Genomic DNA, 64414 nt, shown 5'->3' on the forward strand with positions numbered 1-64414 from the left:
ATTAAAAGTAAACTGGCCTAAATTTTTTATGTTTTTTCTAAAAACATTTTATTACATATCAACCCCTGCTCCTCTCTTACCTTCTGTAGCTCTGTTGTTATTAAAGTTAGAGTTTTGATATTTGGTAGGTGTTATTATTACGTTATTTATACTCTAATACACATATCAAAAAAGTATGACGTCATAATAATAAATTTTTTAAAGGTTGCTATAATTTTTTTGTGTTAATTAGAATACCTTTTTTTGCTTCATACATGTCTCTTGAGTTTTTCCAATCGTTAAAAAAAATAACCAAAAAATCGGTATTACACCTTTCGTTTTAAAAATTAATAAAAAAAATAGAAACAGAAGTTTTTTGGTGACATTATACTTTTTGAAACACTGTATAATCAAAAATTTTTCTTGAAATGCGTCTTAGGACCGGTTTACAGAACATTTAATTGCAATCAAATTCTAATTCCAGATTAACTTGACATTTGTTATAAATGGCAACTTAATGTCGAATGAGTTTAATTCGGAATTAAATTTTAATTCCGCTTTCTGTAAACCGACTCCTAGAGTATAAATAATTTCTATAAAATATCAAAAGTCCAACTTTAGTAATTACTAAGCTACAGAAGATGGGAGCTGAGCTGCACCACTCTGAAGAATTATACAGGGTATTTCAGAAATACGTGTGTTGATTTTACCATGTAATACAACTCATCAAATTCAACAACTTTTCTATACCTATATTTGCAAAATTTTTGTTTATATTTTTTACTGTTTTTCTCCTTTCTTTTGTGCAAACGAGACGGTCGGTGTTTAATAATTAGTTCGTATTCATAGCAACAATTTTCATTGTTGTTTTAAATTGTTTAAATTGTCCGTTTCTGTCATAACGAAAATAGTTCGGCTCTTCTATTTTTGTATCCATAGGGGGGTACACGTTTCAGTACCTTATCTTTTTCTAAATTTTTAAGTAAATTTGCGAATTTTTTATTGAAAAATTACAAATAGAAAAGATGTTTTATTTGTTGAGTTCTGTTACCTGTTAAAATTAAGACAGGTATTTCTGATACACCCTGTATTAGCCTCCAAAATTTAACAGATTATATTTTTTATCTTTAAAACTACTTATCTAATTTTTATAAAATTTGGTATATAGTCGTTGTCATAAATAATTTTATTTAATAGTGCAAATTGTAACGTTAGGAAAATTGTTAAGGGGGACTATGAAGGCCCGTTTGACATATAGGGTGATTTTTTGAAAACGAGCCACCCTAAATATTTTTGAAAATAACCAAAAAATTTGAAAATCGTGAGACAGGTCAATTTTTATTTTCAGAGGGACACCTTTATTATACTTTTGAAAGTTGAAACAACTTACTTTGTAATACAAAAAAAACCTTACGAATTTTAAATGGCATGACCTCTTTTATGACACTCGAATGAATGGTATTTTGACCAGAAATTTAGCTGTATGTTTTTTTTTGGGTTTCAATCATTTTTTATAAAGTTACATGGTGTTTTCTTAATAGTCCTCTGTTCAAAAATGGTTCATTAACAAAAAGTCGACTATGGAATTTAAAGTCATTGTGTCGCTTCGTTAAAATAACTACTGTAGTTTCTGAGAAATGTCATCGCTGTCAAATTTTTAATTAGTTGTTTCTTCATTTTTATGCATTTTTCGGCATTTTTTGTTTTAATTGTAGGGTTTGTTTTGATTTGTTTTGACGGATCCAATACTTCTCACAAAATTTACTATTTAGATTTAGCGGCACATCACGTTTAAAATTCATTTGAGGTATCACAAAGGGGGTGGTGCCATTTAAAATTTTGAAAGGGTTGTTTGTATTACAAAGTTTTGGTGTTACAACTTTTAAAAGGTAACAATATAATAAAAATTGACCTGTCTCGAGAATTTTTAATTTTTTGCTTATACAGGGTGTTTACGGTCTGAGAGTCAAAACTTTACCTGGTATTAAAAGAATGTAAAAATACGGTAATTGCGAAAAAAACTCAGGGAACTGTTATTTTTAAGAATGTGATTTAACTCCGACGTTGGTACAGGGTTCGAGGGTCACTGTAATAATTTGGTGGAGTTGTAATTATTCTTTATGAAACATGGGGGCTGTGGGTATATATTTCATTTTAAGAAATAATAAAAACACCAAGAAATCAAAAACAGTCTCTACTTTTCAACAACAACGCATGCGCATTTAAAATCCTTCCGCGCAGTGTTACCAAAAAGCTGGGAATTTAATCTAATTTCTACTAAAGCAATGAAATACCATTCACGGTTAAAATCTTGGGTAAGATTTACCATCGGTTAGTTACCAAAGATTTTACACAAGCACTGAAATACCAGGCGTCAGAAATTTTAACAAAAAACACTTTAATCATGAAAAACTGCATAAAAAAGTCAAAGCTATTTACCACCACATACTTTTAAAATAACTATCTAATGTAACAAATTAACACGCAAAATTTCTAAATTAAAAATATCACAGCTTCCTTTTATACTTTTAAACACTGCACTTTCTTTCTTAAAGTGTAATGTAAGAGATGCACAGGGTTCGGAAATCAACATCAGTGCCAGTGATAACTATTTATTTAAATGGAACATTAAGTACCGAGAATATCTATATTAATTAATAATTACAATTATAATGAACAATGAATAATTCCGCATAGCGGGAGGTCCCTTCGATTTATAGCCTCGGTCATGAGGAACACCTCCATAACTCTTTAACTTATTTATAAGTACTAACCCCTAATAATATTTCTTACACTGCTAATTACGCCCGGTATTTCAGTTGATGGTTACACTAAAAATATTCTGGTTACCAATTAATTTATTTCTTGGTTTGGCGTATTTCAGTGCTTGGTTATGATTTACCCAAGGAAATGTATCTCGTCACCAACTTTTTTCAGGGTTAGTCATACTCATGCGCATTGTTTTTGTTTTTCTAACCTATTTTTCTTTCCGAGATTTCACGCCGTTTTGCCACTTTCTGCGACTCGTACTTGCCCGTGTTTTAATGGCACGATTATTACTTTATACGAAGCATGAATGCTGTAGATGTCTGTTGCATTTTAAGGAACAATAAAAAATCACCAAGAAATCAAAAACAGATTTCTACTTTTCAACGTCAACAACGCTTGCGCATTTAAAATTCTAGTGCGCGGTGTTGCCAAAAATTTGGGAATTTAACCCAATCTCATCTAAAGCACTAAAATACGCATTCAAAGTTAAAATGTTGTAAGATTTACCATCGGTTAGTTACCAAAGATTTTATCCAAGCACTGAAATACCGGGCGTAAATGAAATAGTATTGAAATAACCTAAACCATAAACTATTATTGGGGTTGACGTTGCGATGGATCTGGTCACTATAATGCAACCCAATTATTGATATTACTAAATATTATAAACTAAGTGATTGGTCCATCACAAAAGTATCTCCAAACCGCGCTCTTGTTTGTCGCTTGCTTTTAAACAAATTGTCAAAAACTTAAAACCGAAGTACACAAGAAACTAAACGTTCTCTCTGATCTCTACCGCAAAATTAAAATATTGAAAAGATGAAAGTGTCATTGCACAAAAATTTTTAACCTTGAGTGAAGTACTTCACTTCCTAAACAAAAGTTCAAGTGATAATAAATGTAAAAGATTATTACCATTAAATTTTTTTCACTTCCTCAGATTGAGTCTTTATTTCTTAAATTTATGAATGTAAAATCGACTTTCAAATTACGCAATGACTACAAAAATTTTAGAGCTGGTTTACAGAACATTTTGTTTTCAATCAAATTTTAATTCGAGATTAACTTGTAATTTGTCAATGCATTTTAAATGGCAACTTAATTCAATAGTTTAACTTTGAATTAAATCTTAATTTTGCTTTCTGTAAACCGGTTCCTTAGTCTTTTCTTGCACCAAAGACATACAGAATGTCGACGAATCGGAAGTATTGTCGTGGCAGTAAAGTATCGATAGTTTTGCAAGAATCGTGGTATAAAAGATGTGGTATCGATTATCGGGGTATCACAAGTATCGGTAGTATCAAACTACAGTAAGTATCGTGGTATCATGGTATAGAAGTATCGAAAAATATCGAGGTGTTGAATATCGATACCTCTGAAACCTTGGTACATATCGAAGGTATCGAGGTATTGAAACTTTAATACCTGATTTTAGTCTGTATCGATACCCGACACTTGGTCAGGTATCGTTTGATTTATAAATTTTGTGAACAATCAAATTCCGAGTATTCGTGTAAAAACATTTCTTTGTTTCATAAAAGCTTTTTTTGTGCATCATCATCATAAGTGTTGGTGTTTTTTTTCTGAAAATATGATTTCTCATCGAAACATTATCTAAAATGATACAAATTCCAATTACCATTTTTGTCTTGTAAGGCTATGCATTTGACAGATCTAGAGCGCCACTGCTGCGCAGGCAACCAATGCCGGCAGCCATCCCTCTGTTTTTTAGACACCGTCGAAGGCAGCGGAGGCATTGCCTAAGAAAATTTATAAAATCTTTGGGAGTTGTCAACTGAACAAAGTAATCTTGTTATGCCGCCGTATTATAACTCCCAAAGCTTTAATAAATTTTAGAATTACAACCTGTAAGAGAAAATATTCTCCTGTGATTGAAAAACATTTGGTGGAGAACTGACATTGTCAAAAATTAGTGAATTTTGGTATTAAACATATGTTTACTATTGAAAAAAAATTGCTCGTTGGCATCGTAATACAATGTCTTTCAAACCCACTGTTAGTATTTAAAAAATTGTGGTAAGATACTTACCACAGATGCCTTAATCTGTGTACTTACTATAAATAACGAATCAATTATTGTTATATTTCTATGTATCTCCGTCCTCAAAATTTATTAATGTTAAAATGAGAACTAAGTAAACTTTAGAGAAAAAAATGCACGCCCGTATTATAGTATTTTAACCAAGTGGGTGCATTTCAAAAGTCTTTTATGTCACTGTCAGTTCGCCATCAGATATGGAACAACCTCTATTAATAATGTTGCTGCTTATTCCATAGATACGAGTAGAAATAGTCCACATTTATTCTTTATTATTTATTATACAGGTTGTATCAGAAATACGTGTGTTAATTTTAACACGTCATAAAACTCATTAAATACAACAACTTTTCTATATAACATTTTAGAGAATTCTTATTTATAATTTTCTCTGTTTTCCTCCTTTCTTTTGTGCAAACGAGCCGGTCAGTGTTTAATAATTAGTTTGTATTCATACCAACAATTTTTATTGTTGTTTTAAATTGTTTAAATTATCCGTTTTTATCACATCGAAAATAGTTCGGCTCTCTTATTTTTTTACCCATTGGCGGATACACGTTCCAGTATGTCATCTTTTTCCAAATTTTAAGTAAATTTGCGAATTTTTTATTGAAAAATTGCAAATAGAAAAGTTGTTTTATTTCTTGAGTTCTGTTACCTGTTAAAATTAAGACGTATTTCTGATACACCGTGTATACACGTAAAGAAAAGTTGATATTATCCGCTCGTGTTCCTTTCGGAAACTCGTGCTCCGCATTCGTTTCACAAACACATCGCTCACAATTTATTTTTTTTTAATTTTACGGGAGTAGTGACCTTAATCTGGAATATTGGTGGACCGGGGACATTTGCTTGGATGATTTGCCTTAGTCGTGGTTTTAAAGTGACTTTGCCTGAGACCCTACAAATGTTGTTATTCCGTTTACAACATTTACCACGTTGTGGTCCATTGGGAGTCTTTTCTTGTCTTCGAAATCTTTAAATTCTCGCGTTTCTTTTCATCTTCAACCTTTTCTTGACCTGAGCGTCTCGGAAGTGACTGGAAACTCTTTGACGTAGTCAAATTTGCTACCACCAAATTTGAGAGTGCTTTCGTCACCCTCCTTGGTACTTCTTGGTCTTGTTCAACTGCCTGTCTCTTCATCACCTGGTATGAGACAGAGCAGTCTTCTTTCTTCGTTTCTTGAGTCTCAGTTTTATTTTCCGGGTTGGCATCACTTTTTCTTCTTTCTCAGTTTTCCTTTTTATTGCTTTGTTTTTTTCTTCTTGTCATTTTTATCCGTTTTTGATGATTCTTCTCCTTGAATGAGAACAATACTTTTAATGTCCTCGGCATCATTTTTTATCTTCACTTTTCATATTTTATCTTCATTCTACACAACTGTTTTTTCGAACTCACTTGATACGTCTTCATCATTTTTCAGGCTACTGGCCTGCTCGGGTACCCACTGAACGTCTTGACGACTTCCTGTGATCATTAATTTCAGTTGAGTTTTCACGTGATCTATTTTTTCTAATAATTGAGTGAATGCTTCTTTGTGTCCGGCTCGAAGGACTATGAATCAGTAAGAACTCGGGGGTTAAGTTTAATGCTGATTTTATTACAAAAATAATTTGAATATAATTAAGTTCGAAGAACACAAACTTTCGTTTTTAAAAATTTTATTTAATTAATCACAAGCTCTACAGCAATGCCTAATAAAGAACTGATTACATTTTTGGGAGAAATTGTCTTATATATTAAAACCACATGTGTTTCCTATACAATGAGTAACGTTATGGATAAAAATGTGTGAGGTCTCTTCATGTAAACTTCCCGCGGTGGTTGAAATCAATGAATGGAGAATAGGGAATAAACATCCTGGATCGGACGGACATAATTATATATACAAAATTTACTAATAAACTAAAACAGTGAATTTAAAACAATGTTAATTTAAATAATCATTTGCCCATTTAAATTTTAAAAATATTATTGTTATTGTTTAGTTGTCGCTGGTCAAGTGACCCAGTTAAGTCATTTTGCTGACATTCGCTGATGTTGCGAAAATACTCGCATGGGTTATTTAACCGTTGCGACAACTTTTACGGAAAATTCTTGCTCCATTTAGAATTTTCCAAAAAAATTCTGTTCACCCTTATGGTTAAACACTTTTTCACTTGTTTAACAATCACCAAGAAAAACAAACTGTCTACCCCGAGGTCTACCCTAATTAATAAATTTAAATTGTCGCATGGTATTAGCTTCATTCCATTATGTACGGGGTCTATCTTTTCAAATAAGGAGCTTTCTCGCATTTCAAAAATTTCATTACACAAATATGTCAGGTTACAAGAAAAATATCATTGTTCCAGGTTTATGTAACTACCTTGAAATTTGCATTCATTGAGGATTTTTTTTTCAAAAGAAGTTCCTAACTTTATTTTGGAGAAATTATACGAGCATGTAAACGAAATTTTTAACCCATTTTAGTATTCGTAAACGTTTTGCGAATGTTTTTTTTTTCTAATGAAGGCAAGTCCAAATCAAAAAGCAACCTTCGGATTTGAATTAATTTACTTGACAGTCAAGTGGTTATGATGATTTTTTAAAATTGTAGTACGTATTATCCTTTTACATATGCAATTTTTTACATTCCTTTACATCTACTAAACTCTGTTAATTTGAATAATATCAAAAAAAGTCAAGAGTGAGGTACATTTTAATGTGAAATTTTATACTTTACAAATTTTATTTAAATCTTTTTTTCTGTCTCTTAGTGATTTTGAATAATATACAAAAAATATTTCATTTTCGTTTTTTCAACTACTTCTTGGGGGCTGAAACGAAAAATTCTTCGACTAGATTTCACAATAAGTTATATAAAAAAAATCAAGGTTTAGCCTCAGCATTTTGATTAGAAGGTTTATTTGACTGGGCTGTTGGTTGTTTTCTCCTAATATTTCTCACACTGTTACTGAACTCGACTATACATAATCTTGAATCGTGACAATCTATCGTAGATAAATATGCCCCTACACAGGGCGCTTAAAAACTAGCACACTAATTCAGTGGCACGATATTAAGAAGCATGTATATATTAGGGGCAAAAACTTGAAAGTCTTAATTAAAAAAAATCAGGAGTCATTTGGTTAGTTTCATTATTTTTTCAGTTATTTTTTACTGTTTTTGTGTTTCACACTAAATTATCGTTCTCTAACACAGTGATGAATTAAGAATTATTTTTTAAATTTTTTGAAATGTACCTATCAGTTTTTAGCAGTTTTTTGAATTCAAAGGATTTTAATAAAAAAATCAAAATTTGTAGAGAACTTTGTCACATGTCATTTATTTAAAATTCGTTATCACTAAATTTAATAACCTACATAGTTTTTTTTTACTTTTTGTGTAAGTAGGTATTTTTTTTACAATATACACTACTGTTGGTGCGCCGGTTTTTGAGCAGCCTGTATACATAAACAATTATTTGAGAACAACTGAAGTGCATGCAACACAATACAACGACGAAGTCTTATGATTTCTCTTTTTTTCAATTTTGAAAATGATTAGTTGAATTTTGTTCTGGATTTTTGTGCCGCAGAATCATTAAATATCTTAAAAAAAATAACTATTGGATTACCTATAGAGCGAGACTTGTAATTTTACTAACATATAATGTGGTCTTAAAATTAGATACATCTAACACAATTTCTAAACTCGAATTTGTAAATTTTATTTATTGAAAACAACATTTCAACAACGTGGCACTGTAGTTAGTGGTTGAGGCATATGCTTCTCGACCCGAACACACGCTTGGTTGTTGGTTCGAATTCGAATTCGGCTTCGGCTAAGGGAATTTGTCTCTTAGCCACACTTCACAGATCATCCACCTCTCCGTGCCTCGGAGAGCACGTTAAGCCGTCGGTCCAACAATTATTAACAATTATGGAAAATGGGTTTCATAGGCTAAATCCCTCAGCTCAAATATCTTCTATGATAATAATAAAAATGATTATAAAAAAATTCCCAAATACTTACGGAACCGGCAAAGTTTCATTACTGAATTTGTTATTATTATCTGACACTTAGTTTTATGAATAAGTAACGACATTCCAGGTCATGTCACTATAAAGTTCAATACTCAAGTTTTTACTTTACTTCAAAAATAAATACTATAAAATACAAACTCATTGGGAAATAATAATAAACTAACAATTCTTTAAACAAAAAACCTGTCCTTCTGTCAAAAAATGCCTGTCCTTCTCAATTAATAGATTAGTGATGTTCCTGAACAGGCACCATTCATATACAAATTTACACTATAGCATTGCTACAAACAAAGAAAATGTAAAGAAACCATGGATTACCAAAGTTTTTTTTAATAAAATAATTACGATATAAAAAGATTTAAAAATATAAACAATGACCATCTGAAAACAACTTCATTGTTCGTAAAATTTTTTCAAACCAGCTTACAAATGGATTAAAACTTGGTAAATGTGATTGCGAAAAAACTTTATTAGATAAACGCAAAGCTTTCTATGCTAATAGCCAGCAGAGTGTCGGTATCACTAGTTCACAACTGTGAAGGTTCACCGAGAAACCGCTAATACACTTGCGGAAACCTTTTCAAAATCTTTTAATAACACAAAATTCGATAATGCACCTTTTTCCACTCAGTATAATGGCCACTCTAGACTTTCCAGTGTTAACTTTTTCGAAAAACAAAATAAATAAATAATTAAAAGAACTTGAAAATTTGGAAAACTCATTAGTCGTTTACCTATTGATACAGCACCTGGTCCAGATCATACAACAGCTAAAGTCTTTAAAAAATATGCTACATCTTTATTACTGCCACTATTAAAAATAATGACATCGTCTGTTAAGACAGGTGTCTTACAAAATGAGTGGTTTCAGGCGATAGCTACGCCTCTGTACGAATATAAATCAGGAGACAAGCTAGATCTGGCCAATTATACAGACTAATAAAGTCTTTCATCGAATAGCTGTGAGCTTATGAAAAAAGCTAGTGTAAACGAACTAATGAATGCGTTGTGATCCATATAAATTGTTTCCGAAAGATAGCCGGATTTACCCTGGAAAGTTGGTTACTGAGATGTTATGCCCTACAAATAAATGGATAAAGGTGTTAGACACTTGAAACTCTCTAAACATACTATACTTTTATTTTAATAAAGATTTTGACAATGTTCCCTGCAGTTTTTTTAATAAATAATTTAAAATTAATTGATTTATCAGATCCTCTGTTGTCATTGATAAAGAGTTTTTTAATCAATCGAAGTTTTGCGATAAAAGATAATAAAGATTTTTCAGAATCCAAGCTTTTAGCAAGGCTCAGATCTATTCTCTACACCAACGATCTGTTGTTTTCTCTTAGAACTTGTTATCGTATGCCAATTATACGCTATAAAAATCTTTGGTAGTCAACTGGAACAAAATCTGCAAGCGCAATTGGTCTCTGTATTTATTTGAATGGTGTCTGAAATAGGGCATTCTTTTATTAATTAAAAAAAAAGCACTACAACAAAAGTTTCACACAAAGATCTAGGTATGTCGTTACAAATTTTTATTCTGGTCGGATCACTGTTGTAATTGGTATTTTCTTCTCGGCTCCAGAATTGGAAGAAAAATACATGAGTTTTTGCGAAATAATAAGGAATTGCGAAAAAAATTCTAGTGAAGATGTTTAATTATGAAGGTACTGCGTAACTTTACACTTATAAACTTTCAAATTTAAAGTGGTACATACCAAGATTGTTATTATTTTGACTAAGCTCGATATTTATACTTGGTACACATCAACATCCTCCATTTAACCATTCGACAGTGTAAACTGAAAAAAATGGATCAATAAAAAGTAAACTTTTTTATTTACGGGGTTACATAAAATCGATATTTTGAAAAATTAGTAAAACAGTGTTTTTCAATAGTTCAATAGTTTCAATTTGTTGAAACAATAATTATTGTTTTATCAAATAATGAATTAATTAGAGTCCGCAAAATGTCGCTATGACGACTTTAAGTACTTGTCTTTTAAAACGACATTTTGCGGACTCAAGGCAGTTTTCAATGTAACCACTTTAGGGACCGTGTACCAAAAAATTTTTCAGGTTAAAATGTTTTTAATACTTTTTTGATTTATTAAACTTGAATACCATGGTCTTAACAATGCTGCAAGTATTTGCGACAGAGGTTTTTACCTCCGCAATAATTCTTTTAAAATAATGTTATAGTTTATAATTTATTACGTCAGGATTATAGGATAATTAAACGACGATTTTTTCAACAGGACCTTTTAATTTCACTTTACTCTACAAAAGCCAGTTACAGACTAACTTATTTTCTAAAAATCCAGACATTCGGCATTCATCTTTAACACATGTTTCCCATCTTTCACACTCGCCCTAAAAGCCCTCACACACACCAACCATTCGGACCTCCCAAGCATCCCTTACAATTCTACGAATTCATATCAACTCGGCCTTTCCTGACAATGTTCTCGTTCTCGAGAACACATCCCAACCATCTAATCACTCATTCCCCTAATGACACCATAACTTAAAATAACGAAACTAAACACTCTACTTATGTCCCCAAATTTTTCTAATAATAAAATTCCGATACAAATTTAACATTACCCTTAACACTTGTACAACCTACTTTATCTTAACTATTACTCCTCTAAATTACTAACTAATTTTAATCTGTCTACATAAATAATTCCTTTATAGAAGCGACTACTTTGTTGTTCGCCTTCTATATCTTGCACTAAATATCTATCATTCCCTATAAATTTAACAATCTCATAGGGTCCTCGATACTTAGGGCTCAATTTACGACTTTGGCCGGTCGACGGTACCTCAGCTCGTACCAACACCAAATCCCCTTGCTTGAAAACCCTAGCCTGACGCCGCGATTTATTAAAATTCGCAGACATACGATCCGCATTTCTTTTCAGCCGATCCGCAACTAAATTTTGCTCTTCTTCCGTATTTAAGCGTGTATTTAAATCGCGTATTTCGGCTGCTAACGGATTATTAGTGAACCCGTCTCGCGTGTATGTCCGGACCAAACTAAAAGGCGTTCTTTTAGTGACCGAATGGGTTGCATTATTAATAGCCCATTGTACTTCGCTTAATTTTTCGTCCCAATCACTACCTTCTATGTCATCCGTGCTTGTACTTAGGCATGTTATTATCACGTCGTTTACTTTCTCCACTTGTCCATTCGATCTAGGACTTGCTGTTGCAATTTTTATGTGTTGGATTTCACAATCACCGCAAAATTTTTCGAACAACTTCGAAATGAACGCTGTACCTCTGTCGCTAATTATTTTATTGGGCTTTCCATAATTAGAAACGAATTCTTTCAAAAAACTAAGAGTTCCCTCGGCTCCTACATCCGGCAGCGCTTTTAATACTGTGTACTTACTAAAGCCGTCTATAATAGCGCATACGTATTTGTTTCCTGTTTTACTTGACGGAAAAGGGCCCAAATGGTCGATATGCACCACCTGAAACGGAGTACTGCCTTTGTCTAACGGGTGCAGCATTCCCGGTTGCCTCCCCCGCGGTGTCTTACTATACAAACAGTTAATGCATCGATTGATATATTTTCCTATCTCTTCCTGCATTTTTGGAAAATAGTAGCTCTCTTTTATTTTGTCCAACGTTTTATCTATTCCCAAATGCATAAGTTCTCTGTGAGCGTTACTAATTATATCAAATCTTAAATCGACAGGTACATACAATCGCCACTTTCCATCTTTTACCCGATAAACGCGACCATTGCATGACGTAAATTTAGAGTGCGTTGCCTGATCGCCCTCTTCTAATTTCTGTAAAACGCTTTTAGTTTCATTGCAGGTACGCTGTAATGCCGCTACCCAATCCGTGTTTATCATCTTTATCCCCATGACATCCGGAAGTCCACCCACTGGCACGGCCCGACCAGCCTCTACCGCATTTCGGCTAATAGGGTCGTCTGCTACTTTATTGTTTTCGCCCCGATGGTACTCGACGGTATAATCAAACTCTGACAACCTAATAAACCAACGCCCTATTCTTGGATGCATATCTTTTTTATTTGCCAACAATTTTAAACTGTTACAATCAGTACGAATTACAAAATGAATCCCTAACAAATAAACGCGAAATTTCTCTAGTGCCGCTACAATTGCTAAGCATTCTAGTTCATAGCTGTGGTATTTCGCTTCCTCTGGTGTCGTTTTTCGGCTGTAAAATGACAACGGTCGCAATGTTCCGTCATTCTGTTTCTGCAGAAGCACGGCACCTAACCCCGTTGAACTCGCGTCTGTATGAAGTTCTGTATAGGCGCCCGTGTCGAAAACGCAAAGGATTGGTTTGTTCATTAACGCTTTCTTTAACGACTCGAACGCGTTTTGCTGTATTACCCCCCATTTAAAACTACCTCCTTTTTTTAATAAGTCACTGAGAGGACGGGCAATAATTGCAAAATTCCGGACAAAACGCCTGAAATAACTAGCCTACCCCAAAAACGATCTGACCTTGTGTACGTCTGTAGGTACCGGAAACTCAGCCACTGCCTTAAGTTTATCCCTTCCCGGTTCAATACCCTCTTTTGAAATTGTAAAACCCAAATAATCAATTTTTGCATAAAGGAAAAACATTTTCGCAAATTTAACGTCAAGTTCGCGTATCTAAATCTATTAAATAACAATTTTAACTTAGCTAATCCTTCCTCTACAGTTTTGGACGGAATAATATGTAGGGCCATTTTTGAAACGCAAAATAACAGCTAATTTGAACACGTGCAAAATCCATTACAATGGCCTTTGATGAACCGATTTTTGTACAGAAGCGTAATTATCGCAAATTACAAACATATGCTTATCAAATATCAGGAAAATCTTTGGACCGACGGCAATTTTAGCAACTCACTACTTTACTAACTTTGAAAGTACTCAACCACTTTAAATAATCCTGTCAGGAGAGCTGGTGCCGAGGTGTCGGGGTCAGGTCATCAATTTTAGTTAAGACAACGTCTGAAAAATAAAATGGGGGTGTGAGTAATCCAGTCCATCAGAGTGAGACGTCCACAATCGCCATTTGTGAACCAATAAATGTAACAGTCGTTAACCCAAAATAATTATGCAAATCTACCATCAATAAAATATGTAATTCGAATAGAATCGGTTGAGCTCTGTCCAAGGGGTTCAAAAGGTTAACAGTCGCAGTCCTGGTCAATAGGACTCTAGGAGCATAGGGGAAAACCAGGCAAAGGGTTACCCCTTTGCTCATAGATACCATCCAGCCCGCTTGTCTCTGGATCAGCAGCAATCGAGAGACCACCTCGCGGTTCTGACGTGCAATAGGCAACGCTGCCTTGTCATCCACCACTTGTCTTAGGTTGTGCAATGAGTACCCCGGTAATATCCGTCCAGCGTCTACTTCGAGACCCGCAGGTCATTCAACACCAAGCGTGCAATGGATATTATGTTCATGGTACTCGCCTATGACCAACATAAAAAGGGCGCGGTTCCGGGCAGTGCAATGATCACCTTTTTGGCCAACCTGCTCAGCCGCTAATCAAACATAGCCCTAAGCGTGCAATGGAGGCCCTCTTCATAGTGCAGGTTGCGAACAAGTCCCTTAACCTCATAGCCGAAGCCGTCTCACGGACCAACGAGCAAGTGCAATGATCACCTTGCAGCGCTCTCCCCACGACCTGTTCTGCAACCTAGACCTGGGGGTGCAATGAACGCGGCTGTCTAGTGATCTCCCGCGTCCACAAATAAACATAAACCAGACCTGGAGGCCTCGCGACGCCGCGACCCTCCAGCGTCCCCTGTTGGGTTAATCTCGGCGTGCAATGGGCATTTTTGAGCGCCGCCCCGCCTCAAGCTTAACCGTGGATTAATTAAGGATAGACAGACTAACAAAGTTTAGCTCGACATGTCGGGGCTCAACTCAATCTTATTCATAGTTCGTCAACTCTCAATTTAATATCATTCTCATCAAATATCACCAACTATCAACTGATGAATAGCGCATTAATTCAACTTCAGTTTGATATTGTACTCAATACTCACGCAGGTTTCTGATAAACGTTATCAACAATTATAAATATCAACACCGCAGCAATTAAAATAATGATTGAACGACTCACCCTACCGTTGATATGGTAATTATCATAAATCTCTACACCTTATTGGATTGAAAAACCTCACACACCAACAAACTGGGATTACTCAGTGATAACTCACCTTGATTCACTTAAGCAATTACTTTAAGTCACTCTAACTTGGAACTGACTCTAGCTCACACTACCCCTCTAAAGTGTGGGTGAAAACTAAAAACTCATATGCAAAATTGCATATTCGAAGGCGTCTTTCTCACGGTCGACTTGGGGTGGTCTGCTTGTCACCCTGCCTAGCTAATAAATTAGGCTCAAGTGTTTATGTTTCTCGAAAAAAAAGTCTCGGGGTCTGTTCGGAACTTTACTGACTACCCTAATTATCTACATGCTAATCTATGACGAAAGGTAAAAAAAACTACCATTAAATTAAAATATAAAAAAAAATTATGACCGCTCGGACTTCATCCTACAAATATCGTCCAAATACGCCATCGCAGTGTCATATCGCAAATTCCCAACAACTATGTTTATTAATCTTTGAAACTGCGAGGGCGCATTCGCTAACCCAAAACTCATTCTCTTAAAACAGTAGACCCCATCAGGGTTAATGAAAGCCGTCTTACCTCGCGCGTGGATCGACATTGGTACCTGGTGGTATCCCATGGACAGATCCACTGAGGTAAAGTAGATTTGGCCCCGAAGTCGATCCAGCTGATCGTCGATTAACGGCAAGGGGTAGTGCTGTTTCACTGTTTTCTTATTGAGCGCTCGATAATCGACACACATCCTCACTTCCCCGGACTTTTTCTTTACGAGAATTACCGGACTTGCAAATGGAGAATCAGTTTCTTCAATTATATCGGCCTCTTTCAATTCGCGCACTATATTTCGCACTTGTTCTTTTTCGGAAAACGATATACGATACGGTCGATAGACAGTAGTCCAACTCCCCTGGTACATCTTGAATTGTGATGTGTTCTGAAGGAGCTGCGAGAAACTTCTGAAGAGTTGACCAAAACTGTTGTAAACACTGGTAGTGGTGGCATTCTAGGCACATCATAGATAAGCTCATTTGAGGTTTTTTTACAGTGTATTTTAAAAAACAAGGACGTCATAAAAAAAGACAAGGGCTTTTTAGCCCGTCACATTACACGTTGGCCCCTAATCACTTGCTCCAAAATAAGGTGTCCGTCTTTTACGATTTCCACCAACTTTTCGAAAAGAGTACAAAAAGGTTAAATGTGTGATATAAAATCTCTAATGTAAAAAGTTATTCTCATATATTAATGAAAAAAAATGACTTACCCAAAAACATCCAAATATTGGCATGCATTCCATCGAACTTGTGCTTTAGAAGGCTATGGAATGACTCAATATTGTTGTTCGTTCTATGTGGCAATCCAAAAAGGGACACCCTATCTTCCCCCACCGAATCAAGACAGTATCTGGATTTAGATTAATTAATTAATTAATAAACTTATAAGGTATAAGTTGTAATTTAGTACCGTTGAATACAGTGTGTTTACAGTCTAGGAGTCGACAGGGCCGCCACTAGAGCTGTTTTTGCCTGTGTGCAAGATTAAATCTGGCGCCCCTTATTATTTGTTACTTTATTACCTGTGCGTACGGAATACCCACTGTATTTTTTTCAGATTAAGAAGTAAAAGGAATTTGAGGAAAATGTGATGAGTGTGATGACTGAAAGAAAAGTGGCATTAAATAAAATAACAAATAAATATTTATTATGAAACTTAAATTTATAACAAAATTTAGGTATTAAAATAAATCAATAATAAAACACCTTTTCTATTTGTAATTTTTCAACAAAAAATTCGAAAATTTACTTATAATATGGAAAAAGATAACATACTGAAACGTGTACCCGCCTATGAGTATAAAAATAAAAGAGACGAAAGATTTTTGTGAGAGAAACGGACATTTTAAACAATTTAAAACAACATTGAGAATTGTTGCTATGAATACAAACTACGTATTAAACACTGACCAGCTCGATTGCACAAAAGAAAGGAGGAAAACAGTGAAAGTTGTAAACAAAAATTTTGTAAAACTTCAAATAAAAAAGTTGTATTTGATGAATTTTATTACGTGGTAAAATTAACACACGTATTTCTAATACACTCTGTATAGCTCAAAAAACGAAAAGAATACCTACTTAAAGAAATTGTACTTTTCTAACTTTTAAACTAATTCCTCAACTAGCTCCTTCATGTCCAAACTGTCTGATAAGTCATGTTTTATTGCAACAATAGACAAACTGCTTAGCCTAGATTGAACCATAGTACAGACTGATCCAGAAATGCTGAGTCTGTTGCCAACACTGGACTTGAATTTTTTGAAGGATACCAATGGAAAACGCTTTCAGTTAACAAGAATTTAACATTTTTGTGGGGTTGTATGTCAAATAATTGTCAAGAAAAATCGAATTCGGTTGCAATGTTACCAATTACGAGCACAAATACTTTCAAATGTGTTGCCAACAGACTCAGTATTTCTGGATCAGTCTGTAGATCTGAAATAGTTTTTTATTATTTTTAATTTAGAAAATAATCATTTGCCAGATGAAACCGAAACGGGTAATGTGAGTAAAATTCTTAATGTTATTGCTGTATTTGGGAAAGTAGAAATTAATTTACTTTGAAAAATATACAGGGTGTATCAGAACTCACTCCCCACCGAAGAGGTGCTAGTGGTAACAGCAATAGAGATGGCAAAATGCAAAAAAATGTAGGTCTTTTATTCTTAGTTTGCGAGATAGAGAGGTCTCAAAATGACCAATCCCAGAAGCTCTCTCCCAGGTGTACTACATACAGTAGATGCGTTATTAAGGAATAAAAAATAATTCAAGTGTCCACTTTTATTGTCCGTTCTATTTATTTTTGTTTTCCTAGCAACGTGTTTTGTTCCTCTAATCCTCCAGAGCAAGGCTTTTTGTGATTGGCTATTTTCAAACGTTCTTATCTCCCAAACGCAAAGAGTTAGAATTTTTTTATAAAGGAACTTTAGCTTCAGAATTGCCTAAACTATACACACATTTTCGGTAAGGAGTGAGTTCTGATACAGGCTGTATTCTAAAATATTATGGGATTTTTGCAAAATAATGTCTGAAAAATAAGTTTTAATATCGTTAAATAAATCAAATCCTTCAATCTATGCCTCATTCGAGAATCATCTTTAAGTTTTATGTGCAGGTCTTTACAATTTTTTAATAATGCTTATTCTGACAAATTGAACATATTAGTCACAAATTCAAATGTATTATTAAAAATACTCAATTCCTCAAACCTGTTATTTAGAAAAGCTAAAACTTGATCCAAAATACTGTCAAAAAAGTTAATTTTTATTCTTGGTGTCTAACACAACTTCATCTTGGTGTTCGTAGCCCAAAAAGTTTTTTTTGGACCAACAGTTTGTATTTTTGGAAAATTTTGGTTCTACATTAAGTTCATTAGCAATTTCAGTTGCTTCAGTCATCAGCACTTTAGCTCTCATCTGAACGATATTTTGTAAAGTAATCTATTAAATTTTAAAGTAAATTTAGACACACTTTTACATTTATTGTAAAATTCTGCATCATATTACTCAATGCATTTATATTGCTTAAAATGTCGTAACAAATTACGGTGGAGCAAACTAATTTATACTTTTGTAAATTTAAAGCAAGAGAATGAGCTTTATGAGTACTGGCAGCATCCCAAGACGAATCATCTTTAAATATTTCCACCAGGGCATCAAAAATTTTACAGATATGATACCGCAAAGGCTTGACAGCATCTTATACTCTGCTTGACCAACGTGTACCACTTAAAGGTTTTAATTTTAAGTTTAAGGAACGTTCGAAAAACGGCAGGAGCACACGACAAACTAAAGGGCATCTTGAGAAATTCATAATGCCCGTCCTGCGTGACGAATGCCGTTAATGGTACTGATTCTGGATCCATCGGTATCTGATAACATCCCGACAACAAATCTAAACCTGTGAAAGCTCCAGAAAGTCGTCGTAATTAATTGTTCTTCGATTAATGCGGTCGGATATTTATCTTTTACGGTGATTTTATTTAAAGCGCGATAGTCCACGCATAATCTTTTATCGCCAGGTTTTTTTTTACTAATAAAAGGGTGCTTGCGGAAGGCGAATTTGACTCGCAAATAATTGCATTTTCTTATAAATTGTTTACGATCTCCCGAAGTTCCTTGCGCTCACAATCGGAATAAGGCCGCGGTCTATGCGCTATCGGTTGTTTGATTGCTAAATCGATAGTCATCTTTGTCTCAACTACTGTACCGATTTCAGACAAATTGCTTGCAAAACATTTAGAGAATCCTTTCAGTAATAATAACAATTGATTAACAACTTCCGAATCTTTTACACCAACGTTAACTACGGATTCCCCTCCATAAGTGGAGTCAACTTCGCTACCTCTTTAACTTCTTTCATAATGGGAGCGACGACCACTCCTCAGGCGCTTTTCTTCTGAACCTTGATGATGTCTGGATCTTTCCTTTGAACGGCCACGGTACTCTTTCCTGCTTCTCAAGGATTTTTCCATGCTATCTTCGGAAGAGTCTCAGTGTTCCCGTTTCTTTGAACGTTTGTGATGTTTTGGAATTTCTATGCAGGTGAAATGTCACTATCACCACGACCACCTCCAGCACACCAGGCACAAATCCCACTTCTGATGTAAACTTAATTGTATTAAGTTTAAAAAAAACCAAAACTCTCCAATATAAATTAAGTAACTAAGATATTTTTCAGTGGTGGCTCGTGAATTTTTTGATAGGGGAGGCTAGCTATATACCATTATAAATCGGGATAGTAAGCAAAGATACATTTACGCAAATTTCCGCACCACCTTGTTTGTTTGAGGTATTGCAAAGGCGCGTTTATTAAAGTGGGTCGTTCGCCAGTAGCCCTATTATCCCACGTTTTAACACAAACAATTAAAAAATATAACGAAAATAAAAAATTCTTATAGAACTAAATAAAATAAAAATAATTTTCGTAAAACAAAAGTAAAACATTTATTCTATAACTAAAATTAAACACGGCTTCTACGAGTACCTAATAATAAATACTATTATGATAAGTATAAAATAAGTAAAAGTTAAAATTAAATACTTTTGTAGAGAAGCTCAATTCTTCGATTTTTGAAATTTGCGAAATAATCTATTACGTTTTCATAAAAGCAGTTATTGTTTTTAAGTTTAGACACTAAGCGTTTTTCAATGGAAAGTAAAGAAACATTTGTCAAACCGTCTTGACTCATTCTGTTCCTACTGTAATGTACGTTTTAATGCTGAAAACGTACCGTTTCCACCAAAGCAGATGTTACTGCAATTGATAACACAAGACATAAAAATTTATACAGTTGAGGAAGACAGTTTATTAAATTATTATTATAGATAAATGTCAACATTGCTTGTGGAGTTTTAGAGTCACCCAAGAGACTTTCATCTGAATAAAGGACGAATAACACATTTTTCAGTGATCTATTATCAAAGAACGGATAATTGCTAGTTAGCTTTTCCAAATAGATTTGTTAGAAATTCTTTTGTGTAAAAGTACCCAAATTTTCTACATTTATTAAATCGAAGAATTGTAAATTACCAAAATCAGCAAATCTGATTTCAAAGAAAACTGTCTGTAGTGTATATCCGCTCTTTCAAAATTAAAACATGTTTTTCTTTTTTCTGCACTGGTTCAGTTGCTTCTAAATTTTCAGTATCGCTAACGAAAATATTGTACAAAGAAGTAAACTGAACTTCCTTATTACCGAATTCTTTTAATTTTTTTATTAATGCATTTAATCTAGTTTTACAGTAAGTTACATATCTGGACTTACTTTGTAAAATTTGATACATAAAGTCTGTATGTTCAAAAATCAATTTGTAAACTTTCAGGAAAAAAATAATTTTTTTATCTAATAATTACTGTTTAAGACCATAAGCTTTTCTTAAAGTTTGATGATTATTGTTCGGCGAAGCAGGGTGTAGGCGGAGTAAAAAAATTCTCAAATCGCGGATGTACACGATATAAAGAAACTCGTTTATTATAAAAATAATTTTGTTATATACAAATTGAAACTACAAACTAAAACAGTAAATATAAAACAATGGTTATCCTAACGTGAAATTTGTAATGAAAAGTTAAAAGTAATTATGAAGTAGTTTGGTTGTCGCTGGCATCCTGACCCAATTTAAGGCTGATTGTGCTGACCGCGCGGAAGTGTTTGCCTGGGTCGGTGGACGATTGCGACAACCGTGGTAGAAAATTTGTAATTTTGTAGAAAAAAAAAATAAAATTGTTCGTTTGAACATCTTGCCGACTACAAACGGCCGAAAGAATGATATTGAATATATTACAATACAAAGAATTACAAAAAAAATGTTCAGCTGAACATCTTGCCGACCACAAGAACTAAGAAAAATGATTATTAAGCTTACCAGCACGCGCGGGAACTTTGTTTTTTGGCTCCGCTGCACTTTTGAAACATTCCATTCGACTGTTTCTCTTCTCATCGCTTGGTATGAGAGAGGGCAGTCTTCTATCTTGAATATTCGAGGGTCTTGTAAGCTAAAAATGTCCGCTTGGGCTACTTGATTTATTTTTCCCTCTTGAATTGAGGTAGTTTCCTCAACTTGGCCGGCTTCTTTGTTTGCGCGTTGTATCAAATTTTGACCGGCAGCTCGAGTCGTTTTTGAGTGTGGATTCTCTTCATGATGAATGAAAGCATAATTTCCAAGCTTTGCCGTTCACTTGGGTCGTGAATGGCGAAATTGAAGAGCTCGGTCGTGGTTAAACAATGGTTATCCTAATGTGAAATTTGTAATGAAAAGTTAAAAGTAATTATGAAGTAGTTTGGTTGTCGCTGGCATTCTGACCCAATTTACCTGAGTTTTAAAATAATCAATAACTTGATTATATGCACCCTCCGATTGTGGGTATCGCCTATACTCCTACTAATTAATAAAATGTATGCATAATTAAATGATGCAGAAATTTTTTTGTAACAGGTAATGTTTTGTTTTTCATTGTCGCACATACAGTGAAGATTTTATTTTGCTACACATTGGCGTTTTCGTCGATCTGTGCGTTATATTTATATTTGATTGCAAAGTGTCCTTTTACACATGATGTACCGTAACATTAAAAAAATGTTAAAATGCACAGCCACATTTTATTCAGACAGATAATAAACAAAATGATGGCAAGGAAAAACAAAAAAATTACTTATTTTGAGATTTTTATAATAAGTACTCGTCTGTATCCAAGTCACGAATTTTATTCTTCGACACTGTCGAATTTTCCGATTTTTCTCCTGTGTAAGACAGTGAACCACTCGCTTTCATTCGTGGTATGATAATCTACTCGTGAAATAAAACGTCCAATTTACACTCAAACTCGTAAAATAAATAACTACTAGTCCGCTTAATAATTCTACGTTGTATAATTATGAGGGTATTATAAAAGAATAGTATATTATTACACGAGCAAGTAAAGAAGGCTTTTATCCACAAAAATGAAGTTTGCTGCACGAGCCGAAGGCGAGTGCATGTAATCATTTGAGTGGATAAAAACCTTTACTTGCGAGTATAATACTATACTTTATCTACGATCAAATAACCAAAAAAAAAAACACGAATTAAAATAAATTCTTAGTTGATCAATTTTAATTCTTTTGAACATTAAACTATAATTTTATCTACGATTAAATAACCAAAAAGAAAAATACATTTTTAGTTGGTTAATTTTAATACTTTTGGATATGAATATATTAGTTAGTTACATTGTCATTTTTATTATAAATGTAAATGGTAAAGTTAGAACAATTATTGAAAGTAAAAGGAGGATCCTTGCCAAGATTAATTTCGCAATTATTCTTGGTTACAGCTGTGGTACTGTCAACTTTTGTAGTTGTACATTGAACATTACTTACAGATGTGCTTGTACACGGTCTGTTAACTTCTCTTAAAATTGTATTACCTATTTGAAGTTTATTGTTTAAGTTGTTATCTATGTACCCCTCAGCCACGCTTGTTGACTGCCATGCCCCATGTCGCTTGAGGGTGGTAATATCAGCACCTCCATCAACCAAAAGTGTGGCAGATGATCTCCGTAGGCAATGACCTGTATATAACTGAGGATTTTGAAGATTCAAAAAAGTAGCAACACTCTTCGGCATGGCAGCTAGCTTGTTAATACCTATTTTTTGCGATGTACACTTATTATTTTGAAAATTCAAGAAAAAAGATGAACATTGTATATTGGTTGGACGAAGATTCATATATTTTTTGCAAATATAGTAATATTCTCCCGTTACTGTAAAACTCCTAGAAACTTTTGTTTTGGTATCGGGAATTTTGACAAGCAAAGCTCGATCTAAATCTTCGATGTGTTCTAGTTTCATTGCATGCAATTCTTGAGATCTGCAGGCACCCATTATACCCATTATTACAGCCACCTTGAAGAAATGCAGGTATTTAATAATTTGTATATAACAGTTTGTGTTTTTTACCTTCGTTACAAGATATTTTTCATCTGGTGCTTTCTCGATAAACTCCTTTATATTTTCAGAAGATAAAGTTTTCGATTTTTTAGGTTTGTATGTCTCAGATTTGCGCTTCAAAAATGCTTGAAGTTTTTTATAGTTCTCAATATGTATATCGTGACGAATGACTAACGTACTTTTAAGCATTGAGTAGTAACTCCAAAGAGAAGAAGATGAATACTTTTCTGCAAGCATCACAAAATAACTTAATATAATATTTTCAGAAAAAGAAGTTGTATTTTTTTCTGCGCGCCATTTTAAAAACCTTTCATAAACACACTCATATTTGTGCCGCGATTTTTGTGGTAGAAGATTTTCTATTGCACTCGTTGCGATATTGCGAATGTCAGGTGGCGTGCAGGTCATTTCATTCTCTTCTTCCAACATTTTAAATAACTTTCTGTCACAAAAAACTGCTTGAACAATCACAGATTTCACTACTAGTTCCGACTAAATAATTAGCTGTTTGTTTTTGTTGTCAGCTGATTTGGCTTGTTTGGTTATTCGGAAATAAAATTACCGTTGGGGGCGCCACTGAACTAGGTCGAAAACAGTAACCATAAATGGAGGGAAAACGTTTATTCGGATATTTTGATCGTTGTTCGAATTTTGAGGCTTCACAATTATTACATTGCCTATGCGGAATGACAATTGTATCTTTGGTGCAAGAAATGAATGTTGACAAATTAGAGATGATGAGAAAAACACGAATAACGAATGACTGTTTGGTTCACTTTCTTTATTGGAAAATTATTACAAATACATTGAAAAGCCTACCTTTTGGCATAATTTACGTTTAAATGTATCAGCAGTTGTTAATCTTAATTGTAGTTTTGTAGATTTACCGAAGTTTTTCATGATTTTTTCAGTGGAAAAATTCTAACCTAAAATTCACACACTTCACTAATTTATTGGTTTCTTGAGCCCAACTTTGTGTTCGCTGTGATCCATTACTTATAGTCTTTAATTAGACAACTGTTTAATAACACTTTGTAATCAAAATTTAAATATTTTTCACATATTATTCACTTGCAAATTCCAACAATAAACACTTTATACCACGAAAAACCGCAGAACCAAAGTCGAAGCTAGTATTTACCATCACATACTTTTAAAGTGATTCTCTCTCATGTAAGTAAGTAACACTATACACGCAAAATTGTTGAACAATTCATTAAATGTCAATTTAAAGTGGAATTACGAAAATTTCATACTGTTTTCGGCATAGTTCAAAAGTCATCACCAGAGGGCGTCTAGTTAATTTTATTTCCGAATATTGCTGCGGTTACGGCACACAATTGCCAACATAAAAGTGGTGGAAAAGATAAAATTCCAATATTTTCAATTTTGATTGGTCCCAATCCCAATGGATAAAAAATTCTGTCAATTTTACCCATGGGTGAAAACCAATCAGAGACTTCTTTTAATTTGTCGATGGATAAAATGAAAATTTACAGTGGAACTTTCACAACAGTAATGGTTATATTATTTGATGATCGTAGATAAAATAATCTTACATGATTTTCCACCATCGCATGAATGATGAAGAGCGGCCTGCACGTTGGGACCGCAGGCACCATTTTAACCGTCCCGTCCGCGTGGATTTCTCTGATGCCTCAGCGCACCAAGTCATTAACAAATTCCCTGCACCCAAAAATATGTTTTTGGTGCAATTGCTGTCCTGAAACATTGCCTAAATCAATTAAATTATTTGGGACTGCAGGAACTGATCGCCGCCGAGCACTCCTTATCATCGATTCCGCCTTCGCCCATGTGTAGGTACCATAGCACCGCCTCAACGTAACTACAAATATCTTATGTAAAGATTTTACAAAAAAATTAGTATTCGTCTGAATAAATTGTTTGCAGCCGGGTAGATTCTGTTATAGCCCGGGCTTTCAGCACCCTTTTAAAAAAATACGATGCGATCGTCTTCTTGGAAGCTCTCGTAACAGGCACTGATGATGAGACACACGAAGTCTCGAAAGCGCTCTGCTCCTTACATGTAAATATGGTTTTATTTAAAATTTGTGGGATCTGGGTTTTTCACACTCCTCCTAACACTTGAAAAAATTGGCCCACTTTGAGATAAAAGGATGCTTCCTTCGAATTTAAATATTAACTTTCCGTTGGATGGGTTACAAATCATTGGTTATGAAAGTTTCATCAAATTTGGTCAATTGTTTATTTGTGTTTGTATGATGAGGTTGTCAAAATGTACATCAGAATCGTAACCACAATTCGTTTGGAAACATAATAGCGAAAGTTTGAGACAATTTTTCCGTAAACGTTTACTATTAATATATTCTGAAATTTCAGGCGGTACCGGATCATTATTATTATTATCATCAAACTTTTCTAGGAAATCTGAACTTTCTTGATAATTTACTTCTTCGTCGCTAGAGGAAAATTCGCTCGAATTTTGGCTTCGGCTTCTAAATCTTCTTTAACGGGAGTGCTTGTAAGAATTAAAGATTTTCCCTTTTTACGCTTAACTGAAGTTTTTCTTGGGGCAGCTTTTGGATGAGGACGAATTTGCTCAGGAGTTATTAATTTTGACATCCCAAAAAGAGACTGGTGCGAGCAAAAGGAGCGCGATTCGTGAGTTGAACAACCGGATGTGAACTCCTTTATCGATCCCGAAGGTAAAGCCTCCTGTGAGCAAGAAGACTGAGGTTCTTGGGGTTCGGGATTTGGTCTATCCATAGCGAATGAATATAAAAAAATCTGCGTCAGAAAAAAATTTGAATGGTTCGAGGCCCTTTTATCTTGAATCCACTACAAATATTTTTTGGAGTGAACGAATGTAACAAGGCCTCTCCAACAAGTCCACCGATGTCTTAGATTGTGATAGTTTTTCCTGGATGATTAACATCCATCGATCACAAGCTGCGTTGTAAATTTTTTTAAAAGAGGCAAAAACAGCCACATCTAAAGGTTGTAGCTTACGACTACAGTGAGATAGTAGAGTTAAAAGAATTATTCCGTTATATTTAGCAAAATCTAATGCAGAAATACTTAAATGGCTTTCGTGATTATCTGATATAATCATCTTTGGGTGTTCTTTAGACGGTCTCATGTTTCACAAAATGCTTCAAAACTGGTAGAAAAATTATGCTGTTCTTGAAATGCACACGAGGGAATATTAAAAATGGAGGTACATAACGTTCTGTTGCGCCAATAATGTCCACCATTGTAACTGGTGTCCCTCTTCCAGCAGATATTACTTGACCTACAGTTCTTGGTACGGTCGTGGTCAATATTTTGGGCGGTTTATGGACAGTGGTAGCCCCTATTTCCACTAAGTTATAGTTGTCTTCGCTTTTTAAGTTATGTTTTGTCTTCACGTCCAAAAGGTTTTGAAAAAAGCTTTAACATTTTCTTGGTTAAAACTGGTTGCTCTGCTCATGCTTGTCTGTTTAGGTGTTCTTAAGGAAAGATGGTGTCTTCGCATAAAGCTGGCCATCCACTCTTTTCCCGCCATCCTGTCCCTGGATCAACTGTTTTTAATCTTTTTACCGTTGGTCAAAGCGTAAGTCATACGCTAACACATGGGCTTGTTTACACGACAAACCGTAGTGGATGTTACATGCATGTTGAAAACATATTTTTAATTGCAGTTCCTCCTCTTCAGAAAACTGAAAAATGCTCATTGTTTGGGCGCAAATTGATCGTTTCCAGATCCTTGCTCCAACTTAAAACGTAGCGTTTTAAAGTTATCCTCGGTATGCCTAAATCCATGGACATTCCTCTTACGGAATGACCACCAATCAAAACTTCTTGAATTGCCCTCTTCATGGTCTCTCTTAAATAAGATTTCTGATTTGTGCTACGTTTTCTAATGCGTGGCATTTTTTTGAAAAGTAATCGGTTTTTTTACAAAAACTAAGTAGGATAAGTATTTTTAGAGAACGCAGGTTAACTGGACACATGTTCATACAACCCGTTGGAAGTTGTGTTCAGTCAACCTGTTCAGTACAAAACATATAAGCACCGTTTATACAAAAAATTATGTTTATTGTTATCAAATTAATAAGGACAAATAATAACAAATAACCTACCTTGACACACAGTCGAACAATTGTTTTTATTTTTACAATATTTTGAACACCAGTTCAAAATTTGTGAGATGATAAAAATTACTCCGACGTTCGTGAAATGATTCACATCGCTGAAAATTTAAACTAGTTGGGTTACAGAATTCTACTTTACCCTAATGGAGGCTTATTAAACGAAGATCCAAATGCTAAATTTAGTTGAATAAATTCATCAATAGATAGAAGTTATGAGCAACTGTTCATTTAACCCATCTATTCACTTAACCCCATTCTACCCTACGAAAAAGTGTTCTTGGTTTCTCTTTGATATTGAACATGAATTAATTTAATTCAATAATGATAAAAAAATAGCATACGTTTCAGACGGTATTGTTCGAAAGTTCGTGGTCGATTGATACCCGTTAATCTTTATAAGTATAATTCTGTAAACGGTTCCCGAGTGAGGGTCGAATTGGCTTCCGCATGAGTAGATAGAAAGGATTAAGTCACAGATATGTTTATATTTTAGATTTAAAGCTGGTAGAAATGTTCAAATAATTATTTTCTTGGCAGGATATCCAACAAAAAAATTCATTTATTCGTGGTTAACTGGTTATTTAAAAAAAGGAGAATGTTATTTTTTAAGCCCAAAGTCCTCTGTAAATTTCGTAAAATGTTCTGTAAATAAGCTCATTTTGCTCTGACCGTTCTCAGTTTACCTACTAATTTGCGTTTCCCATTGCACTTCCTTTTTCTCGATTACGTTGGGCATTAAAAGTTTAATTCTCACAGATAGGGTTCTATGTGCTCCGAGAAAGAAGTTTGAGAGAACTTAGATATGTGTCAAGTATCAAACAGGAATTGTGGTTCTGGCTCTAGAGTTCTAGTTTTTGTTCGGTTTTACATCATTTACTCTAAATTATCTGTCAATTTTAAATTCTGTGCACCCTTATACTATTAAATCATCAAAATGGAGACAAATTACAAAAACAATTTTAACATTTTTCAACTTGCCGAGGAGATTCGGCTCAATAATCATGCCTCAATACTCAATTACCTCAATATTCCGTTTTTGAACTTGTGAATTTGTTCATACACTTAAAATGCCATTTCTATTATCATAATACTTTAATACGTTTATCTGACCTACCTGAACGACGGCAACCAATCCGACTATAATTAGAGAGGATTACCGATAGAGAGGATTACCGAATTTTTTACATGTAATCTAATTTCAAAGTTAACTAGATGAGAAGCATTTAAAAACGCATTGTATTATTGCAATCAAACGTTCGACTGCTGCGTACCATCGTTTTTTTTTTCGAGTCAAATAATTTTTGTTGGAGATGATCAACGGTAGTTTCTGTTTTAAAGATGTCCTTAAATTAAACCACTTACTATAAATATTTTACATGTTGAGAGCTTGTCTTATGTTTATGTAAACTATAACTAGTATGATGCCAATCAGAAAACCTGCCCGAGTCTGTTAATTTCATTACTATTTCATTACCTTACTATTTCATTACTATTTTATTACCTTACTATTTCATTACTACCAAATATCTTACAACAAAACCAAAATAAACTATTTTTACTTTCGGAATAAAATAGCCATCATTCTCTTAACACTGTTTCTCCATTTTTTTAAAGTGCGATAGAAGTAACTTGTCGAAAATTTCGATTAGTTTACGTCGCATGCGTTATATGGGTATTGTCGCACACTTTAAATAATTTGCACTCTTGAATATTGTACGAAAAGCAGTTTTCGTGAAGTGAAGTGAAGTGAAGTGATGGCTAAAACTTCAAAAAGAAAACTTAGTCACAGAAAATTATTATAAAGAAAAAAGTAAGCATTCTCAAAGAACGAAATGACTATTGGCCTCACTGGTGGTGGACATAAAAGAAAAAATGCTTTGTTATATTTTAGTATTATAAGATTAACTTACATAACTTTAAAGGTTTTCGATTCTTACTTAACAGTTGAACAAAAAGAGCATATTTTTTCTTTTACTTAACTAATACTTAAAGTTGGATAGAGTTCATCATAATTCCAGGAAAATTAAATTTTTAATAAAGCCTTCTCAAAAAAGTAACTTTCTCTTAGGTTAAGGCATTAAAATTGAGACTGAATTATTCTGAAAAAAATTAGCTTTTCCAGATTTTTATGGAATTCGCTAAAAATTTAGGGTTGATTTAAAGCCATGTTACTTCGGCTATTTCTCACGATACTGTAGTTTGTGTTACAAATATTATTAACCATAGGTAGTTGATAAAATCCACAGAAAGTTAATGCAATTAAAATCTATAGTAAATATTGTATGCTGGATATTGACTTTAATAAGTGTCAACTTATGGCGACCTTACTCTGGCATAAAAGGTTGGCAATACCTACTTACTTACATATTCTGCTACATCTTATATAATAAATAAATGTTATCGCCTAAATGTATAAATCGGTGTAAATAGATTTGGTTGCAAATAAAATTGTTTCCTTGGCTGCTCTTTCAAATTGAAACACAAATATGCCTTCACCATTTCTCATTTTTGCCAAAAATTTTATTTCAATAAATGGTAGAGAATTTAATTCTGCATCCATCTGTATTAACATTCCCTTATGTTTAATAGTTTTTTCAAGTTACAATAACATTTTGTTGGGATTGAGAAAGTCATTAGCCATAGGTATATTCTCATACTTTGAAAAAAAAAACGTGAGAGATTATAAATTTTGTTAAACCAACATTCAATGAATTTATTTTATTTTTAGGGGATGAATAACAATTTTCAACAGAGTTTATTATTTATGTTTAATCAGAAATATTTGCATGACAAACTATGAAAAACTTGCTATGGTTAGTAAGAAAATTTCTACAATGACAAAAAAAACACACAACAAAAATACAGACCGATGCAGAAAAAGATTCTCCTCCATCTAGTAAAATAAAAATTGGGAAATCTCATTTGAAAAACTTAATTTATGGGTACTTGAAATTGCCCAAATTGCATAACCTATTAATTTTTTTGATTTATTATATTAACTTCATTTTCAATTTTGAACAAACTATGATTTCAAAATCTCTAACACTAAGCGAGTTACCGATTTTTTAAGAGACAGGTGAAAATCCAAAAATTTTCAAAAAATTCTAAATGTCTCAAAAACGGTTAAACTTAGGTATAGGGAAAAGCTGATAAAACTCGCTTAAAATATCTTAACTAATCCAAAAGCGCAGTGAAAAACGCAGTTTTCCATTTAAAATAAAAAAGGTTAATAGTGACATCCGCTATAACCGGAACTGCTGCCATCTTGAAAATATTTTTATTGAGCAGAACTCAACAGATTATGACTGAGTACTAACTTTCTGATATATATCTTCATTAGAACTTTCAATACTTCAATACCCAATGTGGGGTTTAGACGGAACATCCTGTACTCTAATCCGAAACACCTATAAATGAAAATAACTGGCTATTTTGATAATAATTTTTAGTTCGTAAAAAAGTTTGTTCTTCGACAAGTTTTGACAACTATTTGGCCATTTATCAATACAAGACGTCAGATTATTTTTCAAAGATTTAAAGCAATTTTAAGCCTTGTTGAATGTAATTCGAAGAATAAAATGTTGTATTCAACTCGTTTTCGTGTAAATCGGTTCATTTATTTCACCTCGTGGATGATAAACCTCTCGTTTTCACTCGACGTTTAAAAATCCACTCCTGAAATAAAGCGTCCGATTTACACTCAAACTCGTCGAATAAATAACTATTATGTAACATACAAGGGACATCCATTTCTATTAGTATTTCTTCCAAAATCGGAAATTCCACACCAGACACATTTACTGCACTTATAGGAGCTGAATTTGTATTTTTGTTTATTTTGTTCTATACCTTCTAAGTTTATATGGTTTATATAAATTTTAATCCAAGTCTTTTTTTGCTAAAATAATCATATCGCCAAATTCACAATCAAATGGATTTTGTTTAAAAAAACATCAAATTGTATTTATATCCCATTTAAGTTGATAGTAGAATTTTGCAACAACGCATTTGAATTTTTTGCAGTGAAGTAAAGCACAAATTGAGAGTTTCTGCATATGAAAAAAATTCTGTGTTAAACATCCTAGCGACACATTTTGAGCTAAGAAAACCCACCAGAAATTATTAATTTGGGCTCCATTCGATTGTGCCATCACTATTTAAAAAATCTGACATTTCGTAATAAAAAATGCCAAACTGTTGTCAAAACTTCTTTACAACGGAGATAAACCGTGAATTTTGACAGTGTCCTAGAATGAAACAAAAATTGAGCTGTTTAGGAAATTTTCACAAAAATTGCCTAATCCGACTTGTGAATTTTATTCCAGTTAAAAATTCCACTTTAAAACGTAAAAGAATAACAGAATTATTTGGAGAATAAACATAATAAGTTCTCAATTTGTGGTATTTACACCCAGGCTTGGTTCGGCCCTGTATACCGATGAATCGATGCCCAGTCTGGCCCTGGTATTTTTTTACCGTGAGAACGTCTAGTTCTTGACGCTTCCTTCCCGCCAACCTTCCCCCACTTCTTCCCTTCACCGTACGCACCTTCCAACTTCCAAGATCCAAGATCTGCTCATTCGCGACTGTGACTTTGCGACAGGGAAGTGATGGATGGCACTCGTGAATGTTTAATGAAATATTTTCCATTCTTGATTGTGTCTTTTTCCACGAGTTTTCACAACCTCAAAAGGAAAGGGTAAGTGGCTGCGCTTGCTTGCATGTGCTTGCTTGCCTGTGCTTGACAGATTTTGCGGGTACTTCGTCATACTTTTAAAAGGTAATGACCTTATTTTTGTGAAAACATTTCACATTAATTTTTAGAAACCTACGATTTTTAATCTACGGAATATTAGTGAGTGCGTTAAAGATTTTCGTGAAATATTTAATTTTTTAACTATTAGGCGTTTTACAATTTTCAAATTCTACCGCTAACAAACATTTATTACTTGTAAAGTAAAACCATAGGAATAATAAAATGATGACTTTCATACGCGGAAAGCTGTACGAAAAACCTCATTGCGTGTTAAAACTTGGTTTTGCTTGTGTGGCAAAATATGAAACCGTTGACGTAAGTGTCTAGCTGATAAGTTTCATATTAATTTCGATTAGTCTCAGACTTTTGGCGACTTATTTAGGCATTTTTCAAGAACAGGCTCATTGTGTACTTTAAAAAATCTTCACTCATTTAATCTTTCGTTGTACCGGGTGCATTTGCAGTCACACGAATGTACGGGTTGGATCTGAGAGACCCAACTATTATAAAAATTGTAGAATGTGTTTTTAAATGATTCTCATCTAGTCGCCTGTGAATTTTTTATGTAAAATCCATAGTAAAATCAGAAAATGCAGCTTCATATACTTAATGATAGGCATTTAGACATCGAATATTACCATTCTTCATTTAGTAAATCTCCAATTCGGATGTAATCTTCGATAATAGAAGTGTTGTTTTTTGCACGGTGTAACAATTTAGTTGCATTTTAACGATATTTTTAAGAGAAATTAACTGATATATTTTATATTTATTAATAAAGGATTCAAACAAGCAGAGAGCCACAAATTTTTTACATGTAAACTAATTTCAAACTAGATGAGAATAATTTAAAAACACATTGTATAATAGTTTTTAATTACAGTTGTGGTTTCGCGAAATTGAGGCGTTTCTTTTAACATGAAATATGCATTATTTTTAAGAGTTTTAGCCTAAATCGTCTTAATCAAATATTTTTAATACCGGAGATACTTTTTAAGTTTTCCGGTTCTAACTAACTTCCGTTTTAAGATGAGCGTTTCAAAATATTTACCTCATTATTGTGGATACCACCAGATTTTCAATAATGTTCCATTTATTATTATTTTTTCATTCTCTAAATACTCTTTGAATGCCGCAGCCCCACAGCTGCATTCTGATAGCATTGCCCATACAAATTGCATTCGTTCTGTGGGATTGTTATTATTGTTATAGTGAGCCTCTCCGACTATTTAAATGACCATTTTTAAGGTTTTTCTTGATTACGCCAATGGTTCTTTGATATCTTTTTGATCTGAACAGGGTCGGCTTCCAAAATTTCAAAAACGACGTACATTTTGTATATTCGTTATCATCAACATTTTACTAAGGTGTTTAGGCTAAAACTCTTAAGAACAAGCATGCAAGCACCTCTTAAAAGGAACAACTCAACTTCGCAAACATATTGCATTGTTGATCAGTGTTGTAATATTCTGATGTAACATCAGTTAATTATTAAAAATTTTTGGATTTTTTATTGGACATTGCATTTTTGGTATATACAGGATGTATCAGAAATACGTGTGTTAATTTTAACACGTAATAAAACTCATAAAGTACAGCAACTTTTCTATTTAACATTTTGTAAAACTCTTCTTTACATTTTTCACTGTTTTCCTCCATTGTTTTGTGCAAACGAACCGGTCAGTGTTTAATAATTAGTTTGTAATCATAGCAACAATTTTTATTGATTTAAATTGTTTAAGTTGCCCGTTTCTATCACAACGAAAATAGTTCGGCTCTCTTATTTTTGTACTCATAGGCAGGTACACGTTTCAGTATGTTATGCAGGGACGGATGGGGGTATTTGAACCGGCCCGGGAACTTTGCATAGACCGGCCCAGGTCCCCTTCACCATGGTGAAGGAAAGGAAGGGGGAAGGGGGTGATAACGTTGTAACAAATAGTAGAATCGAGTTCAAACAGCAAAACTTAATCTTTATTGTTAATAAGTTAAAGCTCTCTTTAAAACAGAGCTTTTCAAAGCTAGACTGTTAATTACATCTTCATTTTGGACCTTATTTAAAACTTCTTTTTCTACATTCATGACCATGAAAGCATCCAACAGACTATCCGATAAGCGATTTCTTAGTCGGTTTTTTTATGAACTTTCTCGTGAAGTTGTATTCCAAATTTCCATTCTTTTATGCGACTCTTTAAAAAATACAGCCACGGAATTTAACAGGGAAAAAAGGAAGCTGCTTTAATGTGAGTCTTCAACAAGTCATCAATGACTAAATTCAAAATGTGATTGTAACATCATATGTGTACGTGACCAGAGTTTAATCTTGTCATATTTGCCACAAATCCATTATATGCACCTTGTAAATTTGCTGCACCATCCGTAGAATCACCTATACATTTCTCTGGATCTAAGTTATTTTCTTCTAGAGTTTGAAGTAATAAATTTTGCATCCCCACTCCAGAGCTTTCATGACAAGGAATTACAGATAGCAGTCTTTCGTGGACTTTCCCAAAGTAAACGTACCTAAAAAAAACAATAAAATACAATAAATGAAAACTAGATTTTGAGTGATTTACCTTACGACTACTGCACATTGATCTGTGACGGATATGTCTTGAGTAGTATCCAGTTCCAAGGCCTACATTTCAACTTGTCGAATTTCGTCAGAAATTATTTTTTTCATCATTTTAGCCATGATTAATATTATCTCATACACAGTAGTTTTTGATAAAAATGTTTGAAAATTGCCCGCTCTCTCTTTAATGTTTTTCTCACGTTGGTTTTTACTTTTTTCAATGATAGTATCTAAATGTTTTTTAGAATTACGTCATATTTAGACAGCAAAATAATGATTTCCAAAAAATTGCCATGGTCCAAGTCCTCGTTTGATAGGGTATAAGCCGCTTCATTCACCCTCCCTCTGTACGAAATTCCTCTTTTGGCAACGAGCTTAATAACATTAATCATTCTATCATGTATTTGCCCGTTATTTACTACAAGATTAGTTCGCTTTTTGAGGTGCTCACTAATTAATAATTTATCGACTGTTTTATTTTTACAATATAAAAAATATGAATTGCAACTCTTCTTGTGTAAATAGCTACTTTCGTGCTCATTAATCCTTTGATACACGTGTTTCCAATCACACATCCCTTCAATAAAAATGTTTTTTTCATTTGTGCCAACAAATGCAATGCACACGTAACAGAATAAAGCCCTTTTGGCTATGATTATATGTTAACCATGACCGTGAAGCACCATTGGCCCGTTTAAATGCTTTTTCGATTTGAAATGGAATATTATTACTTGTGTGAGGAAATTGGGGATGGTAGTCAAAAAACATCAGTGTTCATCGGATCAGGCCGTTTAAAAAACAATTCCCCAGATTGATCATCAGAGCATTTTTCAAACATTTGTGTGTTACCCGCCGTGTTGTCTAAAAATTTTATAATTTAAATTTCTCTAAAAAAAGCAACAATGTACTTACCGATTTCTTCCCCTTCTTCTACTTGAACGTCAATATCTTTCGTATCATCAGAGGCTGGGGCACTACACGACACAGAATCACATTTAGTTAAATTGAATTGCAGAATCGAAATGAAGTGTTACCCCCTACCAGCCTGACAGAATGAAAAAAAAAATTGTTCTGCGAAAAGTATAATTATTTAGTCGTATCTATTGAGTCTTATCTCAACCAATTCCAAGATCAAGACGCTGATGCCGACGGCTGTAATTGTAAACACGGGAGTTGTGAATCATGAACTAGCGAATATATTCGTTTCTGCACATGGATATTAATATTAGACAAAAACAATTTTTATTTTCAACTTAAAAAAAATCAAATCTCTCATCGGCCGACCCGCAGCGGCCCAAACCGCACCGGCCCACCGAGAAATTTTCCGGTGCCCGGCCGTCCCATCCGTCCCTGATGTTTTTCCAACTGTTAAGTAAATTTGCGAATTTTTTATTGAAAAATTACAAATAGAAAAGATGTTTTATTTGTTGAGTTCTATTATGTGTTAAATTAAGACACGTATTTCTGGTACACCCTGTATATGGTGCTGCATTTTGGATGCCCGAATAGGGAATCTTCGAAACTAAGAAAAACGCGTGACACAGTTTTGGGTCCGATTTTTTTGAAAATAATTTTGGTCAATTTTGCACAGCTATCGTCTTTTCTTTTTGACTTATAAACAAAAGTTGACATTTTAGCGAAATCTTAAAAAGTTCGTTTCTTTCTTATTATAAAAGATACAAATTTGAAACAAAAACTTGTAGAATCACTTTTTTACAAAGCATTTAATAATTTATCAGTGATTTTTTTCAACTTCTTATTTAGCTGTAATAACACAGTTTTATTTTTTTAAATAAGAATCATAAGTGGCTGTGGTATTTTTGAAAAGCGTTTTTTTTTTCTGATTTGACGTGTCTATTTATGAAATACGCTCCATTTAGATATTAAAAAAACATATCATTTTGCTTTTTCTTCAGTCTATGAAAAATATTTGGATTTCCAATTAAAGGTATGAAAAATATATTGTTCAACAAGTATTTATAATTTAATGATTTTAAACACCAATTAATTCAAAAACAACATAATAAATTATTACATTAAATTTTTGCGATTAATAAAAATATTTGCTTTTTGATTTAAAATGGCAAACTTACATTGTCATTTTAGTTTCTAATTAAACATGAAATGTCGGAAAAAAAATCTTCTTAATTGTATGATTGCCTGTTAATCAAATTTTATTTTAGAAAAAAATATTAATTCAAACACCAAATTAAATTTCATCTGCGGTAAACAAATACATAACATTATTAACGTTACCTCCATTGCACTTTACTAAATCATAAAAAAATCATCAAATGGTTAGTGACACATCGTTTTCAATTTTCTGTACATTTTTTATGTAATTAGTATTTGCGACCAACGTATATTTTTGTTCAATTGAAAATAACTTTATTATTATTTTTATAGCTTATTTGGACAGTTTTACATTTTTTACTTTAATAACCGTTCACAAAATTTCTGACTATTGACACCATTTATGTGACATAATTTTTCCATGGCCAACTACTTTCAAATATTTTAAATATATTTTTATCAAAAGTACATAAAAATATCAAACTGTATTTATATTGTTTTTTCTTCACATAAAAAATAAATAAGCTTTTCAAAAATGTCATAGCCAACTATGATTCCTATTAAAAAAAATCAATATTATGTTATTATAGCTAAACGAAAGGTTAAAAAATCGCTGATAACATCAATAAATTCTCTGTAAAAAAGTGCCTATATAATGTCTTTGTTTCAAATGTGTGTACCTTTTGTAATAACTAATAAGGAAGATATGATTTTGTTAAGACGATAGTAGAATGCGGTTTTGACCAAAATTGTTTTCTCAAAAAACGGACCCGAGAATGTGTCACTCGTTTTTCTCTAAACTTCTTAGTTTTTTTGGAGATCTCCTATTGGGACATCCAAAATGTAGCACCCTGTACAGGGTGATGCAGGGGTGCCTATAACGTTTTTGTTACTTGAAATATTTCCACGCCGTTTTTATTATCCGATAGATCGACATAAAGTTCACAAACTAAAAATATCTTTATTATATACATGGTGTTGTATACAGGGTGGTAATCCAAAGTTATATTTTTCTAAGTGGAACAGCCTATATATTTTTCCATTATTAGATTCTACGTAAAACGTTTTGGAATTATTCAACTTTTCGTTATAAAAAAGACCAATTTTTAAAAAATCACTGCGAAGTCGCCTATGAATATTTTCCGGTAAATTTGATACAGAAAAATTCAGAATACCTTGTAGTTTGGGAAATAGTCGACTTTTTAGTTAAAGCACGCAGATAACATACAGAGTGTGCCAAAACGCAAAAAGTTGAATAACAATTTTTTTTTCAAATGGATCACCATGAATGATTTTATGTATCGGCAGCATTTTTTATAAGATTTTTAATGATGTGGAGTTTGTATAGCAAATTTAAAGTATTTTTCAAATTTTTCAAAAAAATATATTTTATTATAAGAAAATTTGTTACCATAGTCAAATGGTAATTAAATTTTTGGTATGTATTAATGTGACTAATTACATTAGTATTCTAATTCCGTCATCAAGAATCATTAATAAAATAAATAAAACAATTTTTTTTTATTATTTTGAACACTAAGAAATAAATTAAAAAAAATTAAATTTGAAATTTCTCTGAGATTTGAGATTTGTTCACCTCTTCGAAAAATACAGCGTTTTTAGTTAGTTAGTGATTAAGATAAATAGATTCGAATCATATTCATACCGTCTCTTAATAGAACACATGATAATTGTTTGTGAAAAACATAAATTTATGACTATCAATTAAACAGTCATTAGTCTGACAACTTCTGTCTGGAGTTTTGTGACTTTTGTATATTTGGATGCGAACATTAGGCGCAAGTCTCGTAAAGTTTTGTGAAATACTCTGTACACAACGAAAATATTGCATACTTTTACATGGTCTGGGTCTCACAGACCAAACCCGTACAACGAACGGTTAATTTAGCAAATAATGCCTAATTATTTTTCTCCCATAAGGCACTAAGTTTCAAAAATATATATTTTTTAAATGCTATAATGTTTGTGCTGATGTCGACTGCATCATGTGCCAATTTAAGTTGTGCTACATAATTATGGTTATGAAACAATTTATGTCAAGGGTGCCTTCGCACCCCATTTGAGCAATGTTCCACAGACTTACAATTTGCACTATTAAATGATTATCTGTAACGAGTGTTTGAAGTTTGAAAATTTAAATAGGTAGTTTTAAAGATAAAAAATATTACTTCTCTTTTTTTGGCTAACTTTTGGAGGACAATAATTCCATAATACACGTTTAGGAAAATTGCTTAAAATATATGCACTTTTCGTGAGACAGCCTGTATAAACCGGCCTTATGAGTTGTAATATTAAAATCTTTTCAATCATTCTTTTCAGGAAATATAGCATTTTTTTCTCCCAAAACACTAAGTTGCGTTGAAACATTATTTTTGTACTTATACCTTTTAGTAGCTATTTTCCGGTTATCTCCAGCGTGGAAAATGACATTCCCAGCACTGCGGTGTTTTTTACTTTACAACAATGTTTAGGGAAATTTATAAGGTTGGTATTGCTACCGTTTATATGGAAATGATGATTTTTTTACGATAAGTGACAGCTCATGTCAATTTGACGATTGTTTTTAGTTTCTCCCATGTTGCAATTTTATCATTGATCTTATAAGTTTTCAAATCTAGCAAAGCAAAAGTGGCTCCGAGAAAATCACTAACACTTCCACGACTAGAATTATTATTATTCTTTATTCTCTATTGAAAAACAATGTTTTTCGAGAATATCAGTGTACGGATGACCCTGTGCTTATAAATGGAAAGACACGCATAGAACTCTTAAAAAAAGCTATTATAGCTCAGGAGAATTAGCTGTTGCTTAAAAGGAAATTTATTACATTTATTAAATTTATTTATTATTTATTACCAAACATTTTAGAGAATTTCCTGATAACTACAATATGTCGGAACTACAAAAAACCACTCTAAATGGCCAGGCATTATAAAAAAGTAATTTCATACATTACTGAAAAAAAAAAGAACCAAATCATAAAAATGTATTTGTTGCCGAGTGTATCAGAAATATGTGTGTTAATTTTACCATCTAATAAAACTCATCCAGTACAACTTCTCTATAGAGCTTTTTTGCAAAATTCTTATTTATTATATTGTTTGTTTTTCTCCCTTTTTTTTTCAAACCAAACGGTCAGTGATAATTAGTTTCTTAATCATAGCAACAATTTTTATTGTTATTTTAAGTAAATTGTCCAAATTGTCCGTTTCTATGACAGGGAAAATAGAAAATGCAGATATGTTATTTCTTCAAAATTTTTGGTAAGTTATTATCGAAAATTTTATTGAAAAATTACAAATAAAAAAAATTTTTCATTTGCTGAGGTCTGTTACCCGTTGAAAGTTGCATACATGCCTGTAATTTATTTGGACGTAGTTGCTTATAGTTGTGTTTAGTGTACCGGTTAGTAGTACTAATTCATTTTCAAAATTTGACACTTGGCGCAAGCGTAGTAAAGAACTTAACTGGTTATTCTTTATTAAAACAAAGCATTATATTTTATCTCTTGTTTTTGGACCACTTTCACAACTTCACAAATTTAATTTAACTGAATAATTAACTTCTAACCTATTTAGTAGACACTGTCAATTCTGACAAATTTGTGACTAGAAATTATTTGAAACAATGGCTCTTGCTAGACCGAGTTAAACAGGCCGAATATAAAGTATTTATTAGCTGTTTCAAAACTATAAAAACGCCAACGTCGTATTTTACTGAATGATTTTTAATAAGATAAATAGAATTGTAAAATAGTTATTAATGATTAGATCTCTCATTGAAAGTATAAATTACATGAGCTAATATTTTTTTATTAAGGTGTATGAATAATTTATAACAGCTAATTTTGTGAGAAAATGCGACGTTGGCGTTTCTATAGTTTTGAAACTGGTAACAGGTACAGTAGGAAGTGGACTTTAAAAAGTAAACCGATTTTATTTATTTTTGATTTTTTGAGATATTTGCTACAAAGTGGACCTGTGGGAAATTGTATTTACCAAACATATTAGGTAGTAGAAATTTATGTTCCGTTTCTAAATTTTGTTTTAACGAGTGAAAATTCAGCACCTTTGAAAATTGAATTATTATGCTACTTTTGGGTTCTAATTATATATTTACTCAATTATTTTCCGAAAGTTCAAGCCGGAAAATCACCAGTTTGAGTCGAGAGCGATTTTATATTTAAGCTTTGATAATTAATAAAAATAAGCAATTACTTTCAGCTTTCAGTAATAGTTTATACTTATAACTAGTTGCTTAAATCGGTATTAATAACGAACTACTTATCTTCTTAGTTCTTAGTTAGTTGCTTATAAAACTTATAAGAAAATACTTATACGGCTCGGACACTGAAAACTAAAAAAGTGCAATCTATCGCCCTCATTACTAATGGAAAATCAAATTTGGTTTGCAATTTATTTCTTTCTTGTTCAACGGAAGCATAATCCTGCAAGTTTTGCACAGCCGACTGTCTTAACGTGTACTTCCGAAAATTCGAAATCAAAGTAGCCATTTCGATAGTGTTTGGTCAATGCTGAAAACAGTAAACATAAGTTCAAATAGGATTACAAAACAAAAATACTATATAAATGACAACTTTGACTTCGAATTATTGATACATACGGTATGATCTCTAAGCACTTGGGGAAACTTAATCCATATACCAGCTCTTTTAATTATTTTTTGGGACACATAGTATTAGATACTGTAGGTTGACTAACACTTATATCTTTCGCCACTCCTTGTTGAAATCTTAAATTCGCCATATAAGTTTCTACTTTCACAATTAGGTCGTGCAGATTTACCCGGATCTGCAATGTACCTTAAAAAAGTTTTCATTTTTGTCTTATTGTACAATGCACGACCTCTAGTTTCTAAATTTTCACCTAGAAAATGATTTGCTAACCACTCCACATTTTCACGTTTAAATCTGTACAATTTTATGAAATCTTTCTCTACAAGATCTTCTCTTCTTGTTTTATATGATTTTTCTGCTCTTAGAAGTTTAAATATGTTGACGTGCTTTACTCAAGTACCAGAATGCAAATTTGTAAGCTTCCTAAAATGCATCCTTACAAATTCGTAAGTAATTACTTAAAAGCGTAAAGAAAAAATTGGATTTATTAATACTAATTTAAGATTAAGGTATAAGTAAGTAAAAGCAACTACTAATGACCGTAAGTAAAGACATAAGTAATAAGCATCTACTAAAATTTATTAATATGAGCTAAGAGGTTTAGAAAACAGGCGTGACACATTCTCGAATTGTTTTAGTCAAACCGCATCCCACTATCGTATTTTCTTACCAACAGAAGTTAACATTTTAGCGAAATCTTCGTAAATTTGTAATATTACATAAAGTACACATGTGAAACAGGCACTTTATCTAGGAATAATTTATTAACGTTGTAAACGATTTTTTTAATCAGTTGTTAAAATTAGTACAAAATAGTTGGCTATAAGATTTTCGAAAAGTTTTATTTTTTTCTGATTTAAGAAAATGTATTTTCGATAAAAAATATATTTAGTGTTTGAAAAATTGTTTCACATAGGTGTTAATAATCTACAATGTGCTTTTAAAATGATTCTTTTCTAGTCTTCTGTGAATTTCCCGAGTAAAATCAGAAATGCCGATTTATAGAATTAATGACAGGCATTTAGACACCGAACATTACTATTCACCATGTCTCCAATTTAGAAATAAGCTTTGACAATAAACGTGTTTTCTTGTACAGTGTAGCGATTTAGTTGCAGTTTAACGAAATTTTTAAAATTAATTAATTGACAATTTATAAGTTTTACAACTGACAGTTTTGACATTTATTGACAGAGAATTCAATTGAGCAGAGCGGCACAATTTTTTTATATGTAAACCAATTTCAAAGTTAACTAGGTAAGTATTATTTAAAAACACATTGTAGATTCTACAGGGTGCTCAAAAACTGGCGCACCAACTCAGTGGTACGTTATTGAGAAGCAAGTACAGATTACGGGAAAAATGTTGAAAAAATTCCTAAAGTCATATTTTAAAAAATCTGGAGCTACAAACTTATTGTGTTAACTTCTTTAGTTTTCATTATTTTTTTATGTTTCATACCAAGTAATCGTTCCGTAACAAAACGATGAATAATTATTTTTTAATTTACTATCAGATTTTAGCAGTTTTTTTAATTTAAAAAAAATAAAATTCATCAAAAAAATCACAATGTGTAGATGTGCCTACACTGGCAATTATTTCCTAGGTTTCCAAAATCATTTATTTTTATTGTTGCTCAAATTCTATTGCGATCATGACTGTTAGACAACGTTGCCACATATCATTTATCTAAAACCCGTTATTTATCAATAACTTTAATACAAAGAATTTTTTTACTATTTTTACCTTTATATGTAACCAGTTCTCTACCACACACCATTGAGTTGGTGCGCCAGTTTTTGAGCACGCTGTATTACTAGTTTTTTGAACGGTAAAGTACTTCTATACACCGTTCACGATTGTTTTAAATTCGGACTATCTATGAAAATCTAACATTTTATTGGCAGTACTGTGAGTTGTCATAAGAAATTTATTTTGGGTTATAATTGATGACAACCAAGGACTGTTGTCAGTTTGCTTCGTTTTTTAAATAAATAATTGAATACGTTTTTATTGTCATTCTACTCATTATCATTAGTTAAAAAAGTCCGGTCTGTCTTTCTTGCATTCTTCAAAGCATCTTTTGATACACGCTTTCTTATCAAAGAAATTACTTTCGGCATTTTAAATTAATAAGCAGTAGAACTGACAACAACACAGCGAATTTTTGACAAGACAACGTCATAAAGACTACCTGACAAGACCTGAGGCCAACCTAAGAAAAATATATCTACGCTTGCTAAGAATTTAAAACAATCGTGAACGGATAATAAATGTGAAATTATAAAACTTTGTTAAAGTTTTTTTCAAAAAATTTAATTAAACAAATTAATATCCAGCTGGCTCAAATTTTAGATATGCAAATTGAGCAGGAAATTGACGAATTAATTAGATTTTTATTTTTTCTGTTTTTGAGATGTAAAACTAATATTTTTTATTGATTATCCAAAATGCACTATGCTATTCAAAAACAGAGTTTTAGTTATCTACACATTTCCAAAAAAAGTCTAAATTATTTAATTTTCACAATAATTATAAATTTAAGTTTTCCAACATGCCATTTGATTTGAACTTGTTGCGAAGAATGACTCGACTTCCGATGAATCCATATCTAATGCCCCCGCAATCCACGCTCTTACAAAATTAGCTGAAACCGTAGGATAACCTTCAAGAAATCTACGAACACACATCCTCCCAAACGGTAACATTCTCCCATTGTTATGAGTAAGTTGACGTCGTTGTTCCTCGCGCGAAGTAAATGTCCTTCCAAAAATTTCATGACCGATTTCTGGTGCCACTACATTATTACCACATATTCCTCTTCGAACTATGTTGAATCCTGGATATGAATTACATACCCATAACCTGTTGGAACTTCGGGATAAGATACTTGAGTCTTCTAATAAAAGTATATTTAATATGAAAGTAAATCGAAATACAAAATGACGGAATTATATATCAATCTTCACTCTGTGGTTTTGCTGTGTTTTCCGTTGTATACCTTATTGCACGTGAGTTTTTTCTTGTACTCCCTTTGTCCACTTTTATTTGCAATCATTGCTCCTGACGAATTTTCACGTGAGTTGCCTTTTCGCGCGTCACTTTCTTCAATGATTTTTATTCTCAGGGCTTCTGGTGTGGGCAAATTATCACGAGATTCTATTGCACATCTGAAATTATCGAAGTTTGGTGGTAAACTGTATAGCATCAGTATCGCAAGTAGATCAGGATTAATGTCAACATTCATCTCTACTAGCTTGTCAACGGAGGCGAAAAAATTGTTAAGATGTGAGCGCACGTCGTCACCATCAGACATCTTGCACAAAATAAGATTCTTCAATAATGTTGCCTTTCTCGCAGGTCCTTTTGACTGATAACACTCTTCTAGTTTACACCACATTTCCCGTGACGTTACACAATTTTTGATTTGTCGCAGTTCGGTTGAGCTGATCGACAAGATCATTTCAGATTTTGCTTTTTGATCATTTTTGATCCACTCGTTTATGTCGGCTACATTTTGATTGTCTTCACCCGGCTCAGGTTTCACTTTGACGCCGTTCGTGTAGTCCCATAAATCACACTTGATTAATACAGCTTGCATCTGTATTTTCCACGTATCATAGTTTTCTTTGTTTAAAAGTTCAATTCGCGATACACTAGAGACATGATTGTTAATTCACTTTCAATCACGTATCAAACCCGAATTACAAGCACATGCGTTTCTGGCGTTCCTGGCGTTCCTGGGCCCATAACCTGTTGGAACTTCGGGATAAGATACTTGAGTCTTCTAATAAAAGTATATTTAATATGAAAGTAAATCGAAATACAAAAAATGACAGAATGATATATCAATCTTCACGGCACACACTTATAAACAAAACTGTTGTTCACACGTAAACGAAACGCGACTCGTGAAACTTAGGGGAAGTGTTGGATAGAGTTCCTATATTGGGAGAGTTGGGACACTGAATGTCAATTTTCGAAATTTTGTTTCATATACGTCGGTTGGAATGTATAAAAAAACAAATTGGGATAGAAATCAGTGGTGTTACACTTGAAATTTGGCGAAAAGTCAAATAAATTTGTCAAAAAATGTTTCCATTTTTCGTCGACTAACTGCGTTTAGAAATGGTTTAGACTGGCAGTCGTCGTCAATTCACTGATTTTTTATATAAACTCCAAATTTTAAAAGAGATTTCTTTGTAAGTACAAGAATTTTACGTCTAAATTCTTCATCATAAACATTTTTTCCTTAATTTTAAGAAATGGTAATCATCGATGAAAGAAAGAGAAACTGAACCTTTCCTGCCAAGTTTTACGTTTATTATTAACAAACAAGCATTTGGAAACGTGGATTGTCGAAATAATGTTATGTACAAAATTTATGAGATTTTGGGAATTTGTCTATGCATTTACAAAATACGTAGGTACCTACTTGAACCCAAAATTGGTTCTAATTTTTAGGAAAGTTGAACCTGTCACTGCTTGGCCGCCATCTACGTGAACTTTAACTACTGTTTCAAATTATTAAGTTATTGAGAATTCACGATTTTGTTACGTTTTTCATACGAGAACATCTTCAATATCATTTTTTAGAAAATTTAAAAAGACGTCAGGAAATATGAAGGGTTCTTGATGACCAATTTTTGGGACGAGATGTTTAACTAAAAATTGTGATTGAAAGAAAAGCATTTTTAGCATTGAAGTATGTTTTAAGTTATGTATTTAATATTAAAATAAATATTAAAAAATTTCAGAAAAGTGAACATTAATATTGGTAGGTATTCAATTATTTTCTTTTTTTAGATAGTAATCCCAAAATTTCTACGTTTTCTACGTCCCTGATTAAATTTGACGTAAAATTATGTCATTTTATGCATTTGACAAAAATTATAACCTTGAAATTATTTTCGACATAAACCTCTGACATAAGTTACTAACAAAAATTTTAATAAAAAAGGATATAAATATATACCTTACTCACATAATACAAAATTGGCTCGGTTTGACGTTCAGTGTCCCAACTCTCCCAATAAAGGAACTCTATGTTGGACATCTAAGTTTCACGAGTCGCGTTTCGTTTCCGTGTGAACAACAGTTTTGTTCATAAGTGTATGCCGTGAATATAAAATTCCGTCATTTTTGTATTTCGATTTACTTTCATATTAAATATACTTTTATTAGAAGACTCAAGTTTCTTATCCCGAAGTTCCAACAGCTAGATTTAACAAATTTATAAAATCATCACTTATCAAGAAAAAAGCTGTCTACCTTAATGAATAAATTTAAATGGTCGCATGCTATTAGTTTCATTTCAATATGTAGGTATCTATTTTTTAAATAAGAAGCTTTCTCGTATTTCAAAAATTTTACTACACAAACATAACAGGTTACAAGAAAACTGTTATTTTTCCGGCTTTATGTAACTACCTTAAAAATTGCATTCATTGAGGATTTTTTTTTTCAAAATAAGTTTCTAGCTTTATTTTGAAGAAAGGTACGAGTACGTAAACGAAAACTTTAACCAACATTAGTTTTAATAAACGTTTCGCTAAAACTTTTTTCTAATGAAGGCAAGTTCAAATCAAAAAGCAACCTTCGAATTCGAATTCAACAGAAAATTTTATTTGACATTCAAGTGGTTATGATGATTGTTTAAAATTGTACATATTATCTTTTTAGATTTACATTTTTATTACATTCTTTTACAGTTATTAAACTCTGTTAATTTGAATAATATCATAAAATGTCAGGAGTAAGGTACATTTTAATGTGAAATTTTATGCTTTACAATTTTTATTTAAATCTTATTTCTGTTTCTCAGCGATTTTGAATAATCTACAAAAAATATTCCATTTTCGTTTTTTCAATTACTTTTCGGGGACTGAAACTAAAAATTCTTTGACTAGGTTTCACAAAAAGTTATATCAAAAAATCAAGTCACCCTCAGCAGTTTGATTTGAAGGCTTGTTTGAATGGGCTGTAGGTTGTTATCTACGAGTATTTTTTCCACTGTTACTGAAATCGACTATTCATATATCTTAAATCGTAAGAGTCTATCGTAGATAAATGTGCCCCTAGACAGTGGGACGTTATTAAGAAGCATGTGTATATAGGGGAAAAATCTTAAAATGTCATAATTTAAAAAAAATCTGGAGTTACAACCTTATTTGGTTAACTTCAGTTTTTTTCAGTTATTTTTTACTGTTTCTATGTTTCACTCTAAATAATCATGCTCTAACACAGTGATGAATTACCTACTATAAGTTTTTAGCAGTGTTTTTTTAATTCAAAAGATATTAAACATAAACAATCAGAATTTGTAGACAACTTTGGAACATATCATTTATTTAAAATTCGTTATCACTAGCTTTAATAACCTACATAGATTTTTTTACTGTTTTACTTTTTATGTAAGTAGATATTTCTTTACAATATACACCACTGTTGGTGCGCCGGTTTCTGAGCACCCTGTATACAGAAACAAATGTTTGAGAACGACTCAAGTGCATACAACACAATACAACAACAAAGCCTTATGGTTTCCCTTTTTTTTTAATTTCAAAATGATTAGTTGAATTCTTCTCTTGGTGTTTGTGCCGCCGAATACTAACATATAAAATGATCTTAACAATCAGATACAACTAACAAAATTTCTAAACTCGAATTTGTATATTTTATTTATTGAAAACAACATTTTCCAAATACTGACAAAGTTTGAATGGTCATCATTACTGAATCTGTTATTATTATTATCTGACACAAACTTAGTTTCATGAATAAGTAAGGACATCCCAGGTCATGTTACTATAAATTTCAATACTCAAGTTTTTACTCTGCTTCGAAAATAAGTACTATAAAATACAAACTCATTGGTTAATAAACTAACAATTCTTTAAACAAAGAACTTAATTAATGCCTGTTCTTCTCAATCGGTGGATTATTGATATGTTCTTAAACAGACACCATTCATATACAAACAAAATGTAAAGAAACCGTGGATTACCAAAGTTTTTTTTTTTGATAAAATAATTACGATATAAAAAAACTTAAAAAATATAAACAATGACCATCTGAAAACAACTTCATTGCTCGTAAAATTTTCTCAAACCAGCTTACAAATGGATTAAAACTTGGAAAATGTGATTGCGAAAAAACTTTATTAGATAAACGCAAAGCTTTCTATGTTAATAGCCAGCAGAGTGTCGGAATCACTAGTTCACAAATCTGAAAAGTTCACCGAGAAACCGCTAATACTCTTGCGGAAACCTTTTCAAAATCTTTTAATAACACAATATTCGATAATGTACCTTTTTCCACTCAGTATAATGGCCACTCTAGACTTTCCAGTGTTAACTTTTTCGAAAAATAAATAAATAATTAAAAGAACTTGAAAATTTGGAAATTTCATTAGTCGTTTACCTATTGATACAGCACCTGGTCCAGATCATACAACAGCTAAAGTCTTCAAAAAAAATATACTACATCTTTATTACTGCCACTATTAAAAATAATGACATCGTCTGTTAAGATAGGTGTCTTACAAAATGATTGGCTTCAGGCGATAGTTACGCCTCTGTACGAATATAAATCAGGAGACAAGCTAGATCTGGCCAATTATACAGACTAAAAAGTGTCTTTCATCGATTAGCTGTGAGCTTATGGAAAAAGCTAGTGTAAACGAACTAATGAATGCGTTGTGATCCAAATAAATTGTTTCCGAAAGGCAGCCGGATTTACCCTGGGAGGTTGGTTACTGAGATGTGCCCTACAAATGAATGGATAAAGGTGTTAGACACACTATTCTATACTTTGATTTTAGTAAGGATTTTGATAAGGTTTCCCACAGTTTTTTTAATAAATAACTTCAAATTAATTGGTTTATCAGACTCTCTTTTTCATGGATAAAAAGTTTTTTAACCAATCGAAGTTTTGCAATGAAAGATAATAAAGATTTTTCAGAATCCAAGCTTTTGTTTTAGCAAGGCTCAAATCTGTTTTCTACATCAATGATATGTTGTTTTTCTCTTGGAACTTGTTATCTTATGCCAATTATATGTTATAAAAATCTTTGGTAGTCAACTGGAAAAAAATCTGCAAGCGAAAATGGACACTGTATTTGAATGGAGTCTGAAATAGGACATTCCTTTGTGCCAGTCTAACGAGACTGGTGCGTGGGGGTATTTTTGAGTGAAGATGACTTGGAAATTTTGAACGAATTGGTAAAAAAATAAGAATTCTCCTACTGATCACCCAAACGTAATGGTCACAACGACTATTCGATTTCGGAATCAAACAAGAACTAACTAAACTTCGGAATTTTTGAAATTAGGAAAGCTCGCCTTCGGAGAGGGGCTACTTCCTAGACCAATAACTTGGAAGCATCCCTTGGCGGCAATTCCCGATCGGAACGTAGTTGCCAAATTTCCCCCTCTTACCCGAACTAACGCGAGGACCCAGAGAAAGGCTAGGTCTTTTGTAGTCCTTGTGACTTTGATGGATCATCTCAACACTTGTGACGTTATACAATTTCTACGAATAATATGAATCAAGAGATTACACGGTACTACCACTTGATTTTGAGTATGTTCCATCGCCTAACTAAGGTAACCAGGACCTCGCGACTCTCCTGTGAATAGAAAGATCCTGAATACCTATCTGGTCTGGCCGATCTTACAGCTAAACAAGTTGTACAATTACGTGAGGACCGCATCCATTGTATTTCTAGCATGTGGAGGCCAATTCCCTTAATTCGCGTCTAGTAATTCGGTTCCATGGACTTGATTATCAAAGAGAAACTTTTGAACCGCGATTCTACGAATTGACCACATGTCCCCAATAACCAGATGACGACCGTTTCGGTCATCGAGGCGGTCGTCGGGGGTGGTCGAACATTAAAGTTTTCTAAAGAAGACGGCACCAATTTTGACAAATTTATGATTTCCCGTACATGAACTTAAATGCTGAAAAAGACTGATAAAGTGTCGGCCTTCCGAGAACGCAATCCGGTCGACACTTTCGAATTTGATTCATGTGACAAATAACGGTCAAACTGAAACTAAAGGAACCGAAATTACTATTTCGTCTTTAACAAATAACACATTTGTTACAACTTTATTATTAAAAAAAATAAAATATACTACAACAACAAAACTTTCACATAAAGATCTAGGTATGTCGTTACAAATTTTCATTCTGGTCGGATCACTGTTGTAGTATTTATCAAAATTGGTGTTTTCTTCTTGGCTCCAAAATTGCAAGGAAAATATTACAAATTTTTATTCTGGTCGGATCACTGTTGTATTTATCAAATTGGTATTTTCTTCTCGGCCCCAGAATTGGAAGGAAAATAATACACGGTGAGTCTTTACGAAATAAGAAGGAATAGCGAAAAATATTCTAGTGAAGATTTTTAATTATGGAGGTACTGCGAAACTTTACTTACACTTATCAACTTTTAAATTTAAAGTGGTAGATACCAAGATTGTCATTATTTTGACTAAGCTCGATATTTATAACTTGGTACACATCAACATCCTTTGACAATGGAAATTGAAAAAATGGATTAACAAGAAGTAAAGTAAACCTTTTATATTTACGAGGTTACATAAAATCGATGATTTGAAAATTAGTTAAAACATTAAGATTAAGGACGAGGCCACGAAAGAGCCGAGTTCTTAATGAGATGAGTCCGCTAAAACTATTTTGCGGAAGTGTTGCTTACAAACTTTTGGAACCAGTTCTCCAAAACAACAAAATTGTTGTTCCAGTTCACCCTCACCACAAGTGCAGTTGACCGATGACCGATAGTCATAGCAACGACTAATTTATGGAAACAATAATTACTGTTTTGTCAAATAATAAATAAATTCCACAAAAGTCCACAAAATGAATTCTAGTCCCGCAAACTTAAATAACTTAACTTAAAGTCCTCCAAATGGAATCCTTTTGATTCATTTAAAAACTTTCTTACTGAAGATTGTTCTTTGAGTACATACGATTATCATTCGGTTGTGAAATAGAAGTTGTTTTATTTACAAAAAACTTAGATCATTATCATGAACAATAAATGTAAGTAAATAGTACACTTGAAGGAATTAAACACTAAATTGATTGGGCCATCGACCGGAATCCTTTAGTTTGTATGTTTTTCTTGGACGATTGTGATTGAAGGTTTCTGGTTAACGAAGGCGATTAGGTGGCTTTGTTGATCTTCCCCCTCCTGCAATAAAACTGCTCCAGTCCCTGCAGACTGGCGTCCACTCTTAATTCGCAATCCTTGTTAGGGTCGAATCTTCGAAGAACTGGTGTTGTCCTCATTTTTTCCTTTAGCAAGTTGAACGCCTGTTTTTCTTTCTTACACCACTCGAATTTCAGTTTTCCTTTTGTTGCTTCATGAAGTGGGCGAGAAAGGGCTGAAAAATTTGCAGTAGTAGTTGCGAATTTCCAAAAATCGTTGGATCTCCTTGACTGATTTCGGCGTCGACATTTTTGCGATATATTTTACTTTCTTCTGATCCACGCTGATTTCCTCAGCGTTTACTTTATACCAGTGGCGGCTCGTCAGATGAGGCAACTGAGGCCGGGCCTCAGTTAATTGAAACGATTTTTTTACATAATTTTGTTTTTTATAATTATTATCAATCAATCATTATTTAAATCCAAATTGCTTCCTAGTGGAGAGAATTTTCGTTAAAAAATGTTCCAGTTCCGAACATGCTTCCACTTTAACGTTTCACACCCAGCATTCTTGTCCAACGCCAGCGCTAAGGTATCATCTTGTTTCATCTAAAGAGATGTGAGGCAGAATTTTTCGAGCCTCAGTTTAAGAGTTTTGCGCATGCGCAGTAAGGTCTGTTAAAGCGAAAGAGAAGAAACATGCATCAATGTTTCTTCTTTTATTTGAGGCTGAGATTTCGGAGCCTCTCGGCACTCTCCGCGTCTCGGCGAACATCGTCGTCGGGAATGCTTAAGGATAAAATTTCCTATTTGCTTATCTCTGTCTGGATGTTAAATCGGCACCAGATCACGTCCACTGCAGCAGTCAGTCTTGTATTGTCAGATAGCATTGGTGTAGATGAGTAGGTGTTTAGGAATCAGGAAAAGGTAAGATCAAGATGAATCCTCAATATGATTCTGTAGTACTGTTGCTAAATATACCATTTTCTCGACGTAAAGAGATTGAAAAACGTCAAATTTTGGAGTTAGGAAGACCAACTCCACGGTTGTGTATGGTCAAATTAGCTGGTTCACATTCGCGATCTTTTCAAAATTCGTGGTATGCTAGTCATACTTGGTTATGCGGTAGCATTTTTAAAGAAAGTTTATTTTGTTGGCCGTGCATATTGATTGGCAATGTAAAACATGTGTGGAGTTCGGGCAATGGTTTCAAGGACTTGAAAAATTTTTCACGCGGGGTAAAGTTACACGAAGCATCCAAGGAACATATAAAAAACTGCATTGGTTTAAAAAGAATTGAAAAAAACACACTTAGCGTCGCAGAAGCATTACAAGAACACTCTAATTTCAACAAAATTCTATTCAATGAAAATGTTAGAAAAAACAGACTCTTAATAGCATATTTAATAGATGTAACATTGCTTTTTTTTCTTTAGTATATTCATCACAATTTTCAAAATTTGACAAAAAATTTCCTTCTGCATTTCTAATAAAATTAAATTCTATTTACCCAAATATTTTCGAACCTGTTGGGCAGATTACCTCATGGGTGACATGGAAATATCTGCAATTAATTTGTTGCTTCTGTTTTCTCTTGGCCTCACCTGACTCAAGAGTCACGAGCCGCCACTGCTTTATACCCTAGTATTTTGATTTCCTTTTGCAGGTAATGATAATTACTTGGTTTTATTATCTACCAACTCTCTATTTACAAGATTATTATTACACCCCGTGTCTATTGTGACGTCTACGTTCTTACCTCTATGCTACCCCGTTATTAATAATATATTTGTCGGTTGTAAAAATGCTGTCGACTCGGACGATATCCGGACGCACGTCGGACGCCGCGCCGCCTTTACTCTTTTCCCGCATAGCTTTCCACGTCGCTCCTACCTTCGTTCTTCTTCCTGTTCCGGTGTGGCGTGATTTAAAGTTTTTTCTCGAAAAACAAAAGCCTTGACTTTTCAATTTCTTTTGGTCGAGCAGGAGGTTCCTCCAACAGAGCGATTACATTTATTTTCTGTAAGATCCTCAGCCTCAACTTGTGAGATCACCCAATTATAGGAGAGACGTGCAGTCCAAAATTAATCTCAATTAACTTTAAAATTAATATATTAAAGGGAATTAAATGGTTAACAAAATACATATGAGAAATTGACGTTCATTGACAGAAATAAAAATGATTTACAAAACTTAATAAATTTACGGAGTTTAATTAACATTTTTGAACTTTAATCCAACAAAATTAAATCAAACTAATCAATACAATGAGGTCTTGAATTAACAGTTTTTAAACTGACAGTACTACATTTACGAAAATATAGTGTAACCGTTTTAAACCGAACTGAAATTTATTATGACGGAAATTCTCTAGTTTATCAAAATAAATTGTCCAGCGTGATTGTACCGAGAAATGGATTCTCACAACGGATGATTTTTCATGAACGGATCAACTTTTGCCAATTTCTATCTAACATTATGTAGGGCCATTTTTGAAACGCAAAATAACAGCTAATTGGAACACGTGCAAAATCCATTACAATGGCCTTTGATGAACCGATTTTTGTACAGAAGCGTAATTATCGCAAATTACAAACATATGCTTGTTAGCTTCCCAAAGGGGTAAACAAGAGTGAATGGGGTTTTACCGCCAGAAAGACACTATTCGGAAAACACCATTTTATTTTATACAGATTTGAACTGCGTACTACGCGACTACTGCGTATTCGTACTATTCAACGCCTTCGCAGGCGCCTGCGTCGGGTACGCCTGGGTATTGCCATTGGAACTGCCTATATTCCGCTAACACGGCCATCCTGTTCCTGTTGCGTCCTCGCAACGCAACTCAAGGGAAATTCTGAAAACAGAAATCACAAGACAGTACTCCTGTCTTCACTACTTTGACTTGTCTTTGATATCCTTGTTCAGGACTATCAGACTTACTCTGTTTTGTCTCTGATTTCACGAAATGAATGTCACAACTTTATTTCTGTTACAATTTGTGGGATCGCCACTAATGTGTTTGTTTTTTTTTGTACGGTAAGTGGGACTGCCACTAACCAACTCACTTGGACTGTTGTCATCAGATGGTACTGCCATCCTTCCCTTTTTACCTAGTGGTTCTGCCACTACTCTGTACATACCAGACATACCAGGTGGTGCTGCCACCCTAATTTGCCAGTGGTACTGCCACTCTTCACATTTACACACATCAGGTGGTACTGCCACCTTCCAGGCCTAGTAGGACTGCCACTAGCCGATTAATTGCACTTTGAGTGATACAGCCATTCACTTTTTATTGTTTGTAATCAACTTTATTTGTATTCGATCCGTTTTGTTTACTTTACTTACTTAGTAACTTAATCAGAAGTCTCCGTTGAGGGCCAAGATCTCAACTGTTCGTGTGCAGCTACAGTGGTCCTCTGTCCCTTTTTCGTTAACAGATATCTCTCGTTCGGAAGTCGTTTTGACACAGTATAAGGGCCTATGTACTTCGCTTTTAACTTTCCACCACCAGCTAGTTGAGAATCTTCAACTGCTACCTTATCTCCTTCCAAAAATAAACTTGAACGAAATCGAGTCGCATCGAATCGCTGAGCGTGCTTTTTCTTGTTTTCCTGCATACGGACACGTGCATCGGCGACGGCCTTGTCAGGGTCGACGAAATGATCGCTTGTCGGCGCGTCTCCCAAAAATTGTTGAGTTGCGACCAATCTCGGATTTATTCCCAATTGTAGTACTGCGGGTACGTAACCAGTTGCAGAATGAACAGTAGAATTCAAATTGTCTTCAATTACGAATCTGCATTTTCCCGGTAGTAATATGATCCCGTGTATTATTTCGATAAGTTTCCAACATTGTTTCTAATCGTTGGTTGATGTCATCGGTGAGACCACTTCGGTTTATTTTTAGGCAATGCGTTGTTAATACTTTCGGAAGATTGCGATGGTCATGGTGTAACTCGAGACCCTCGCTTGTTTTCTCGATGCGTAAGCAAGATCGACTTATCACATCCCAGCCAATAATCACGTCAATATTACCAGGAATTGCGGAATCGGGCACAACCAAAAAGGCTACTTCGAGAGTCACTTTTGGCAAAAAGATAATTAGTTCGGAAACACCCACAGCGTATACGGTTTGAGTTCCAACACCAGCGAAAGCACACGATTCACTAGTGTTACGAATTCGAGCGTCCAACGCTTTAACTACAGAATGTTTTATGATGGAAACGTCAGCACCACTATCAATTAAGTAAACGAACCTAAACTTATTGTTTTTCTTTAACAACGAAGCCATTGGCGTTGTATTCAAGTGGCGGTACTTTTTCACCACAAACGCTTTTTTTGGCCTGCCGTGTTTCAACCAACAATTTGACTCCGTGTGTCCCATCTTCTTACAGTGGGAACACGTTGGTGGGCCATCTTTTGTCTCTACTGCCACCTTAGTACTAGTATCTTTGTCAATGTCCACATTACAATTGTTTTTATGGTGTCCACTTTGACCACATCTAAAGCAAGATCCTTTCACAAATTTTTCACGACGTCGCGGCATACTAGACACATCAGTGGACCGAGAACTCTGGTTTTGCACGACTCGCTGTTTCCTGCGGCGAGCATCAAACTCGCTCAGGATCTTCAGGAGCTCCCGATCATCAGTGGGTTGATGCATGCGGATGGTAGCCTGAGCTTCTCCGTGGTCCAACCCATACTCTACCATACTAAGGATGGTGTTCCAATGCAAGTCGCGATAGAATCGATTGATGGATCGAAGCTTTCGGATTCCGTAGTCGCTAAGTGACTCACAATCGCGACTGCGGAGAGTAGCAGCAGTAAATGCTCGGGCACCTGGTGTTTCGCGATCTGGGAACGCAACTATAAGGTTTTTGCAAAATTCATCTCAGGTGCGATGTACTGGTCTCCAGTCACAGTAGTATCGATGGGCACTCCCCTTAAGAGCTTCGCCCGCTTTGGCAATCATGAGGACATCCCCAATATGTAATTCTACCTTAAGTTTAGTTGCGATGTCCAACCAATCCTCGATTGCGTAATCGCTACTTTCGGGATTAAATTCCGACAAGCGGAAAGATGTGTTTGCTAAAGCTTGCGCAGAACCTTCTCCGGTTGCTGACGTGCTAGGTGTTGGCCCAGTTGCCATCTTGGAATGACGTGTTATTTCGGTCATCTCAGATAACTGTTTTTGTTAAGCAGCTACAAGCGCAATTAGCGTTTCCTGCCACACAACCTTGGCTCGTTTTGGGGCGGGGGGATGATTGTCTTGTTGTTCTTCTTCTGTCACATTCTCGTCTTCAAGATTCGAGATGTCTTCAGGAAGATTGTTTTCCTCCGCCATTGTTCTTTGTCTTAAACTATTTCACAACAGACACTAGTGGGAACTTCGCGGTAGGATTCTCGAATCCCACTTCTGATGTTAGCTTCCCAAAGGGGTAAACAAGAGTGAATGGGGTTTTACCGCCTGAAAGACACTATTCGGAAAACACCATTTTATTTTATACAGATTTGAACTGCGTACTACGCGACTACTGCGTATTCGTACTATTCGACGCCTTCGCAGGCGCCTGCGTCGGGTACGCCTGGGTATTGCCATTGGAACTGCCTATATTCCGCTAACATGCTTATCAAATATCAGGAAAATCTTTGGACCGACGGCAATTTTAGCAACTCACTACTTTACTAACTTTGAAAGTACTCAACCACTTTAAATAATCCTGTCAGGAGAGCTGGTGCCGAGGTGTCGGGGTCAGGTCATCAATTTTAGTTAAGACAACGTCTGAAAAATAAAATGGGGGTGTGAGTAATCCAGTCCATCAGAGTGAGACGTCCACAATCGCCATTTGTGAACCAATAAATGTAACAGTCGTTAACCCAAAATAATTATGCAAATCTACCATCAATAAAATATGTAATTCGAATAGAATCGGTTGAGCTCTGTCCAAGGGGTTTAAAAGGTTAACAGTCGCAGTCCTGGTCAATAGGACTCCAGGAGCATAGGGGAAAACCAGGCAAAGGGTTACCCCTTTGCTCATAGATACCACCCAGCCCGCCTGTCTCTGGATCAGCAGCAATCGAGAGACCACCTCGCGGTTCTGACGTGCAATAGGCAACGCTGCCTTGTCATCCACCACTTGTCTTAGGTTGTGCAATGAGTACCCCGGTAATATCCGTCCAGCGTCTACTTCGAGACCCGCAGGTCATTCAACACCAAGCGTGCAATGGATATTATGTTCATGGTACTCGCCTATGACCAACATAAAAAGGGGGCGGTTTCGGGCAGTGCAATGATCACCTTTTTGGCCAACCTGCTCAGCCGCTAATCAAACATAGCCCTAAGCGTGCAATGGAGGCCCTCTTCATAGTGCAGGTGGTGAACAAGTCCCTATAAACCTCATGGCCGCAGCCGTATCTCAGGGGCGGTTCCGGGCAATGAACACCTTTTTGGCTAACCTGCTCAACTGCTAATCACACATAGCCCTGAGCGTGCAATGGAAGCCCTCTTCATAGTGCAGGTGGCGAACAAGTCCCTTAACCTCATAGCCGAAGCCGTCTCACGGACCAACGAGCAAGTGCAATGATCACCTTCCAGCGTTCTCCCCACGACCTATTCTGCAACCTAGACCTGGGGGTGCAATGAACGCGGCTGCCTAGTGATCCCCCGCGTCCACAAATAAACATAAACCAGACCTGGAGGCCTCGCGACGCCGCGACCCTCCAGCGTCCCCTGTTGGGTTAATCTCGGCGTGCAATGGGCATTTTCGAGCGCCGCCCCGCCTCAAGCTTAACCGTGGATTAATTAAGGATAGACAGACTAACAAAGTTTAGCTCGACATGTCGGGGCTCAACTCAATCTTATTCATAGTTCGTCAACTCTCAATTCAATATCATTCTCATCAAATATCACCAACTTTAGTATCAACCAATTAAATAAACTATCAACTGATGAATAGCGCATTAATTCAACTTCAGTTTGATATTGTACTCAATACTCACGCAGGTTTCTGATGAACGTTATCAACAATTATAAATATCAACACCGCAGCAATTAAAATAATGATTGAACGACTCACCCTACCGTTGATATGGTAATTATCATAAATCTCTACACCTTATGGGATTGAAAAACCCCAACAAACTGGGATTACTCAGTGATAACTTACCTTGATTCACTTAAGCAATTACTTTAAGTCACTCTAACTTGGAACTGACTCTAGCTCACACTACCCCTCTAAAGTGTGGGTGAAAACTAAAAACTCATATGCAAAATTGCATATTCGAAGGCGTCTTTCTCACGGTCGACTTGGGGTGGTCTGCTTGTCACCCTGACTAGCTAATAAATTAGGCTCAAGTGTTTATGTTTCTCGAAATAAAAGTCTCGGGGTCTTTTCGGAACTTTACTGACTAATTACCCTAATTATCTACATGCTAATCTATGACGAAAAGTAAAAAAAAAACAAACTACCATTAAATTAAAATATAAATAAAAAAAATTATGACCGCTCGGACTTCAATCTACAATTATTTAATTATTATCTAATTTTCGTAACTTATACGATAATGAAATAATACGAAACGAACTAAATTTAAATGGCAAATTTTTGTGGGGGTTCGTAAGTTGGAAATAGAGACCAAATCACATCGCCAATTAGTTATCGCGCTCTTTACTCATATCCATCAATCAACACGCTCGAGTTTCTTACGCTTTCCAGAGCAAATCTTAATAACTTTAACGTGTTCATGTCTAAAGTAAATAAACCAGATTTCATTTTAAACCAAAACAGATCTATTTCGTATCGCAACAGACGGAATATAATATGGTACGACATGGTAAGTTAGAGCTGCTAGGCAGAAACAAATCAAAACTTACTCATTATTACTGCAAATCGGCTCGGAAGACTCTGGGTCTGGTAAACTGGACACTAAGAGGTAGCTAAGAGCTATCTCCACTGACAATGTAACTGACCGCAAAATGATGCGACTGATTGCGAATAAGTCTGATCAAGTCAATATGGAGATCCGCGGCTTCGTCTATTTATTAGCACAGTCATGTGACATGATCACATGGTGCAAATCTGACGTGTCTTCTGTTTGACGTTCACATACACGTGTCATGGTCATCCTTCGATTCGGGTGAGAATGTTTATAATACGTCTTTAAGCAATTAGCTTAACATGGTTTTGCACTAAATGGTGATCTATTTCAGCTCTAATTCGTACACGATATTAATTGAAATGGAATTTTCCCGATTTTAACAGTGAGAAAGTGTATAATTTAGTCTCTTTACATTGGATTTTGAAAAATAATGGCGCACAAAAAGGCAAGCGCTTTTTAGCATGTCACACCCGCAGACGTCCGCAAAATGTTCAGGTTTTCCGCTGACGAAGCATTTTTTTGACTGGGGAGCCGGGTTCCTCTCGAAGATGCGTAATGTACCAGTTTATCACAAGAAAAACAGATAGGCCTTTCCATTCTTGGTCCAAGTATGTGGGAATTGTCGCCGAATTTTCCATTTTCGGTTTTCCTCGTGGCTGGTCCGTGACCTGTCCGCTTCCGTTTGCTGACGTTGCGGTTTGTCGTTTATTGTTACGAACGCATTCTCCGCTAAAATGTTGTTAACCAGAGACTTTTTCTACACTTCGCTAACTTTGAAAACAAGATTTTTGATGTCTTTCTTACTCATCTTTGGGTCGCCAAACATCAAAAATGTTTCCGCTAATTGTGGCAGCAAACCTTTTTCGCAAAACATTCTGAAGGTCGCATCCGGCATGTGAGGGTCGTATTCCTGTTGAAGCGACAATAACTCGAAATAATAGGATTTTATGTCTTCGTTCCCTGTTTTGCATTTTTCGTGTATTTTCCTCGTCCGAATTCCTCTAGGAAGTCTGCTACTAATTGCCTCTACGTTTTTGTAGCGTTTTGTACTTCTCCTGTATACTCATTATACCATACCGACGCCGACTTTTCTAGGAAAATCGGAAGGTACGCAATTTTTAAGTTGTCGTCCCAAGCGTATTGTATTCGTTACGTTAGATTCATTCTGTATAATGTTAGAACAAGAAAAGTACGAGCTTTAGCTTTAACAACGTTTTAAACAATAGTTTACGAGAGGATAGGTGCAAATTTTTCAACTACTGTTTCCAGCCATTTCTCCTTATTTGCGAAGACCCCATTGACAGTGAATGCTTGGCACTTCAACCTATTTTATTTTATAGTCGATGTTACCCATATTTAATTCGACGAAGGGTGCTGAATGAACGCTCTTTGGTGCTTGTGGTGCAAGGCTGCGAAAGCAGTATCATTATCGTTTTTCTAATGGTAGGAAAAAACAGTTGAGTTTTTCTTAAAATCTCAGGGATGCCGGCGCTTCCTGCATCTTATTCCACATTTTAAACCACTACTCACTTTCTTTTTCGATATCATCCAAAGTGTAAAAACTTACGCTAGATGAAATGACTTGATTCCATTTTCCCAAGACAGATTTTTCATGTTACTTAGATGGAAATATGTTAACAAACATGCAGACGATTTGTATGCAGAAAAACTGTCTTTTATCGAAGATATCAGAGAATCTAAAAGGGAATTACTAGTGGCTTTCTCTAAAACTCGGATGGATTTTCGGCTGTGGGGTTGGTTTGATGCTTTTGTCGACCAGCAATTCGAGTGGCGGTTGGCAATAGCGCTTGTTTCCTTCAACGGTTGGCTGTGACGTTATCCGCATGTTGTTGATGATCAAAATATGTTCCAATATTGCAGAATATTTTGAAATTAACACCACTGCCACAACAAATGAAGATCTTGTCGCTGCTGCATGCATCTGATTTTCCTCCTCAGCTATTGTCTTCAGTGGTTTAACAGTATCGACAAAGTAATGATCCTTAAAAACAAGAATGCTTTTGTACTTCTCTGACTATCTAGTCTCACATAATTTAGGAATAATAACAATAAGTTTGCGTCATAGAACAGACTCTCGAAAAAATTTATTCTTTTCTTGATAGTACCAACGCAGTTTTGAATTTCTGGGATAACGTTTAAGTCGTGAACAAGGTTCAGCTTGTGCGAGAAGCAATGGGAGTTCAAAGCTTTCTTGTACTTTTGTACTAAAATAGTCTGCACACTGCACTCCTTCTTCTTTCCCAGACATGGTAGAACATCCATTTTATTGTGAATCACCTGCTTTAGTGCGTAAACGACATAATTCTATTAGAACACCTTCATCCAGAGAGGTAAAGCATGTGTAGCGGAAAAAATCACGACGCAAAAAGAATTGAAGACAATATAGTGGCGGTCAGCTCGATTTGCGTGTGCGTCATCAATTTCATTTTTTCATTACCAACACAAAGCTATAAAAAATTATCAAAAACAATGCAAATTTAAACAGCTAAGGGCTATCTAAGGGTGGTATCCTTGAACATTAATTTACATGTGCACTTCGACAACACCGTCAAGTGTCACGAATTTGTCAAACTGACATTGACATCGTCGCATGGTTGTCGAAAGTGTTATCGGTGTTAATCGCAAGTATTTTCTTTTCGTTTATTGTGTTTTGTGACTTGCGTTTCGTTAGATTCTGCGTTTATTAGTTCTTGTTTTGTGAATCTGTATTTTTTGTAACAACTCATAATTCAAACACTTCGTAACCTCAAAAAATATTTGATAGTTTGTCACCACTATGCCCCTGCTATGTAAACGTAGTGACAGAAATGTCAGATGACGCACACGCAAATGGAGCTGAGCGCTACCATAAATACTTTTTTCTTTTTCTTTATTAACATTTGCGAAGACTGGTGAAGTTGGATGTCCACTGGAACAGCCTCCGTAAATGATTTTGCAGACTAGTGTCCTTGAGATTGTGCATGTGCTTTTGCAACAATTGTGCACGTCCTTGTATCTAGTGAAGGGTCTAATGATAAAAGAACCCAACTTCCTCTCATTGAACTGAACACCTTTGAGTTGCTTTGAGTAACCTAGCCATGGTGAATATGTGTCTAGCCTTTGGTGATTAAATTTCCTCTTGAGACGATGTTTGGCATCTGCCGTAAAATCATAGTTTTTCGAAGGTACCCAGACATTTTCTAGAAGATGGTAATTCTTATCAACCAACAAACCGCTCGCTATACCGAGATTTTCCAATATAATATTCATGACAATCGTTGAACTGCTGTGTCACTTTCACAGTTGTCTAACACCATAGTTTAAACATCAAGAGTAGAAGTCTCGACATCAGTGTCCATCAGGGACTCGCGCGCGCGGCGTTATACAGGCTGTTCTGTTTAAACCCCACATTAGAAGTATTGGTAGTTAATAATGATAGTCATCTGAAAATTTGTTTACAACCATGATCTCGTAGGTCGTGCTTATTGAAAATATTTTCAAGATTGTGACACCTCCGGTTATGCCGGAAGTCGCTAGCAACTTCCTCATTTTAAGTGGAAAGCTATATTTTTAATGCGTTTTTGGATTACTAGAATTATTTTTTAAGGTAGTTTTCATAAGCTCTCCCTGATTTTGGGACGATAGCAATAAAAATTGAATAGAATCGAAATATTAAAAAAATCGTAAATGGGTGGCTTACTTTTTGTTGTTGGCGTCGTGGGCGAGTTGTGGTGTTCTAAAATGCCCTTGTCATTGTTTCTTAGTATTGAGTTTTAATGTAAGGAGACCAAAGAACTTATTGCTTATAAGAATCAGATTAATTTCATTTAAATTCCGAGAAAGTGAGATTTGTTATCGTCTTCCAGTGAGTGTATTTTCAATTCCACTTTATGGTTTTCTTATCGTGGAGTTGGGGAGGCATCACGAAAGCGTTGAATCATATTTTGGCCTTGAGAAACTGGCCTACGTGGCCAAGCTAGGGGTAAAATTGGCACCTAATAGGTGATCACATGACCTAACATATAAAAAGAGCCGCAGACTCAAACAAGAGAGATTCTAGAGTCAGATTCAGTAGTCAGTTGCTTTAGTCGGTTCTACCAAGTAGTACTTTGTTGCTGCAAGATAAATTTTGTTTCAATAAACGTGCGAAAATTTAAAAATTTCACTTAATCACTAGATAAACTATCACTTAATAAATTTGTTCAGGAATTATTGTGAAAATGTAATACAAAATAATAAGAGTAAAATAAGTTTTAATAAAAATCTTATAAAATATAATGACATTTTACACACATAAAGATAAAAATGGATGTAATATTTTAACAATGGAAAATATATTCTCATGGAAAAAATAGAATAATAATACATTGTATATAGAAGAAATGACAAAACTTTTATGGTAGATTATCAAATTTTAGTTTTTGGCGGCAGCTCATGAATTTCATATGGAAAGGGTTAGAAACGCTATTCAAATCATTGAAATAAAAAATCAAGACGCACAGACCAAAGTTTATTTAATTTCATATCGGACACGTCTGTACAGTTTCACGGCCTAATTCAATATCCCTCCCGGCTGATTTTTCTCTCGCTATCTGGGATACCGTCCCTCTGCCCCCTTGGTACTTCGTATGTCGAGCAAGTCGATCCGGGCTGTCTCTTAGTCTAAACATTTGCGATAATCCTAAGTGCCGTATCACCGGTGTTAAAAGATTGATCCAAGA

The 64414-nt window shown here is 34.2% G+C and overlaps 1 protein-coding gene and 1 non-coding gene across 4 annotated transcripts; one reads left to right on the forward strand and one right to left on the reverse strand.

Annotated features, from left to right (window-relative positions):
* The first annotated feature begins 26628 nt into the window (after positions 1-26628).
* On the forward strand, positions 26629-26713 carry Mir3803 (microRNA mir-3803). Its single transcript, NR_038617.1, has one exon. It is a non-coding gene; the product is annotated as a microRNA mir-3803 (primary transcript).
* A 27761-nt stretch (positions 26714-54474) lies between these two features.
* Positions 54475-58912, reverse strand: LOC135266725 (uncharacterized). Of its 3 annotated transcripts, none has more exons than XM_064357958.1 (2): positions 55162-58912; positions 54475-54667 (listed from the first exon to the last, which is right to left on the reverse strand). In XM_064357958.1, exon 1 carries the CDS (start codon positions 56524-56526, stop codon positions 55600-55602), a length of 927 nt encoding a protein of 308 aa, XP_064214028.1. In that variant the 5' UTR covers positions 56527-58912; the 3' UTR covers positions 54475-54667; positions 55162-55599. The 3 variants fall into 3 exon arrangements, with proteins under 3 accessions (XP_064214028.1, XP_064214026.1, XP_064214027.1); XM_064357956.1 differs by having other exon boundaries at positions 54879-56526; XM_064357957.1 differs by lacking the exon at positions 54475-54667 and adding an exon at positions 54828-55101 and having other exon boundaries at positions 55162-56526.
* Between the last annotated feature and the right edge of the window lie 5502 nt (positions 58913-64414).

This window comes from Tribolium castaneum, chromosome 7, assembly GCF_031307605.1.
Source record: "Tribolium castaneum strain GA2 chromosome 7, icTriCast1.1, whole genome shotgun sequence".
Taxonomy (NCBI): Eukaryota; Metazoa; Arthropoda; class Insecta; order Coleoptera; family Tenebrionidae; genus Tribolium; species Tribolium castaneum.

Bases quoted from the DNA above. Each gene is read 5' to 3' on its own strand.
- LOC135266725 (XM_064357958.1), bottom strand. From the start codon at position 56,526: ATGGTAGAGTATGGGTTGGACCACGGAGAAGCTCAGGCTACCATCCGC.